At 42.2% G+C, this 60948-nt stretch overlaps 1 protein-coding gene and 1 long non-coding RNA gene across 2 annotated transcripts; one reads left to right on the forward strand and one right to left on the reverse strand.

Moving 5' to 3' along the window:
* Positions 1-9159: 9159 nt before the first annotated feature.
* MAB21L3 (mab-21 like 3) lies at positions 9160-37749 on the reverse strand. The gene is made up of 8 exons (XM_061121073.1): positions 37668-37749; positions 37009-37064; positions 36819-36910; positions 27454-27594; positions 22899-23190; positions 17851-18029; positions 17189-17383; positions 9160-12762 (listed from the first exon to the last, which is right to left on the reverse strand). The coding sequence occupies exons 3-8, from the start codon at positions 36852-36854 to the stop codon at positions 12529-12531; spliced, it is 1077 nt and encodes a 358-aa protein (XP_060977056.1). The 5' UTR covers positions 36855-36910; positions 37009-37064; positions 37668-37749; the 3' UTR covers positions 9160-12528.
* A 7160-nt stretch (positions 37750-44909) lies between these two features.
* Positions 44910-47656, forward strand: LOC133040179 (uncharacterized). The gene is made up of 3 exons (XR_009688915.1): positions 44910-45140; positions 46632-46695; positions 47244-47656. It is a non-coding gene; the product is annotated as an uncharacterized LOC133040179 (long non-coding RNA).
* The last annotated feature ends 13292 nt before the right edge of the window (positions 47657-60948 follow it).

A 60948-nucleotide genomic window follows, 5' to 3' on the forward strand; every position in this document is an offset into this window, starting at 1 on the left:
TCTTTCTTGCTCCTTCTCACTCCTTCAAGAGACCGAGTCCTGGTTACCAAGGCCACCAGTCACTAACGGTAGCCCCTGGACACAGCCAAGGACAGGGAGGGGTCTTGATGCCCCTCGCATCTCACGCGGTGGGCAAAGAACATCCTGGAAGGAATCAGGAGAGGAAAAGAAAGAGCAAGAGGAGAGGAGGGGCCCGCTGAGCGGCTGTAGGATGGCGAGAAGCACAGAGTCCACCTCCCTGTGACCACCGCCCCCACCCCTGCCCCACGGCCACCACCAGCGTCCCCAGCTGTGCCTTTTGCTCCCAGGGCAGCCTGGCTTGCTTGGCTGGCTGGTCTCCCAGCCCTGAGAGGGCAGGCTGGGGCACCCTCTAGTGAGCACGCACTGTGTTGGGTGCTGGACCCAATACTCTTAGAGCCCTCTGTGCCCTGAAGAGAGAGGTGACACATCGCATGACCATGAGGGTTCCGCCCGAGGCTGTCCAGGCGTTTTTGTTCATGTACAACCACATTCTCTCTCCCAGGAGCCCTCTCACTGGTCTTTTGCACCCGTGTTCAAGGGTGGGTCCTGACAGCACAGTCATCGATTACGAGGTCCAAGTACAGAAGACAGAAGTTCACAAAAGAAAGTTGCACAGCCAAAAATAAGCTGGTTGAATGAGCGGAAATGAATGACCTAGACTCGGAGACTTTCTGCCAAGCCCACTACTGTTCGTCCCCACGCTTGGCAGGAAGGGAGGGTGAGGGCCTTTCTGACATGCTTTGTTTAAACACAAAATGTATGTGTGTATGTGTGGCTTACAGTTCACAAAACGCATGTGTTGAATGCCGACTGAGGAGTGGCGTCTGCAATGAACACACACCCGCATCCCCACTGGCGGTGGCGGGAGGCTGAGATGCCCTGACATGTGGGCCCGCCCCTCTGCAGCAGGAGTGAGCATCCTGGATTTGCTGTACCTCTGCTGTGCTACGCAGTGAGAGAGGAGCCAGGCCCTTCCTGGAAAAAAAAAAAAAGCTTTTGGAGCCAGAGGTAATTTCTCTTTCTCTAAAGCTATCTATGTGATTCTTCAACCCCTCAAAATGTTACTTTGTTGGGGGAAGAGCCTGACTGGAGAGTGAGAAGACTTGAGTTCAAGTCCAGGCCTTGCCAGGAAGTAGATGACTGCTGCTGCTGCTGCTAAGTCTCTTCAGTCTGTCCAACTCTGTGTGACCCCATGGACGGCAGCCCACCAGGCTCCCCTGTCCCCGGGATTCTCCAGGCAAGAACACTGGAGTGGGCTGCCATTTCCTTCTCCAATGCATGCATGCATGCTAAGTCGCTTCAGTCATGTCCAACTCTGTGTGACCCCATGGACGGCAGCCCACCAGGCTCCCCTGTCCCCGGGATTCTCCAGGCAAGAACACTGGAGTGGGCTGCCATTTCCTTCTCCAATGCATGCATGCATGCTAAGTCGCTTCAGTCATGTCCAACTCTGTGTGACCCCATGGATGGCAGCCCACCAGGCTCCCCTGTCCACAGGATTCTCCAGGCAAGAATACTGGAGTGGGTTGCCTATCATGGAGCAAAATCAATTCATTCCTTCATTCATTTAACCAGTATGCACTGAGTACTTGCTGTGCACCAGCGTTGTTCTGGGTGCAGGAAATAGAGCAGTGGGGGACCACCTCTGTGTTGGGGCAGAGTTTATACTCTAAGAGGGGACCAGGCAACCCCCTATGGGAGAGTGAAGCAGGGCAGACTGGACAGGGAGGAGTGGGCGGCGACCACAGGTAGGCAAGGGATTTCTGAGCAGTGGGGTGAACAGGTATAAAGGCCCCAGGGCAGGAAGAGACTTGGTGTGTCTGAAACAAGACGAGAGAACGGGTGTCCTGTCCCTGGCAGAGTGAAGGGGAGCAGTAGTGGCCAAGGGCAGAGACAAGAGAGGCAGATCACGTGGGCCTTGTGAGCTGTGGATGGGAGTTTCAAGTTTTTTTCTAAGAGTGAAAGGAAGCTGTTGGGAGGATTAGAGCAGGGGAAACTCATGGTTTGAAGGGCACATGAAAAAGACCATTGTGGCTCTTGTGTGGAGGAGACTCTGGTGGGATAGGGTGGTGTGGCAAGAGCGGATGGAAGGGACAAGTTAGGAAATCCCTGCAGAGTTCAGAAAGGAGAGGAGGATGAACCGGCCCAAGGGTGGGGCAGTTCGGGGGGTGTGTGGGGGTCATACTTGACCTACATTTAGGAAGTAGACTGAAAAGGATCTGCTGGTGGATTGAAGGTATTGGGTGATTGAAAGAGGCTCCAAGGGTGACTCCTGGATTTCTGGCTGAAGCAAATAGTCAAATAATGATTCTACTTACTGAGGTGAGGGTAGGGTTGAGAGGAGAACTTGAGAATTCCATTTGGGACATAATAAATTTGAGCAAATAACTTTTCCTCCTCTCTTTTGGCCTCTGTCTTCTCAACTGTAAAGTGAAAGGGATGCCCCCTCCATCCCCAGGATCTCTCTATGGTCATTAGGGTTATTTTCCTTAATTCTTCCTCATTCTCATGTATTTTAGACCCACTAGTATATTTTTAATTCAGAGAAAAGAAGTGATAAGAAGATAGAACATGTCAAGCCTGGGGTGAAGAGGAGATGGAGACCAATGATACTATTTTAAGTAAAGAAGTTAGGGAAGGTCTTCAGGCAGAGGATAAGATTCTAATTCTTTGGAGGGCGAGAAAGAGATAGAGAACAAAAGCAAGTCTCGGTGTCCCACAAGGGGTCCCACCCATTGCTGATGTTTTGACAACCAGGAAAGGGGAATCAGGGTGGAGGGTGAGGGGAGTGAACCAGAGCAGAGTGCATAGATGAGGAAGAATCAGCAAGTGTGACTGGCCACAGTCTGACTTAGACTTCATTTTCTGTATTTCTTTGGTTTGCTCTTGAGAACTCTCAAGGGCTCCTGAAAGGAAAAGCACTTTAGACTTTCAATTACAAACCACCTCAAAGTTTGTGATTTGAGCCAAAACAGTCAGTCAACCTGTATGAAACTCAGTTTCCTCTCCTGGAAATGTGAAGACCTCTACTTTATGAGCTAGAATATTCTGTGATTCTATGGCTTTTAAGGCAAGAAACACATCCAAATGCATGTCAAAATCCAAGAAACAACTGAATGGTTAATTTTTTTTTTTTTAAGTTTTGCATTTTCATTCAACACAGTATTTATTGGGCACTTACTATGTGCCCAGGGTTGTAAAGATAACAACCTTAAGAATGCAGATCAAAAGTCCCTTCCTTATGGAGCTTTCAATCTGGTGGAAGATAGATAGATATGGTAGTACCCATTGAAATAAAGCAGAGAAGGAGGGTAGAACATGTCAAGATTGGAGTGAAGAGGAGATGGAGACCAGTGATACTATTTTATGTAAAGAAATTAGGGAAGGTCTTCAGGCAGAGGAAACAGCAAGGACAAAAGTCCTGAGGTGAAGTCACGATTAGAGTGTTCCAGGAAAAACAGGGAAGGCAGCTGTATGACTGGAGATGAATGTTAGAAAAGGGAAAAGGAGGAGGAGATAGATTCAGGGAGGCAGGGGCTCCAGACTCTCCAGGGCCTTTGGATTTTTGTGTGAGTGAGATCGGAAGTGACTGGAAGATTGAGTGCTGAGGACTGACATAGAAGAATAATCCACTTGAGGAATTTTCTATAAGAACGATGTGATTCTTCCTGAGCCCAGCCCAGGTGCTCACCTTTGGGTGTAAAGGCAACACTTGTTAGGTTGGAACAGCCTGTGAAATATCAGGTGGAGGTGGTCTGTAGGAATTCTCTGCAGTTCACAAGGAAGGCTTGACCGGAGCGATGCACTTGGACACCCTGGGGTGATGGATGGTATTTGGAGCTACAGGAGTGGTCAAGTTGCCTGGGTTGAATGTGTAAAGTCTGAAGAAGAAGACGGCCCAGGACTGAGCCCTCGAGGGAGGGATGACAACATTTAAGGGTGGACAGAGGAGGGGTCAGAAAGGAGAGTGGGAAGGAGCAGGGGGAGAAGAGAGACAAGGGCGTCACAGGAACCCAGAGGAGAGTGGGGCGAGGAGGAGAGCTGACTGTGCTGAATGTTTCCCAGAGGCTGTATAGGATGGGAACTGAGAAGTGGCATTTGATTTGTCATGCAGGGTCAAGCAGAAGCCACATCTGGGTTGATGTTTTAATTTTCAGCTCCCTTGGGTTGGGCTAACTGGCCAATAGCATAGCAGATTAGGTGTTCTAGATGACCCCTCCCCTCAACTGAAGGAGCTCAAATGCTGGGTTAACCTTTACAAGTGTCTCCCTGAAATAGAATGAAAGCAATAAATCCATAGACCCCCAAAATGAAGTAGAACTAGGAACCCTGGCAGATGAGTGAACAAATCTCACTTTTACCCTGAGGGTTTGCTGATCTCTAGAGATCTGGACCTTTCATTGGCAGCTGTGCAATTGTAGGGCCTGCCCAAGATGAGAAGTCTGATAGTCTTCTCCTGCATGAATCCAGAGCTCAGAAGGCTATTTCCTCAGAATAAAGGTGAACAAGAAATAAATCTGCCATGAAGAAGGCAACGAGCTTGCCTTAACCTTGGCACTGGGTGGAGGGAAATGAATCCTCCCAAGATTGCAACCATAAGCTAGCCTCAAATATTTCTGTCTGAATTCATCCATCTGTTGGCCTTGAAAAATCTCAAGCATTTAAATTTAATTTAAATGGACTTGGGTTGGTAGTACTCTCAGATAACTGGAAGAATTAAAAAGAAATCCTTTCTGGGTACTCCAAACAACTTCAGTCCAGACCTCAAACAATTTTCACAGGTAAAGTTTAAAGATAAAATACACAGTTTACCTTAAAAATTTACAAAACACACAAAGAAATAAGCTCTATGTCTGATAATCAGTTTAAAAAAAAAGCAAACAACCAAAGGTTTCAGATATTTGAATTTCAGATGTAGAATATAAAACAATTATGTTTAGTACACTTAAATGAATAGAAAAGAAGCCTAAAAACGTGAGCAAGAATAAGAGATTTTAAAGAATGAACAGGCAGGCTTGAGAAATAACCAAAAAGGCCTAAATGAAAACTGAAAATGAGAACTATAACACTAAAAATTTAAGTGGATGGGTTAAAATTAGATTAGATGCAGCTGAAGAAAGAATTAGTTAACTAGATAACAGACTCAAAGAAATTATTGAGAATGCAGGTTTGAGTGATAAAAAGATGAAATTTATAAAAGAAGATGAAAGTCTAGAGGGTAAAATGATAAACTCTATTATGCATTTAAACTGGATTTCCCTTTCAAATGGAATCTAGAGAGAATGGGAAGGAGGCAACTAGCATTTAGTATTAAATGCTGATAATTTTTCAGAAATACTGGAAATAATTCCTCAGATTCAGGAAGTTTAACAAATCCAAACAAAAAGCAAGATGGTCAGTGGAAGGGAAGGGAAGAAAGAGGGAGAGAGAAAGGAGGAAGAGGAAGAGGCGGAGGGGGTGGGGGAGGGGGTGGGAGAGGAGAAGAAATTCAAAGCAGCCAGAGAGAAAAAGCAAAGTAACACCAAATAGTCTAGTGATTGACTTGTAAACAGAAACACTGACACCAGAGAAGAGAGTGGAAAATATCTTCAATGTGCTGAGAAAAATTGTGAGATCCTACAACAAAACACTCAGAAAAACTATCTTTCAAGAATGAAGGCAAATAAGGACAGTTTCAGACAAGTAAAAACAGAAAGCTTACTCTTGTGGACTCTCACTATAGCTCATGCCAGAGCATATCATCCAGGCAGAACGAAAGTGATCCTGAATAGGAAGTTTTAAATTCAAGGAGTAGCAAGTACAGATAGTGACAAATATGTCAGTAGAATATAAAATGATAATTATTACTTATATTATTTATAAAATATTATATTATAAAATTATAATATAGTAAGATGTGGTACAATATAAATATATGAAAGTATATTGTATTTATAAATAATAATAAAATATCCATTTTACATGTGTGTGTTTGTGTGTGGAGGGGGGCACGGTGGCAAACAGGCTAGAATCAAAATCCTGCCTCAGAGCAGCAGGTACCAGGGAAGGGGGACTGGAAGGAGCCAAGTCTTCTAGATTCCTTCTTAAGAGAGGAAAGGAAAGGTGTTGGCCAACATTTGACTATAGAGTTTAGTCTTTACGTATAGATTTGGTAACCATTAAAAGGACAGAGATAGGGTATGAGCCTTTTAAAGTGATAAGGGGGGAAAGGAATGAAAAAAGCATTAATTTTTTAAAGGCAAGAAGGTAGTGTGGGAGGCAGGGCAAGAAATGGGTCAAATAGACAGAAAGAAAGAAACAAGAGCTAATTACATCCACATACATTATTCAACAGAAAAGACATAAATGGACTAAGCATTAGAGTTACAGATCTCAGCTGTCAGAATTTTTTAGAAAATCAGCCATTTACAGGAGATAGTTATTAACCACACGAGTAACAAAAACATAACTAGGGAACACAATGTATTTTTGAAAATATTACTTTTTTAAAAATTCTAAGCACCTCATGAGTCAAAGCAGAAATCATGGTAGAAATTGATAAGTAAATAGAACTGAAAGAAGATGAAAATACAATATACCAAAAGAGATACAAATAGAGTAAAATTTGCTGCTGCTGCTGCTAAGTCACTTCAGTCGTGTCCGACTCTGTGCGACCCCATAGACGGCAGCCCACCAGACTCCTCCATTCCTGGGATTCTCCAGGCAAGAACACTGAGTGGGTTGCCATTTCCTTCAATGAATGAAAGTGAAAAGTGAAAGTGAAGTCGCTCAGTCATATCCAAATCTGTGCGACCCCATGGACTGCAGCCTACCAGGCTCCTCCGTCCATGGGATTTTCCAGGCAAGAGTACTGGAGTGGGTTGCCTAGAGTAAAAGTTAAAGGATGGGAAATTATGCACTAGGCAACAGGGAAACAAAATAAAGTGATGTCCCTCCATTAATATCAGACAGAATCAATGTTTAGGCAAGATATTTACAATAGTTTAAAAAATGATCCCTTTCCAATGACAGAATCTTGGATTAACTGGGAAGATGTAAAAATTCTAAATCTGTATGTTCCTAACAATATCATCTCGAAGTATATTAAATAAAAGTTTGACAGAATGATAAGGGGAAATGGAAAAATCCAACTCATAATGGGAGATTTAAAAACAACTCTCTCAGTAAATGTTGGAAAATGCAGCCAAAAGATAGTCTGTGATGTACAGAAAATTTGAGCAGTACGTGATCTAGGTGACATTTCTTGAACATTGCCTGTAAACTTGTACCCCTTCTTTGTATGACACAAAGTAATGAAGCGATGCTAGGCTAAAAAAACTGAACTTGAAGGGTATCAGAGGATTGAGGCCTTTCACACTTCCCTCTGACTATAATGCAATATAGTTAGAAATCAGTAACAAAAACATAACTAGGGAACACAATATATTTTTGAAAATATTACTTTTTAAAAAAATTCTAAGCACCTCATGAGTCAAAGTAGAAATCATGGTAGAAATTGGTAAGTAAATAGAACTGAAAGAAGATGAACATACAATATACCAAAAGATGTAAAATTTCACTAAAATGGTATGAACAGGAAATGTATATAGTTAGAAAAGCAGAAAAGCTTGGGAGCTGAGCATTAATTTAAGAAGTTATAGAAAGAACATCAGGATAAACCCAAGAAAGTAGAGGGAAATAAAGACATGAGCAGAAATTAATGAAACAGAAAACAAGTGTATAATGGATAAGCACTCACAACTGATTCTTCGATTAGTCTCTAACAGATTGCCAAGAAAGATGTACACAGATGCATCAGAATTCAAATAGATAATAATAAAATATTATAAACAAGTTTGCCAGTAAATTTGAAAACAAATAAAATGGGTAGGTTTCTAATAAAATACAAATTGACAATACCTGCTTAGGAAGACATAGAAAACCTGAATATCCTTTATCCCTTAAGGAAAGAAATTAATAATTTAAAATCTTCTGATCAAAAAAAAAAAAAACCAGAAACACAAGGCCCAGATGGTATGTTAGGGGAGTTTTACCAAACTTTCAATAATAATTTATGCTTAAAATATAAAAGAATAGAAAAAAAATAGAGGGCACTTCCTAAATCCAGTAAAAGGTACAACTATCAAATTTTAGAGAATATAGGAGCATATGTCTATGACCTTAAGAAAGTGGGAACGATTTCTTAAGCAAGACACAAAAGGTACCCCATTATAATGGAGAAAGTCACTGAAAATTCACATTTGTTAAAATGAAGAATTTAGATCTGCGTTACCACTTCAGAAGATATATTGACATTACCTCATAAATTGAAACATAATTTATTCCTGAACCTGAAATTTCACTCTAATGTATGTATGGTTAAAAGACTTGAGAGTATCAGAAGACATGTATAAAACTGTGCATAGAAAGAGTTCTAATCACTGAAACTAGGAACAACCCAAAGGCCCAACTGACATAGATACATAAAATGGCATAATCTCACAGTGGAATATTATACAACAGCTAAAAGGAGTAACCATGCCACACGCATCCACATGGGAGTTTCAAAGGCATGCTGTGGACATAGATGCAAATCACAGAAGACTTCATTCAGGATGGTTCCATTTACATAAAGCTTAAAAAACTAAAAAGACAATTGGGATGTACACAGGTCACATTTTGTTCATTCTAAAATATACTTTTTCATATTTTAACCTCTCTAAAATTATGATGCATCTTATAATTTATGGTGTTTTGTAATTACCCTTAGGAGTAATTTCTCTTTCTTAGACATGAAATAATGATGCATCTCACAATTGGTGAGGACTTAGGTTCAATGAAATATGGTAAAACTAAAGAAGAGCAACAGAATGATGAATGTAAAATTTGGGAGCATGATGACCTATGTCAAGGAGAGAGGGGCCTGAGGAACAGAGGAGAATTCTAAAGAATTGGCAAAATGTTTTATTTTGTTTTTTTTTTAACTTAGATATTGAGTATATTGGTATTTGTTTTACTATAATTCTTCAAACAGTTTAGACCTTCATATGTATGATACTTTTACAATGAAAAAAGTGTGAAGAAGCGAGGAAATGGAAACACATGTATAATTGAGGAAGCTGGAGAGAGAAAGGGGAGAAGAGATGCAGGTGATGATTGGGGGAGGGTGCAGAGGACGCTCCAGGAAACACATGGGAATGCCATTTCCAAGATGCCAGGAGGCTTCAGCCCATCACACATGGAGATAGCAGGAGAGAGATCTCTTCCTATACTGCAGCAAGAGGGACAAAAGGAAAAGGTGGGCTTATATGGAGTGTTACGGGTATGTTTTCCTTGTGATGATTTTTAATTTCTTAATGAAGGATTTTTCTATGGGGTGGCAGTAGTTATCAGGAATGGCAGAGGTGGACAATAGGCATCTAAAATGCTAAACGTTTATTCAAGGGTTACATGCCAGCTTTAAACAAACAACTTTTTATATCCATTGTTCTCTTTATCCCCCCCTCAAAGTGGTGAGGTATATGTTCTCTTATGATATATTAGTTTCCCAGGGTCACCATAACAAGATACCACTGACTTAAACAGCATAGCTTAAACAACAGAAAATTGTTTTTTCACAATCTGGAGGCTACAAGTCCAAGATCCAGGTGCCAGCATTGCTGGTTTCTCCCGAGGCTGCTCCGCAATTTTCAGGTGGTCATTTGTTTGCACCCCCGTCCTGTGTCTCTTCTTTTTCTAAGAACATCAGTCTTATTGAATTAGGACCCCACCCTAATATCCCCTAGCTCTGAAGCCCCTAGTTCTAAATACAGTTGTATTCTGAGGTATTGGGGGTTAGGGCTTCAACGTATGAATTTGGGGGGGACACAATCCAGCCCATAACAATGCCCACAAAGTAATGGAGATTTAGAGAGGTTGAACAGCCTGCCAAGGTCATGCAGTTAGTTTCAGAAGTGGAATATGAATGCAAGCAGATCAACCATTCCACTAAAAAAATAGTTGGAGGACACCTGAAGAGTGGAGGTGAATGAAAAAGGGCTTCGGGAGAATTAAAAAAAAAAAAAAAACTGACCCGAAATAAAAGAGTAATATTATGAGATTTCTCAGAGCTGTGTAATCTATCCCAGGAAATGAAATAGATGGACGATCCTTTCATAGACTCCGTTTCTAAGTTTGAGCTTTAACCAGAAAGACGGTCATTTTTTTGGCCAAAATGGCAGGAAAAGAACAATTCAGCATCAGCTGGAGTCCTCTCCCCTTGGTTCCCTTTTTGCAGAGGCCAGTTTAAATTATGGGCTGAGATGGGCGACACCTGCTGGGCTCTGAGCTGTATGGGTGGGAACCTGGCTCTTTTGATATGCAGTCCCCCACTGCCCTCTGCTGGCCAGTAGTAGGAACACCCGGGAATGTGTACAGAGCTGTACTTTCTTCAAAAAAAAAACAAAAAACAAAACCCCCCACAAAACTGTAGGGAAAGGTGGGAAGAATCTACTGAAATCAGGCTGTGCAGTATGTCAGTCCCATTCCTTTCCATACACATACATACACTTCAGTTCAATGGTACAATCAATTTTCACTTTTTGGAATTCTGTGACTGTTTTAAAACTTGCATCAGCTGTTTCCATCATTAAAAAAATATATCGGCCACCTTCTCAAAAATGATCTTTCTCAAGAATATGAGAATTCAAATGCAGAATAACCAACAAAATATTGGTTTGCTCATAATTTCATGTTTTTAAAACTATAAACTAATGGTATGCTTGTTCAGTATTTTAAAACCATAATTTCCAATGTGACAGTGCAAGGACCCCACTACTTGCTTACAGCATTTTTGTAAAAATAATTGTATCATTTTCATACATGACTTTTCTTTAAAAAAAAAAAAAATCAGTCGTTTATGCTTTTAGAAATTATATATCTGGGGGAAATGTTCTAAGTAATAAGGGATTCCCTTGAATTGAGAAGCATAAATGAGTTCCAGAAGAACTCCTAGAATTCCTTGTCTGTGTGTTTCACAGGATGTGTGGTCTTGATGATCTCAAGAGTACTGGAGTGGATTGCCATTTCCTTCTCCAGGGGATCTTCCCAACCCAGGGATCGAACCCAGGTCTCCTGCATTGCAGGCAGATGCTTTACCATCTGAGCCACCAGGGAAGCCCTTGATGATCTCAGTGAAATTCAAATACGTGGGCTCAAGGGTCTTCAGGGCCCCATCCTAGTGTGGGTCCCCAGACTCCCTTGATACAGTTTCTAGAATGAACATTCAAAATGCAGATCAAGTCATAATACCTTTTGCTTCTGGAGAGGTCAAATGTCACATCTCTGATTTTAGAGTAAAATACAAATTCCTTACCAGCTTTACAAGGCCAAGTGATCTGACTCACGCCAGCCCCTCCAAGTCTGCCCCTGGCCCTTTTCTTCCCTTTCAGCTGTTCGCAATTTCATCCTTCAAGGATCTCTCTGTGTCTCTATTTCAGTATTCTGTTTATTTCCTTTGGAGTATTTGCAACCATCTGTAATAATCATATTTATTTATCAGGTGTTCATTTCCTGTCTCTACCATTAGGTGTCATCTGCATCAGGTGAGTCCTCATCTATCTTGCTTCACTGTATCCCCAGTACCTAATGAACGTGTATATTTATCAGTGAACAAGTAAGTAAACCAAGTGAGCAAAGGAAGGAACCGAGAGGGGGATGACACCAAAGTCATTCCCTGCAGATCACAGTACTGAGTTCCTTCCACAAGGAGAAGTCCCACCCCTGACCACAGCATGGGAAGCCAGCACTGGGGTCACTGCACTTTCACCTTTGACTCCATTACTCATCAAAGCCACGCCCCTTTCTTAGAGAACACAGGGGACCAGGTAGACCCACAAGCCCCAGCCAGCATGAGAACTGGAGGGCACAGGGGCAACACAGGCATGCTAACCACCCATCAGATGTAATCATTCAACCAGTTGTGTTGCTACTGATCCTGAATGCAAACCCCAGCCACTAAAGCAACAATAAAACGTTGTGTTGATCCAGCGCCTTCCCCTTGGAAGGGCAGCAGCACAGTCCCGTAGGCTCACAGCCCTGCCCTGGGGGAGGCAAAGAGATAGTCCCATTTAACAAATGGAAAATCACGAGCCTGTGCTCCGTGGGCTGGAGAACCACTCCAGGATGATGCCTGGCCTTTCGGGGGTTCTCATCTATATCGTCCCCATCAGACAATCAGAGCCTGAGTCAAGGAAAATAAATTCAGAACCATCATCAGTTCAGAATCTATGGCTCAGGGAAGCCCGATGAGAGCCGTCCCCAGAAGAGGTAGCTAGTGGGGCAGAAAGGCTTGCTTGGTTGCAGGGAGCATGGACCAGCCATCATGGGGCAGAAGTTTCCCCACTGAAATGCTGCTGGGTCGATGTAATTTCCACTGCCATCTGTGGCTTCTCTCCCAGACAGGATCCTGGCGTTTGACTGAGGAATGATCCACGGAGAGTGAGGTCAAGCTTGAATGAAATGTCCAAGAATGTCCCAGGCCAGGCAGCATCAGGGCAGGCTGATCTGGGGATCCTTCAGGAAGAAGGCCAATGTCTGGGCCAGGGCGTCCAGCTCGCGTGAACTGGCATACTGCAGGAGGTTGCTCTTCCGCACGAAGTAATGCTTGAGGAAGTGCTGACTCACGCACTTATGCAGCTTCCTCACCAGGCGCAGGAACCCCCTGCTGAAGACCTGCCAGTCCTTGGGATAAGGGTACTTCTCACAAGTCCAGAAGAGCACCGTCTGCGGAAGCAAGAGGTGGTATCTGACATCGTCCTGGGCCACTGAGGAGGATGTCTTCAGGAGCGTTCCTGAGCTCACGTGGCCTTGGGAGGAGGAGACAGGAGCCCCAGCGTTCTAACCGTGGATTCAGGATCCCTAGCCTCCTCCTCCTGGTCTCCCTGCCTCTTTGGTACTTTCTCCTCTGACTTCCTTACCTGTTATCACTTGGCCGTCTGAAAGTTATCTCAGTCCATGTGAGGATGAGATGGTTAGATGGTATCACCAATTCAATGGATACGAATTTGAGCAAACTCTGGGAGATAGTGGAAGACAGAGGAGCCTGGCATGCTACAGTCCATAGGGTCACAAAGAGTTGGATATGACTTAGCAACTGAACAAAAACAACAACAGGTCCAAACTAAACTCCTGGGCCTCCCTCATATACCTGGTGTACTTCCAGGGTTGTTTACTCAGTCTGTTATGCAAGATAGAAACCTAGGAGCCAAGCCCCTCCCTTACCACCTCCTATCGAGTCCTGCCAACCCTCCTGCCTATGTATTTCTCAATCCACCCACTTACCTTCATCACTGATATTATCATCCTCTGACACAGCCTGCACCTCTTCTAGTCACCATTCTATCTATTGCCATCCATATTGTAGCCAATGTGATCTTTTTGAAATATCAATCTATGTTTCTTCTTGTCTAAAATACTTCAACGTCTTCCCATTGCTTGTTAATTAAAAAATACAATTGTTAGCATGGTTTGGTTGACAAAGCTTGGTCCCTGCTTTCTTTTCCAGTCTCACCCTGTGTTCTCCCTCTCTCTCTCTCTCCTTCTATCCACACTGGCCTCATATCATGCTCTCTTCTACCACAGGGCCTTGCACAACCCACTTCTGTATGGAGCATTCTTCCTTCCCGACTTGTCCAGGAAACTCATCCTTCAGCTTAGACTTCCCTACGACACTCTCTTCGTCACATTGTTTTCATTTATTCACCACATTCTCATCATTTCAGCAGCAATGATGACAGTTGTGGTCATTTTCCTGTGTCTTTATGTGTATTACTAGATGGCAAGGGCTTCCCAGGCGGCTCAGTGGTAGAGAACCCACCTGCCAATACAGGAGATGCAGGAGACTGTGGGCTCGATCCCAGGGTGGGAAAGAGCCCCTGGAGAAGGAAATGGCAACCCACTCCAGTATTCTGGCCTGGAAAATCCCATGGACAGAGGAGCCTGTCGGGCTATAGTCCATGGGGTCATAAAGTGTAGGACATGACTAGCGACTAAACAACAACAACTAGATGTCAAACTCCATGTGAGTAGAGAACAAGACCTATTTGTATTCACACTGACATTACTAGCATTCAGCAGAGGGACTGGCCCATGAGAGGTAGTTAGTAAACATTTTTTGACTGAGTGAAATAATGAATTAATGTTTGGGTTTAGATACTGAGTATTTTTAAAATATAGTCTTTACTAAAAAGTAAAAGAGCAGTTTTAGGTTCACAGCAAGATCCTGAGTGTGTTTTGATTTAGAGGACATTGTTTTGAGTAAATGAGTTGGAGATAATTTCATGCTAGTCAAGATAACCTAGATACAAAAACATGTTTTAATTCCTCTTGTAGTTAAGCTTTTATCTCCCTATGCAAACAGAAGCACTTAAGCCTATTATAAGCAAGCCTCTGTGCCTTTGAGCAGGTTTAAACATAAATAAGCCAATGAAAGATAAGTTCTTTCTTCAGTTGAAATTGCTATGGGGGAGGGACTTCTCTAGTGGTCCATTGGTTAAGGTTCCATGCTTCCAATGCAGGGGGCATGTGTTTGACCCCTGGTCAGGGAATTAACATTCTACATGGTGTGAGGCAAGACCAAAACAAAACAAAAACAAACAAACAAACAAAAAAACCACATTAAAATACCCAATTAAAAAAACATTGTTGATGGGGGAAGCCTCTTTGGGAAGGATGTAACAACCTTCTATGAGGTGACCGAGATTGGCACATCCTTCCTGATGCTGTTTTGCAACCCAGTCTCTCCCACTTTCCCCAGACTAAAGCCTTGGCAAGGATCCTACACACTCAAGCCATCATCCAGGGTGGTGTTTAATAGCATACTGCCATCAGTCAAGTCCATCCCAGTGTCTGCACATGAGAGAATTCTGCCCTTGGAGCAAGAGTGGAAGACAAGAGGAAAAGGCAGTCAGTACTGTTTCGATTTCTCAACAAAAAACCCCACCCCCTTTTAAATGCCCACTCTTAAGAATGTACAATTTTATTATGCCATGCAGGTGGGCTAGGGAAGACTAAAACAGAAGACATTTAAGGAGTTGCCCTGAAATCCTCTAGATGAGTTAGAAGTCACTGGAATACAAGTAAATCCTGGCTGGAATGCAGCTTTGAGAGCAGTCAAGGGCAGGAAGACCCCTGGTGGCCCTATTCAATATTCCTAAAACACTCATGCTACTTAAAGTATTTCCATTCAGCCTGATTATGGAGCAATGAAGTGGGTGGTTAGTTAAAAGTATGAGCTTTGATATGAGATAGCCAAGGGTTTCCTTCTCAGCTCCGACTCTTCCTAGTGTGGTCTGTGAAAAGGTATGTAAGAAAGAAGCTAAACCCCCCAAGTGAATTAGACTACCTTCAGAAAATATGCATCCTCGATCCAGGAGAATAGATGTATGTTTTTAGGGGGACATGCTTGGGGACACTTTAGGAATGCTGAAACAGAAGAGGAAGCCCTCGCTATGTGCAAATGAGATGTTAATAGATTCTCAGGCAGGACAGGGAAAACAGGTTATCAGAAAAGATAGAAAGCAAAGCAAAAAGTAGTGATTCTGCAGGGGGGGAAGAGGGGTGAAATGTAAGGTCATTCATAACCATGAGCAGCAAGTATTTACTGAGCAACTACTGTGTGTGAAGCATCGGGAGAGATACAGAGGGTTTGGTACTGGCTGCCCTTCAATAGCTTGTGTTAGGAGTGAAAGAGTGACACAGGGCTAGAAAACAGTCATCCACTGGACGAGGCGGGCACAGACAGGAGCGTGCAGAAGGGCACAGCACACCCCAGGGACTTGCGCTTTCCGGCGTAGGTCAGGGAGAAGGGCTGATGCTCTGAGATGGATAACAGCTGGGCTGGGGCTGTGCCGTCTGTAAGAGTCGGATACCTCCACCCTCAGTGTGATGCACATAGTATTATAGGAGCAACCAGTTCACCAAGTGTGGTTGGAACTTTGAGAAAGAGGAGTTGAGAGTGTGATCAAAAGCCATCTCCCCAGGGTGAGCCCCTGATCCCTGAATCCAGGTCAGGTTCTGCTGCCCTGCATCCTCCTAGAGCATTGCTCCTCTCCTTCCCAGTATTCCCGCCCATATGTACTTGTAGACCGTTGACCAACATCTGTTTCCTTTGCTAGACCACAAGCTACATGAGAGCAAGACCACGTCGTTTGTTCAGCTTGCCCCTCCATGTGTAGAGTGCACAGCAGGTGCGGGGGGCAGGCGACTGGCCCACGGACATCTCAATAAACATTTGCTGGGTGAATGAATGAGTGAATGCATCCACAGGTGTCTAATGCTAAATCCTTGCTGGGGACCTCCCTGGTGGTCTAGTAGTAAAGAATCTGCCTGCCAATGCAGGGGACATGGGTTTGATTCCTGATCTGGGAAGATTCCATATGCCTCAAGAGTAACTAAGCCCGAGCACCACAGCTACTGAGCCTGTGCTCTAGAGCCTCTGCTCCTCAACAAGAGAAGCCACTGCAGCGAGAAGAATAGTCCCGACTCACCAGAACTAGAGAAACCCATGTGCAGCAACAAAAATCCATGGTCGTCAAAAATAAATAAATAATTAAAAACAAAAACAAAAACATCCTTGCCAGGTGATTCACAACCGGGAAGTTCAGGTTTGCTGACATGTTCATGGGGTAGCCCCAACATTTCCTGGTTTCCTCCTCTGCGCAAAGTGTGTGTGTGTGTGTGTATGTGTGCGCGCACGCGCGCGTGCGTGCAAACACACGAGTGGCTGCACCTGGGATAGAGTGGAGACTGAATGCATGATAACATGAGGGAAAATGTGAATCCACCTGAGGTCTGAGCCCCTCACAAGATCTCACCAGACTGTAGACTTCTCAGGGGTAGAGAATGCCATGCTGTAACTCATTTCTGAGCCTCAGCAGGGTTTCTGGCACAAAGTGGGCACTTGGGTTGGTTTGTTGAGTGAAATAGTGGGGGAGAGAGGGAGACAGAGAAGGCAAGGCAGAAAGGGAGTAAGAGAAGGGGGGAACCGGAAGCGGGAAGGGAGGAGGCGGAAGGAGGAGGCAGAAGACAGGAACTCTGGGAAGGGCTGCTGTGGGCCCGCAGCGGGGCTGTGTTCCCACACTCACAGACACACACACTGCAGAGAGACCCATCCCGCCCCAGCCCTTCTGCGCTGGGGCCACCCCCTCACCTGCAGGTGGTAGGACGTGATCACAGGCCGTGTCCCCGGACACCAGACGTCCTCCTTCATCTGCCTCAGGGCCTGAAAGCACTTCCGGCGGCAGCCGCCGTCCTCGTCCAGCTGCTCCAGCAGCACCTGCTCCGCCCGCAAGAAGCTCAGCTGCCAGTGATAGCTTGAACAGGCCAGCAAGCTGAACCCGAATGACTGGGAGGGAGAGAAACACCGCGGGAAGTGAGAAGGGTGGGCTGGTCCAGGAGAAAGCCATCTCCGAAGCAGCCCACTAGGGTGGGGGCCCTGGCAGTGGGCAGGCAGCACGGCCTACGTGGGGACACCGAGGGAGCCTCCAGGCCAGCCTCTTGCACGTGGGCAGTTCACAGGGAAGGCTGTGCCCACTTTCTCTCGGGCAGTGTTCTCCGACTTGAGCCTGCCCCAGAATCACCTGGGGGCCTCATGAGAACACAGACTGCTGGGCCCTGCCTCCCGTGTCTCTTCAGCAGGGCCAGAGTGGGGCCCAGGAATCTGCATTTGTAACAGGTTCCCAGGTGCCCCTGCAGGTTCTGGGGATCTAGTGAAATCTCAGTTATCCTTCTGAAGCTGGATGGCAGCCAATGATGCCGTGGGTGGTTAAGCTGAGAGCACCTCTGGTGAGCCAGGTCCCTGCAGGATGATACCTTGATGCACTGCACTGTCTCTGGAGAAGGCCAGCGCTTCAGACACGAAGGCCACTGGGCTTTCTTGGACCAGGTGGTGGGGATGTCCACTGAGGGGGTCAGCTGTAGTTCCACCTGACCTGCAGAGGTTTCCACGACAACTCGAACGACAAGATGGTCCATTAGCATGCGGACCCTACCTGGTGGTAAATGACAGACAGACAATGAGAAGACAAATAATGGTTCAATACCAGCATTTGAAGAAGGAATTTGTGAGCTGTGGCTTGGACCAGCCCCTTGTAACTGGTGGAGGAACTTTCAGAATTTCATTAGCACCCCCAAGGTGGCATGTTTAGGTCAAAGTGAAAGTGTTCGTGGCTCAGTCGCGTTGACTCTGCGACCCCATGGACTGTAGCCCACCAGGCTCCTCTGTCCATGGAATTCTCCAGGCAAGAATATTGCAGTGGATTGCTGTTCCCTTCTCTGGGCAATCTTCCTGACCCGGGGATTGAACCCACATCTCCTGCGCTGCAGGCAGATTCTTTCCCATCTGAGCCACCAGGGAAGCCCATGTTTATGTCAACATGAGACAGTTAGCTAAGTAAATACTGATAGAAACATTACTAGAAAATCTCACTGTTGGTGAGGTTTTCTTTTCTCCTTCATCCTCTCCCCCCCCCCAAGGTTTTATCGTACCTTTTCTAAAAAAGCAGTTGACTCTTTCCAGAAGGCTCAACTGAGACATAGAATACAAGGAAAAGGAATAGTTTTTGCTACTATAAGATGAAACCCAAGCATTCTTCTATAACCCCGGTGTCCAACCACATTTAGGATACCTTCAGACCCCTGACTTATTCATTTGCCTTTGGTGGAGTTCAGCTTAACCTGTCTCTTAACGCAGTCCCAGTCTCTGGGATGGTGTTTGTTCCCACCACCCATTAACCAGCCTAGCTTTGGAGGGATTTATCACCATAAGCCTTGTAATCATAAAATACTTCCAAGTATGTCATAGTCACTGGCTTAAAGGGTTAAACGGGCAGAAAGAAGCCCTCCTTGTCTTTTCCAACCAAGCAGAGAGAGAGAGAGAAAAGGAATGGGTCTGGGGATGTTTTCCAGTTGGTAGACTAGAATTCATTTCTAATCTGTTTCCCCTTTCTTTCGAAAGATAAACAGTAGTTTTTTGGTTGGTTTGTTTGCTTGCCTTCATTATAGATAAGGATGAGCCATCTTGAATCGAAATCTATTATTTTGTTTTTCCTTGCTCAGAGAAGGAAATGAAAACTCATTCATTAATTGTGTTAGGTTGTTCAAAAGGAAAACACTCCTCTCCTTGACTGGAGTGTGATAAAGAGCTTATTGTCTGTATCTCATCAGAGTCGCCCAGACAGGAACATGACAACGTCTGGCACTTCAGCGTTATTTACTGAAAGCACCTCATCAACCTGGCCCAGTTTGAAGCTCTCATTTGCTCTTTCACTATTAACAGTGTTGAGTACAGAGTGAGGAGGGAAGCAAACGTGTTGGCTCCAGCCTGCCTGGTCCACACCTGGCTTCTGCAGCTCTGCTTATTTGGTGTGTGAAATTCGGCCTATTACTTGATCTCTCTGAATCTCAGTTTCTTGTTTGTAGAACAGTTAGAAAAATGATCCTAACTCTAACAGGATTGCCAACAGTATTAAATTAAATAATCCATGAAATCATCCTCCACATTGTAAGAAACCATTCAACATGAACTATCTCCATTACAGAATCTTTCAGAACTATTCTGTCTAGACAAGCAAAAGTACATGCAAATCTTTTGCTTTCTACACAAATGGAGTTTCATATTGTTCAGCAGTTTGGTTTTTCACTTAACGATGTTGCAGGGATGGAAATCAGTCCTGAATATTCATGGGAAGGACTGTTGTTGAAGCTGAAACTCCAATACTTTGGCCACCTGATGCAAAGAGCTGACTCATTTGAAAAGACCCTGATGCTGGGAAAGATTGAAGGTGGGAGGAGAAGGGGATGACAGAGGATGGGATGGTTGGATGGCATCACCAACTCAATGGACATGAGTTCGAGTAAACTCCGGGAGTTGGTGATAGACAGGAAGGCCTGGTGTGCTGCAGTCCGTGAGGTCGCAAAGAGTCAGACATGACTGAGCGACTGAACTGATGTTGCACGGGAATTTTTCATAACTCTGTGTGTATACACACACACTCCATTCTTTTTTTAATCCTAATTTCTCTCCATTAGTGAGAAATACATGCAAAATGCAAAAGTCAACAAAGTATTTTAAAAGGGAAATTAAAAGGAGGAATTTCCATTAAAGTCATATATTGGATTGGAGATGTCCAAACCCACGGCCTCTAAGACATAAAAGTTTAAAAACATTATTTGCAAGTAAGGAAAGAGACTGCCAGAAAGTAGGAGACTCATATGAAACTAGCAATGAAGCAAGAACATCTATCCAGGAAAGTACTAAGTGGGAGAATTGCTAAAATACCCTGATGGCATTAACCCTTGGTACTTACAGCTTCTGTGTATAGAAACAGCACAGAGAGGCAGAGAGGGGGTCTAATGGGCCAAGGCTAGGTGGTGAGCCTCACAAGTCTAGAGTCAGGAAAAGCTGTATCTTGAGGAACATTAGGAACTAAGAGAAACAGACAGGTTTTTCTTGTGGGCTCTGTGTAGCTGATTCAATATAAAACACAACAGCAATAAAAAGCAGGATTTTCCCTCCTCCCTAGAATTTCAAAGGCATTAGTCACCCTTCTGTGTTTAGGGCCTGAATGTTTCCATCCCCAAATCATCCAGGTAAGGTGGAACTTCTGAGAATACCAGGAAAAATCAAACATAAGTCTTCTTGGAGAAACATACCCCAGCACACTCATAGAGCGTGAATAATGTCGCCTAGACAGATGATGTGAGTCAGTCCCATATTGACAAACTTTTATTATTTTTAAAAGCTGCATGGTAGTCCACTAGGCAGATGTAGCATAATTTATGCAGCCAATGTTCCTTTGTTAGCCATCAGATGATTTCTGATTACTTACTATTACCAAGCCTATTTCGCTGAATATCTTTGTGCCTATTTCTTTGTGTATCTGTAAGAATGTATTTTAGAACTGGAATTGTTGAATTGCCAAGTAAGCACATTACAAATATAAAAACCCTTTTTAAAAAATGGGGGCATCAATTTACACTTCCTAGAATAATGCGTGAAAAATGCCTATTTAACCATACTCACCCTGCACTGAACAAAATTGTAGGTTTTCATCTCTCAACCTACCAGGTATTTTAAATGTACATTTCTTAAAATATATGTTAAATGGGGCAATTTAAAAATTTTACTAGCCTTTTTTTTCCCTGTGAATCATGTTTTTTGGTCAGTATTTCTATTGGTCTGCTCACAGATTTTCTTATTGGTTTATAAATACACTTTTATAATTAAGGAAATTAGCCATTTCCACAGTTTGAAATCCACCATTTTACTCTGTGTGAACAAAACGTGAATGTGGGCCTTCTCTGGTGGTCCAGTGGTAAAGAATCTGCCTCCCAAGGCAGAGAACACGAGTTTGACCCCTGGTCCAGGATGATCCTGCATGCTGTGGAACAACTAAGCCCATGTGTCACAACTGCTGAGTCCGAGTGCTGTAACTACTGAATACCTCATGCTTTAGAGTTGGTGTTCCACAACAAGAGAAGCCACAGCAACTAGAGAGTAGCCCCTGCTTGCCACAACTAGAAAAAAACCCGTGTGCAACAACAAAGACCCAGCACAGCCAAAAATAAATTAATTTCAAAAAAGTATGTGTGTGGGCAGGTGTGCACATATGCTGCACTGAACTATAGCTTAGGATTTGGGGGTTGTGAGAAAGCTACAATTCAAAAAGATTCATGCACACCAAAGTTTATTGCAGCATTATTTACAATAGCCAAGACATGGAAGCAACCTAAATGTCTGTCAACAGATGAATGGATAATGAAGATGTATATATATGTCTGTGTGTGTATATATACAATGAAATATTAGCCATCCATAAAAAAGAGGTTATCATACTAAAGTCAGAAAGGGAAAGATATGATATCACTTATATGTGAAATTAAAAAAAAGTATACAAAACAACTTATTTACAAAACAAAAATAAAACTATAGACATAGAAAAGAAACTTATGGTTACCAAAGATGAAAGGGACAGACAGAGGGATAAATTATTAGGAGTTTGGGATTAGCATATACACACTACTATATAAAAAATAGATTTAAAAAATAGATAACCGGGGGGGCACTCTCTGTCCCCCTTCTGATGTCTATGTCAGAAGATTTCTCTGTCCCTTTTCATACTTCAATAAAACTCTGCTACACACACACAAAAAAATAAAGTAGATAACCAACAGGACCTACTGCATAGTACAGGGAACTATACTCAATATTTTGTAGTATCCTATAAGGGAAAAGAATGTGAAAGAGAAAAGACACATATATATCTATAACTGAACCATGTTGCTATGCACCTGAAACTAACACAACATTGTAAATCAACTATACTCCAATAAAAAAAGGAAAAAGAAAAGATTTTGTGGTTGTCGAACATGATCGGTTCTTTACAGCCTCTGGCTTTTGTGTTCTGGTGTAAGTCAGTGCTTCCCCAGCGTGCTGCCCCAGAACATGGGAAGCATACTGCAGGCAGTTGGAGGGTGTTGTGGTGAAAATGTGCTAATAACAAAGATCTGAGCTTTATGAGGAATTTGCTTGTTCGTGAAAGCACCCAGGTTTTGAAGCTAACATCTTGGAAAGGGTGCACAACCCAAAGACTGCCTTATCTGTGCCAGGGCAGGAATTGACTTAAGGCCACAAACGCGTGTTGTGAGCATGAATTCCATTCTGTGTGTCACACCAGGAAAAAGAAAAAAGAGCTAATTCATGTAATGGGGATTAGGCAGATGTAAAACGCACATGATTTTATCCTCAGTTTAGGGGTGTGAGCTTCAGGAAGCACCCAAGCAGAGGACACTTTTTTTTTTTTTTCAGGGCAGAACAGAAATGCCAGAGACTTTCCTTGTCCGCTCCCCCATTGGCTCACCTGAGAGGCGACAGGTCTCAATTGCGTTTTCGACCAGTTTCCGGAACACCTGGAGGACCTTGGCGGGCACAATGTCTCCCTCGATGTTCACGTCGGCCTCGTGCCACTGCCCGGGGCTCTTCAGGAACTGCTCCACCTCCAGCCACTGCTGCAGGCCGTCCGGGTCCTGCAGGGGACGGGGCAGGCGGGCGCCCCTCAGGCTGTAGTAGCGCCAGCGCTGCTGCCGGGCCTCCCTGTACCCGGCCAGGCCTCTCATCGGGACCGTGACGAGGAACTGGGAGGGAGCCAAGACCTGCGGTCGGGAAAGGGGAGAGGAGGGGCGTCAGTCCGTAGACTCGGGAGGGGACGGAAGCCCCGGGGGAGCCGCCCTGCTGGCCCAGGCCACTCGGTGAACCACTCAACCCTCAGCAATGTGACAGGGAGGACAGAACCGCGCCCACCTGCCCGCCTGTCGGCAGAGGATTCCATCTCTGTTGTGCCACTAGCCCATTGTAACGCTTCGGGCAAAGAAATTAACTCAGTGAGGCCTGGGTTTCATGGATCTGCAAGAAAAAGAGTGAAGTGGACCCAGAACTCTAGAGGCACCTGACGTGTGGGGTGGGGTCGGGGTAGGGGAGAAAAAGCAGGGAGGGGAGCTAGTAGTCACTGCATTCTGCACATACCAAGCACTCCAACGCTTGTGCATTCGCCTGTCTCGTGTTCACAGTCACACACGAGTTGGGCTTTGCTAATATTGACCAAATGAGGAACCTGAGGCTCAGAGGGGTTCCAAGTCTCCCCAGGGACACACAGCCAGTCAGTGGTAGAGCTGGAGCCTGACCTTGGATCTTCTGATTGCTCATTCAGTGGTTAATTTTCTCTCCTGAGCTGGTTCTTGGTCAAGAATGAATGACCTGGGAGGACTTCCCTGGTAGCCCAGCAGCTAAGTCTCTGTGCTCCCAATGCAGAGTGCCCAGGTTCAATTCCTGGCCAGGGAACTAGATCCCTCATGTCGTAACTAAGAGTTTGCATGCAACTAAAGAACCCACATGCCACAACTAAGACCTGATGCAGTAAAAAAAAAAAAAAGAATGAATGACCTGGGATGGGTGAAAGATCTGATAATAAATTAAGGGTGGGAAGGCATGGAAAGGAGGTGAAACCATTTTGCCAAATGCAGAACTTTTTTTACTTGGACTGATGATCCACAGACAGTTTTAATGACTAATCCTTACAGAATCACAGAAATGAAAATCTTTTGTTGGGACAATGTGAGTTACTGAGATGATTCTAAGTTAAATGGGAAAAAGGTGAACACTAAGAATCTACTTAACTCTGTTTTTACAAGAACCAGGTAAGCAGCTGTCAAACCAATAGTCCAAGAGATAGAACATGATGGTAAGTGGTGTGGTACCACCAAAGGGAAATGACACTTAACCACATCACACAGCAGCCCACTCCACCCTGTATGTTTCCCCATCACTCAGTTATACACTGAAGGAGCTACCTCCTTTCCATGGAAAGTTCTGACAATGGAATTGGATAACTTTTGCCCAGGGACCTGTCGGTGCGAATTCAGGGGTGAACACTGAAATCAGCAGCAACTGAATCTTCCTCATTCTCGGGAAACAGTAGTTTGATTCTTGAGATGATGGATCTGAAATGGAGCAGGAACCTATGGTTCTTGCCCCCCACCCCTGTCCTCTGCCTGCCTTTTGTCTGTGGAAAACTTTAGTCAAAGAATAAGTTTAATCAGAGAAGTGAGACCATGTGGAAACAAAGGAAAACAGTCAAAGGAGATAAAATAATAATAATGTAGTCATGAAGCATGGTCAAGGACCTTTAGTTCCTCCTCAGGGGTTGTCGTTAATATTCTGAGCCATATCCTTGAGATGTCTTACAGATACTGAAACCCCCACCAGCTGGAGAAATTAACTACACAATGACCAGACTATAGCCATGACATAAGCTGCCTCAATTCCGAGAATTGGTCTCAAAGAAACAGAAACAAACTGACCCTGCAACTGAAGATTAACTGTACCTAAAACAACCAAGATGATGCTGGTCAGACCACCGATGACCAAGCTGAAGATGACTGTCAGAGGTGACTGTGCTGTTTTTGCAAGTAGCCCCCTCCCTATTTATAAAAGCTCTTGCCCCTGATTGTCAGGTGGGGAGTCGGCCTTTAGACAGAAGTCCTCCCTCCCCCACCAGTTGCCGAATCTGAAATAAACTTTCCTTTCCACCAGTATGTCCTGTTTATTGGCTTTTGACTGGTGAGCAGCCAGACCCCACAATTCAGTAACAGGTCACATGACTTCTGGTATCCTTTGAAATGTGGTAGGATTAAAACAAGGCAGGAGACCTAAACTATGACATTCAAAATCTATACATTTTTTTGAACCCACTTGCATGTGAATCCAAAAACACAAGTATGATGTTATTAGTCACATAAATGGTGCTTAATACATACTTATCATATTTGGCCCAAGAGAAAATAAAAGCATATTTATATGCCCCACTGTAACTATTTTTCAAAACTTAATGTATTATATAGGACATGATGTATATAAATGCAAGATGTATTTTAAGTTATGACTTCTAAGTGAGACCGCAGCAGGAAATTTCCCCAGATACAGTTCTAGAAAAAGTGATGCTATGTTTCTATTCGTAGTCACTGGTCTATATTTGTCCTGTTTAGGTTGGCAGAGTGGTAGAGGTGGGCAGATGATGTTCTGACGTCCCAAGATCCAATCTAACTTTATAATTAGCATCCTGGGGTAAATTTTCTAAAATCTGATACTGTCCCCAAATCCACAAGTCCCAGAATCTCGTGGGTGGTCCTTGTACCCACCAAACTTGAAATGTACTGGACTGACTTCCCAGGTGGCGCTCGTGCTAAAGAACCTACCTTCCAACGCAGGAGACATAAGAGACTCTGGTTCAATCTATGGGCCAGGAAGATCCCCTGGAGGAGGACATGGCAACCCACCCCAGTATTCTTGCCTGGAGAATCCCACGGACAGAGGGGCCTGGTTGGCTACAGTCCATGGGGTCGCAAAGAGTCGGATACAACTGAAGCAACTCAGCAGAGCAATGGTTTTTCATTCAGGTACTAATTCTTTTGCTTACTCATTCATTCAGCAGAAGCTGAGTGTCCACCATGGGCCACCCACCATGCTGGGGACTATGAAGGGAACAAGCAAGAGACACGATCCTTATAAACAAGGAACTTACGGTCTTCTGTGAGAGCTGGGGCATGTGTACATGTAAGTTTACTACTTATATTAAAGCTTCCCTCATGGCTCAGCTGGTAAAGAATCTGCCTGCAATGTGGGACCTGGGTTTGATCCCTGGGTTGGGAAGATCCCTGGAGAAGGGAATGGCTACCCATTCCAGTATTTTGGCCTGGAGAATTCCATGGACTGTAGGGTCCATGGGGTCGCGAAGAGTTGGACATGACTGAATGACTTTCACTTTCACTTATATTAAAGTATAATATAAATCTTTAATTCTTATGTGTCATAAGAAAAATCAAAATGTAGGAGCATGGGGGGCTTCCCTCATGGCTCAGTGGTAAGAATCCATCTGTCAGTACAGGAGACACGGGTTTGATTCCCGATCCGGGAAGATCCAAACGCTGTGGAACAACTAAGCTCTTGGGCCACAACTATTGAGCCATGTTCTAGAGCCCACATGCCGCAACTGCTGAAGCCCTCACTCCCTGGAGCCCCCGCTCCACAAGAGGAGCCATCGCAATGAGAAGCCCTTGCACCACAACTAGAGAGTAGCCCCTGCTCGCCACAAGTAGGGAAGAGCCTGAGCAGCAAGGAAGACCCAGCACAGCCAGAAATACATACAATTTTAAAAAGGGTGCAGGGGGAGGGGCATGCACAGGGATTCAGAACGATTCAGAGCCTTGTTTCTCTCAGCTCTAAAAGGGAGCCAACCATAATTGGCTCTCTTCTACTGGGCTGTGTGCAGGTTTGGGTGCGATCTCTGTGATCTCAGTGCGATCACTGCAATGCCTCATGAATGCTGGTTGTCACACAGGGGGCCTGGGGCTCACAGTTCTGTGGGACTCCTCAGTAGGGACCAGGTTGCCAGGCAGCTCCTGCAATCTCTAAGGGCCACCTCTTCCACTTTCTTTCTTCTCCGACCTGTAGCCCATCGACTATCACTTTCAACTATTTTTCTCCTCAATGCCCTGAGTCCTCTCTCTATGCAGTGCCTAGTCTATTACATGTGTGCTTAATAAATGAATGTGTGCTTCACTGAACTTTAGTCGGTACACCAGGACTTGCTTTGGGATCAGAAGCCCTGGGTGGAATTCTGACTTTAGTGCCTAAAAGCCTTGATCAAGTCCTTTGACCTCTCCAAGCTTCCATTTCATCATCTTTTAAGTAGGAATGTGGGGCCTCAACTGCGGCAACATCTATGCAATGAGTGTGCAGATGATAAATACTAGGAAGCCTTATTGGTTCTCTTAGTGGTGTGGGTGCCTGACACATACTGAGACTACCCACCCATTTCCTGGCTCACTGGGTGGGCACTTAGAACCAAGTGACCTGCTTACCTTAATGTTCTCATTGTACGTGTCACAGTAAGGGACGGCTTGAAATCGAAAGTCTTGGTAGCTTATTTCTGTGGTCAGGTGATGAACAACTTTCTGCACCTCTTCCACCATCTGCGAAATCCACTGGCGCCTCAAGTCCACCTGCATGTGAAGGGATCACAAAGGTGGTTATACCTGGATCAGGCCCCAGGGAAAGGATGAGACAGGGCTTGGTGATGGGGACCAAAGCAGTCAGCTTAGAAAATCCTGCCTACCCAAGAACTCCAGAAGAGATGAACTCACATCTGATGATACTCACTGGTGCCTCAGTGTTCTCTTCTGAAATAGAAGAATTGCTCAGTATTGATCTAGAACCTGCCACATGGTAGATGCCTGTCTAGGTCCTTGGCACGACAGTAGACAAAACAACAGCAGACAAGATAGAGATGCTTGCCCTCTAGTTGAAAATACAGGATACATGTATATATGTCTCTCTCTCTCTCTCTCTCTATATATATATATATATATATATATATACATATACACACACACACAATCACACACATGCTTAATGTAAGATCAGATATTATAAGTCCCAAGAAGAACAATAAAATAGGGAAAAGGACTAGAGAATAAAGGGGCTGCCATTTTAGGACCCCCTGGAGAAGGATATGGCAACTCACTCTAGTATTCTTGCCTGGGAAATCCCATGAATGGAGGAGCCTGATGAGCTATAGTCCTATAAGGTCACAAAAGACTCAGACAGGACTCAGCGACTAAACAACAACTTTTTTTTTTTTATTTTATTTTTTTTTACTCTTTGGCCATGCTGTCTGGCATGTTGGATCTCATTCCCTGATCAGAGATCAAATCCGTGCCCCCTGCAATGGAAGTGTACAGTCTTAACCACTGAACCACGAGGAAAGTCCTGGGGCTGCTATTTTAGACTGGGTGGGCAGAGAAGGCTTCTGGAAGGAGGTGACATTGGAGTGAGCCCTGATGACAAATTCCAAGCAAACTGGAATTTGGAAAGCAAATTGGAAAGCAAATTCCAAGACCCCTAAAGCAGGAGTAAGCTTAGCAAGGGCTCAAGGGCCAGCAAGGAAGCTGCTGTCATTATAGGAAAAGAAGGACAGTGAAGAAGATGAACTTGGAAGGGATGGTGGGGGCCAGGCTACCAGAGGGTTTTGTGAACTGTGGTAAGACTCCAAAATGGGATAAGAATACCTGCTTTCCAGGTTGGTGAATATGAAACAGTCTAATGCATGTGAACATGGGACAGCTTGCTTCCTGTATGTCATCAATAAACGATGGTTCCCTTCTCCCCTGTGTTCACTTCCTCCTTTGGCTCCTAGACCCATAAGAAAAGGTGTGCAATGATGTTTCTTCTGACTCTGCACAGAAGGTCTCCAAGAACTGGAAGGGGCTCTTTGCTACTTTACTTGGGAGGCACCGACAGGCTGACATATGATAAGCATCTCCCTCACAGATGCTGGGGAGCATGTTTCTTGTCTGACCTTAAATATGATGATCAGGTCTATGTGCATGTGTGCTCAGTTTTCTCTGACTCTTTGCAATCCCATGGACTGTAGCCCACCAGGTTCCTCCATCCATGGAATTTCCTAGGCAAGAATACCGGAGTGGGTTGCCACTTCCTTCTCCAGATCTTCCCGACTCAGGGATCGAACTGGCATCTCTTGCATCTCCTGCATTGGCAGGGTGTTTCTTTACCACTACGCCACCTAAGAAGCCCTGATCAGGCTTATACTAGCTTCTAATTTCATCTTCTTGCCACAAGTAAGAAGTTGTGTCTGACTCCTTTGCAACCCCATGGAGTATAGTCTGCCAGGCTCTGCACATTCCACACCTCTCTATGTTCTTCTCATGACATTCATCCACAGGAGAAGGGACCAAGGGTAGCTTTCTTGAGCATCTGTAAACTATCAGGATTCTGCATCTTTCAGAGTAAGCAGAAGAGAGAAGGTAGTCACAGAGAGGGGAAGGTCATTTGCCATGCCAAAAATGAAGGCAAATGTTTGTAGAAGCATAATCAAGGGTCCTTTCCAGTGTAGGACTTCTCTCACATGTTGGGATTCAATTCTATTAGACCAGTTTTTGCTGAACATCCACTTCATGCCAAGTTCTGTGCATACAACGTTGTCAAGAGGTTGACAGCAGACCCATAAATTGGAAGTTAAAATTATAGCCATCTAGTCCTAAATACAGGCTTCCCAGGTTGTACAGTGGTAAAGAATCCACCTGCCAATGCAGGAGATGCAAGAGACATTGCTTCAATCCCTGGGTCGGGAAGATCCCAGGAGTAGGAAATGGCAACTCACTCCAGTATTCTTGCCTGGAAATTCCATGGATAGAGGAGAGCCTGGGAGAATATAGCCCATGGGGTTTCAAAAGAGTCGGACACAACAGAGTAACTGAGCACACACGCATGCACAGTACTAACGATAGGTCTGCACAGGATGCTGTGGGTACAAGGAGAATGGAAGCTGCATCTAGTTTGGAGGCCATCCTGGAAGCCTGGGGCATCAGAGTTGTAACTTAAAAGGCTGGCAGCAGTTAGCTAGAAAGAGAAGGGCATGAAGATTGTTCTAGAAAGAGAAAACCTAACCTGAGGAGCACAAGCAGAGAGACACAATTATTTCTACTTTGTCGGAGCAGACATTACCTTGGAGGAGGATGGTGAGGTGGGAGAACAAACAGTGAGAGGTCTTGAAAGAAAAGGAAGAAGAATGTCAAAAACAAAGTCAACAGTTAGTGGCTGAATGAGATAAGGTCCAGATGTCCATAGAGTTTGGTAACTAGAACCAGAGTGATGTGTTTGGGGAAAACAGTGGGTGTTAAGTCAGGGAGCAGTGGGTTTAGAGAGAATGTGAGATGAGTGAGTAAACTCAGAAGCAAGCGACTTCTCTGGGAAGCCTGGCTGGAGGAGGAAAAAACAAGAATAAGGACAGCAACACGTTTATTTCAAAAGGACGCACAGATTCCAACATGTTCAGTGCTGAGAGGAAAAAAGCCAGTGGAGAAGGAAGAAGGCAGAGAGCAAAAAACCCCAAGCAAGTGTTTCCCAGCCAGGAGGAGTCATGGAAATCCAGAAACCTGGTGAGGACTGGCCTTGGTGTTTCAGAAGGGACGGAAGATGGGTGCAAATGCAGATAAAGGCACAGAGTTCCTGCCTGACACCTGTTTTCTTTATAGAGCAAGAAACAAGGCAGTGTGCTGACAGTGAGGTGAGAGGAGGAGGGCAGGGGGCTTCAGGGTAACAGACGTCGGCAGAAGCTTCTCTACCAGAGGAGGGGCTGTTTGGGTCTCCAAAGGTTGGTGTAAAGTTTCCAGGCTTCCCAGGTGGTGCCAGTGCTAAAGAATCTGCCTGCCAACGCAGAGGATGCAAGCAATGTGGGCTTGTTCTCTGGGTTGGGATGATCCTCTGGAAGAGGAAATGGCAATCCACTCCAGTATTCTTGAAAATTCCATGGACAGAAGAGACTGGTGGGCTACAGACCAGGGGGTCGCAAAGAGTTGGACATGCCTGAGCACTCATGCATGCGTGGTAGGTAGGCAAAGTTTCCAGGCAGTAGCAACACTCTGCTGTGGGTCCATGAGGCTGCAGATTACCAGTGGGCTGAGTTGTAAGAGGTTGTCCAGTACCTCTCAACTCTCCAGGGGTAACAGTGGAGAGGTTAAGATTAGAGGTTGCTGGGCTTCCCTGGTGGCTGAGTGGTAAAGAATTTGCCTGCCAATGCAGAAGACTCTAGTTCAATCAATCCCTGATCCAGGAAGATCCCACATGCCACAGAGCAACTAAGTCTGTATGCCACAACTACTGAACCTACAGTCGAGAGCCTGGAAACCACTACTGACCCCACATGCCTCAAACACTGAAGTCCATGCACCCAGAGCCTGTGCTCCACGAGAGAAGCCACTGCAATGAGAAGCTCACACACCACAGTGAAGAGTAACCCCTGCAACTGGAGAAAAGCCTGCATAGCAACGAAGACCCGGCATGGTCAAAACAAATAAACAAATAAAAAGAAAGATTAGAGTTTGCTGGCACCATCTGGAGAAGAGACAGGAAAGGGGTCAGTGGTGGGCCATGTTTTCAAGCCTGGGCAGAGAACGGATGAAGTCAGTTTGGGAGATTAAGGGACATTGGACAAGTTCACCAGTCAGATGTCTGATGAGGAATAGCAGGAAAAAGTAATACAAGGGCTAACTAGATAGAAAACTGCAGTCAGAATGGTTGGGAAATAGCCATTTCAAATAGTTAAGGTCTCAGAATGTGTTAAGGACTAAGGCTAACTTGCCAGATCTTCCAACTCCATTGATGTGAGTCCACAGAACTTGAATGTTAGTAACATAAGGGTGACTCAAGAGGAAGGCTTCCACAGGTGGCTCAGAGGGGAAAGAATTTGCCTGCAATGCAGGAGACATAGGAGATCTATGGATCAGGAAGATCCCCTGGAGGAGGAAATAGCAGCCTACTCCAGTATATATCTGCATACATATTTTGTTTCTCATGTTAATAAACTAATGGAAGATTTATGACAATTTTTCCACAGACTTGGGGTGGAGAGGGGATGGTTTCAGGATAATTCAAGCACACTACATTTATGGTGCACTTTATTTCTATTATTATTACATCAGCTCCACCTCAGCTCATTAGCATTAGGTCCCACAGGTGGCAGACCCCTGGTCTAAACCACAACCCAGAAACCCCAGGTTGTTTCCCTTCACTTGTCCTGACCATGGCTTAGCGAGGTATAACAAGAAGAGTCTAAATCAGGGTGCAGAAAAGCAGGGAATGGGGCTGGAAGCAGCTTTACAGGGAGCAATCTTGGTGAAAGAAGGGGGCTCCTCCAGAAGTAGAGACCTGTTGCTAGCCCAGCCTCAGAATCCCTTTGATGGCTCTCAAACTTCAGGAAGAAAGCTAAGACACCAATTGCAACCTTGATGCAGCCTTGTCATTACATTTATTTAATGGCAAAGCTTTGAAGCAAACTGAAGATGGATCAAAGCTCATTCAGTCCAAACTTTTTTTTCCATTTGTGTACCACACAGCTTATGGGATTTCCCTGACCAGGGACTGACTCCCAGCAGTGAAAGCGCCAAGTCCAAACTACTGAACTGCCAGGGAATTCCCCTATTCAATCCAAATTTGACCTCGGGTGCCTGTTTAAGTTTCATTCACTTTCTCTGCTGATTAGGTCAATGCACGAAGGTGTGTTTCTCTTTCTAAACAGAAACTTTTTTTTTTCCCCTAAAGAGAAACCTTTTTTTTTTTTTTTTTCTAAAGAGAGCATTGGTGGGTGCGACAGAGCAAAAACAAAAATGAATTATAATAATTTAACCAGGACCAAGATGCTAGATCTATGTGGTTAGATTATCTAGTTCAACCCCTGCATTGCACTGACTGGAAAAGTTATGCCACACTCATTAGCATGCAGATTCAATCACTCTAAGCAGAGTTTACACAGAAGCAGTCCTCAGAGACTGTTGGCACTTTCAAGATTTGGCCATCCATTTTCTGTAGGTCTCCTGCCCTCCAGGGTATGGCTACATGCCCACATGAGTATCCACTTCCCCAGGTGCAACGTCAGGCCTGTTGTTGTCCCACATCATTTGCTACTATTAACAACTCAAGTCTGTGAACAATTTACTGTTTCAAATATAAATTATTGCCAATTCAAGTGTATTCCTTAAAATAACATCAATCTGACTCACTTGTATTCCCGTATGCTTTCCTGAAAGAGGTAGGGGGTGTAAGAAATAGCGTGACAGGAATGCCACAGGGCTGGCCACACCCATGAGCAAGTGGCCAGGGCAAATGTCATCCACAATGAGTGCCGTTGGTGAAAAAAGGCTGAGAACTTCTTTCTAAACAACAGGAAGTCAGACTTTAAATTCTGGAATTGCCTTAGCTCCAATAATCAGTTTTAAAAAGTGGTGGTGTGGGACTCCCCTGGTGGTCCAGTGATTAAGAATCTGCCTTCCGATGCAGTGGATGTGGGTTCAATTCCTGGTCAGGAAACTAAGATTCCATAAGTTTCAGGGCAACGAAACTCATGTGCCACACCTGGAGAAGCCTGTGCACCACAACGAACTCTCAGAATAAAAAAAAAAAAAAAAAATAGTGGTGGTCATGGGACAGACACTGTTTCTATCTTTCAGGGGTTAATAATTTAAAGGACTGGAGACTTAAATACAGTGATCCATACAGAGAAGACATCACATTCCCTATCTTTTTAGACTAATTCTCCCATGACCCAAATGCTTGGACCCCGCAGGATATTTGCAATTCATATATATAGCAGAAGCCAGAATAACAGCAGCCCTGCAGAGGCGAGGCTGGTGAGGCTTTGCAGTGAAAGATACTTTATAAGGCTTAGCTCCTTTGAGGCTTCCCTGGTGGCTCAGACATAAAGAATCTGCCTGCAGTGCAAGAGACCCAAGTTCGATCCCTGGGTCAGGAAGATCCCCTGGAGGAGGAACCGGCAACCGACACCAGTATTCTTGCCTGGGAAGTCCCAGGGACAAAGGAGTCTGGAGGGCCTCAGTCCATGGAGTCACAGAGTTGGACACATCTGAGTGACTAACACACACATACACATATAGATCCTTAGAGCCTCTGGATAATCCTTTAAGGTAGACGCTCTGGTCATCCTCATTTTACAGAGGAGAAAACAAGTTCAGAAAGTGTAAGTAGTTTACCCAAGGCCTGGGAGTCGGCAAGTCACAGAAATCCATACCCAGGCAGTGCCCTTGTTCACAACCACTGCGCCACTCTGCAAGGACAAGGCGACTGGGAATGAAACCCATGCTAACTGCTTGAATGGGGTTTCCTGAGCTGGAAGTCCTCTCCGCTTGTTAAAACTCGACTCATTAAGCATGTGCTGCTAAGACTTTGTCTTGACTCTGTGAAAAACCTCTTCCATCAGAGCTCACAGTGCTCTCTTCCCCTCCAGCACCCTGTTCAAATCTCTGTGTAGCACTTGTGATGTTAAACATTTGCCTGTCTGCATGGGGGAACATCCTCCTTTTAGCTTTGGGCTTATGTGCAAAATCTGCAGGTGAGACAGGGCCACCCTTAAAGACACCCAGACACAAAACGTCTCTCGCACTGAGCAGGCCATACCTGGATCTGTGTTTTGAGCACTGTGTTTTGTGCTGTGTGTGTTTATGGTGATATAGAGGGTTTAGCAGAGGAAATGTAATTTGGAACATAACAGAGTAGGGTGAAACCTCAGCACCTTCATTAACTCTGTGACTTTGGATACGTTTAATTCACACGAGCCTCTGCTCCTTTCTATAAAAATGAAGGTCATATGCATGTATCATATGGTTGTTGCTTAAATGACACTGTAGGGCCTCAACCTGCCAGCACCTTTAACACTCATCTCACATTATCTTCAATGAGGCCTGAAGATACTTCTAACTACATACATGCAATGATCCTACGTGAATGTCAAGAGGGAACAAAGATATCCAAGGCACTGCTCTTCCTTCTGGAAACTTATCCAGAATAAAATGATATAGTTAAGTCACCACCAAGATAACAATAGGAAAGGTGTCAGGAGCTAAGATACAATTAAATAAATATTATCAGTGATGATTATGATGGGAAGTCATAGAAAGGCACAAATGCTTTGTGTTGGGGTGTCAGGTTAATCTTTCATGAGAAGGTGGACTCAGAGCTGAGTTTGAAGGATGAGTATGAGCCAGAAAAATGAAAAAGAGAGGGATGTCTCCCTGAGTGGTGGAGGGAGAGCTTCAGCCTGAGACCTTTTCAGGGCACAGTTCTTATAGGACAGGACTGTCAGACCCAACCACCTGTAGGGGCAGAACAGTGGACACACGCAGGAGAGGGAAGACTGGGGAGAGGGACTGTCAGACTCAGCAGTGCCACAGCCTCCAGTGAGACAGACACTCAACTCCAGCCCATGGCTGCCAGACAAGAAACTAGGACCTAGTTTCAACACCTGCATTGCACTAACTAGAAAAGTTATGCCACAGATAGTCTGATTTTTTTTTTTTTTATTCCAGAGAGGAAGGAAATCTGGATTTCTATGCAAAATCTCACTATTTGGAAATGCTTGTCACAAAATTGAAAAATTTGAAAAATTCTCTGTGGGCCAAAGAAAACACACGCACAGGCTGGAGTCAACACAGAGAGCTTTTGTTTAGAATTTCTGTGATTGAAGATGCAGGGAAGCAGAGGGTAGAAAGATAAAGTATTATTTGAATGCCAGGCTAAAATATTTGAACTTTCTTCTTTCAGAAAACACAGGACCATGGGAAAATGCCAGGTTAAACACTTCCTCCAAAGGGAGAAATCACTTTGTTTGCTGTAATTTTTATTATCATAAGTTTTCACTATTTATCTCTCTTAATGGATTTGGCTAAGAAATCAACTTGATTTGTCACTATAATAATGAATTCTACTTTGTTAACTTATAAAGGCATGAAAATACTAGACTAATCTCTAACTCTTAATGTTTTAGTTTAAAGGGTGGTGCTGTCTTAGCAGCTTCATCTGTAAACAGAAATGTTTAAATTAGATAATATTTATGGTTTCTTCAAGTTCTAATATCCTAAGAGCCTATGACTCTACAGAGAAGACATTAAATTGGTTGTTAATCCATGTGTACTAAAAATATAGTCAATTCATTCAGTTGCTCAGCAGTGTCTGACTTTGCCACCCCATGGACTGTAGCACGCCAGGTTCCCTCTCCATCACCTTTATATTGTAATCTAGCAGTTTTAGAGTTTTCAAAAAGCTGTCTTATTTACTCTTTTTCAAAGCCCCCCACTAAGATCCTATTATCACTCCCATTTTACAGGGAAAAATCTGAGGCTTAGACAGGTTAAGTGCTTTGCTCATGACCACCCAGACATCAGGCTTCCCAGGTGGCGCTAGTGGTAAAGAACCTGTCTGCCAATACAGGAGACTAAGAGACAGGGTTCCATCCCTGGGTTGGGAAGATCCCCTGGAGGAGGGCATAGCAACCCACTCCAGTATTCTTGCCTGGAGAATCCCATGGACAGAGGAGCCTGGAGGGCTATAGTCCATGGGGTCGCAGAGGGAGACACCACTGAAGTGATTTAGCATACCTGCACGCACCCAGGCATCAGTGGGGAGCCGGAGTTCCAGCCAAGCTGTAACTCTCTGTTCCACATTATATACCCAACATACCTCTTGCACTGGAATCTCAGACAGGACTGAAATATGGTAAATCCCTGAACACTCTTATGGGTGATGGTCTTGGGGCATTTTCTATGTCTTTGGAAACAGCCTGAAATCCTTTCTGCATCAAGGTTGGTGGGGTAGGAGGAGTGGGAGAGAGCATGTGGGAGAGACTGGTATTTGTCCTTACCTTATTCAGCAGGCAGTCTTCTAAGTAGCCTTCCATCGAGATTTCACAGCTTCCTGGTCAATTTTGAGCAGAACGGCGGCGTCTCGGTTTGTCTGTCAGTGGAGATGGCGCTTGTGCGTGGCTTTCCCAGTGATGTTAATCTCTGGGGGCTGAATTTCTCTGGGAATGTGTGTGTGGACCAGAGACTTACCTTCTCAATTCTTCATTCAAGTTCTTATTTCCAAATTGTGAGCATCCGTCTTTTATCTTTGGGGAAATAAAAATCAGAAAAGAATTGAAGGAGAGTTGATGAAATTGAACTGGAGTCCAAACTAATTTTACTCTATTCAGCTCTACTGACATATGCTTTGACCGAAGGGCAATTTTCCAAGTTGTATTTTCCACTCAAATACTCAAAACTTCCATTCAAGATAGAAATGCCTGTAGGTGGCTCCTTCCCACTTGTTTATGCTCTTATCCTGACACTAGATGCATCTGTGAGCTCAGTATCTTATATCTCCTTGTTTTAATCCTGTTGACAGTAAATAGTTTCCTTGCTCCCCCATCCAGAAAATCCTGCAGATGAATCTACCTTCTTTACAATAAACAAATAGGAAACTGCCAAACAACCAGCGGCACCCGTCATTATGTCTACAAATAAGTGATCAAGACACAACAATTTGCACGTGGAAACGCACACACACAGGTGTGGACACACACAGACACAAACACAGAGGTACACACACACAAGCACACCCAGGGACGGCAGGACAAGAATCCTGCTCACCTGTTGGCCTCCCCCCTCCGAAAGCTAGCAGTAAAAATACAGACAGTGTAAACAGGTCCCTCAGGAGTTGAGGAAACACTCACATCTGATTTTGCCAGCAAAACCATGTTGGAAAACAGCTCAGGCAGCAAATTCCCAATCTGGCTGGCTGAGGCTAGTTTTATTACAGAAAAAAAAAAAAAAAAATCGAAATGGCTTGATCTCTGAACTCGGTAAACATCAGAGTCAGCTATTGGATGATCTAAAGAAATTACAGTGCTTCTGGGAGCTCAGCTCTATTCGGAGCAGTGTTCCAAAGGCGAGTGTCTTTCCAAACGCACCTCTGAGAGCTGTCTCAGTGCTGGGCAGCCACGCTGGGCGCCTGGGCCACTGTGTTCTGTAACCACAGCATTTGCATATATTTCCTGAACTTGGCATCATCTGAAAGCCACACCAGAGCTCGGGCGGCCCGGCAGGTGCTCCACCCACCTCACTAATCCCAGTGTTCTGTCCAGCTTCTACAGCTCACCTCTGGGAACCTGTGTGTGTGCGTGCATGCTAAGTCTATTCAGCTGGGTCCAACTCTTTGTGACCCCAGGGACTGTAGCCCACCAGATTCTTCTGTCCATGGGATTCTCCAGGCATGAATACTGGAGTGGGTTGCCATGCCCTCCTCCAGGGGATCTTCCCAACCCAGGGTTGGAACAGTTGTCTCTTAGTCTCCTGTATTGGCAGGCAGTATCTTTACCATTCGGGCCACCTGGGAAGCCCTGGGAGGGAACCTGTACGCTGATATATTAATATTAATACATCTGGTAAAGCCACCACTCCTCAATACTGCCTCGATTTTTCATTTTCTTCTATTTGTAATTTTAAATCTCCTGCTTTTGATGGCAAGTGCTCCCAAATATTTCTGAATCTTCTTCCTTTGCCTTCTCTTACCATTGGCTAGTTCCTCCAAACTACTGGTTTTTCACGGGAGGAACAAGAGCCTCTCCCTCTGAGCTTCTTGCAATTCTGAGTTCTCTTTCCAATTCATTTTCAACTTCACCAAAGTCATCCTGCTTTTCCCAGGTGTTTTTGCTGTTTCCTTTCTGCTGCTTCACTGTAATTATTAACATGGGAATCCCTTTCCTCTGGTGGGGCCTTTCCTACTAGTCTAAGGTTACTCCAGATGCCTGTCATCAGATGCACAAACTTTCATCCTTTTGTGCTTGAGGTGGTCCTACCTACTGCGATTGCTTCAGTCCTACAGCTGAAAGTAGCATTCTTCTCTCACTCTAGGGTCCAGTGACACCGGCCTGAAGTGAGCAGTGAAAGCAATGAACAGGGCCAAGTGAGAAGCTTGGAGGAAGAAGGAGCACGTTCAGGGTAGCTTATTAGACTCCAATTTTACCTGGATGCTGTACCCAGGAAATAGAGAGTTATGTAAACACAGCCAGTTCCCTGCTTTGTGATATGGTTCCTTACGGGCAAAGGTTCTGAAATACAGGGCAGATCCACAAACACAGACTCTCTGAGAGGTTGGCAAAGACAAGCTTTTTTGGTTGATAGAGATCTCTGGCTAATTGGATATGGGATCAGCAAATATTTATTGAACAACAGACTGCCTGAGGCATTGTGCTGTGTCACTGAGAGGGACTCATTGAGGACTCAGATTCTCCTCCTTCTTCAGGAAACAAATATCCTCATTTCCCATGACTCACATCAAATGCAAGAATGAACATGTAGACCACTGTTGGCTCAATTTCAGGTGTGAGGACCAAGAAGTCATCCTTTAAAGGCAGTTTAACAAGGTATTTGAACCCTACACCATCAATATGAGAAGCCTTGGGAGGATCATATCACCTGGTTCACCAGCAAGCTGTTTGCTACAGATTTAGCCTCAGTGGCCAGGACTTTCATACCCAAAAGTGAAAGGGTTGGCTTGATCCAAATCAATCTTAAATATACAAATCTGTTAAAGTTCACCAAGGTTACAAATTCTGACTTATTCTTTCAAAGAGTTCTTTTAATCCTGGGGTGACTCAAACATGACAGCTCAGGGGACCAAATAGAGATAATTGTTTAAGCTGTTAGGAAGCTCCCAACAATGAACAGCCAGGCAGGGACTCTGTTCTGTGTCACCTGGGTAGCCCGGTACCTAACACATAACTGACCCTCGATACCTAGTGGTGAATATTTTGTTGCATTAAATGCTAAAGTGACCATTCTAATAAATAAAATAACTTTGAGATGCATAAAACAGCAATGATGACCTGTTACAAAATAGTATATACTCAGTGGTATACTATATACTATATATATACTATATACCTGTTACAAAATAGTATATACTCAGTGATCCCAGATTGTGCTAGAGGAAGGAAAAGGAAACTGTCTGGGCCTGTGTCCATCTGTCTGTGTGTCCATCCATTTATGTATCTGTACACTGGGATGTCATTCTGACTCTTTCTCATTCAAAAGGCCCAGTGTTGAAAGGCAATCCAGAAACTTATTTTGAACAGAGACCAGCTGTTGATGTAATAAAACTCTCACTATGACTTGGATGATATTGTGTATTTTCAAGTTAAATAGTAAGGTATTTCCACGTTCATATCTCTCTACCTGGTAAACAGAGTTATATTTTCATCTGAAACTTTTCCTTAAGTCAGGGTGCTACTCCCTTGCCTCTGCTCAAAGTCATACGAGGCTGGCATATCTTTCAGTTGACATCACCAGAAAAACACTAGGAGTGGAGAAAAACTTTAAGGAAGAAGACATTTGGTTTCATTAATTTGCTAACCCATGAAACTAACTGGTTCACCTCAGTTTCTGTGATACCTAAGTGATGAAGTGGCAGGAAACAGATGACAGGAGAAATTAATTATTCCTAATTCTTGGGTACACAGGGGACTGCTTTTCCTCCAAGCCTCTTTGCTCATAACACACGACAAGTTTGTCTGTTTTTAGTTAAAGGCAACCCAAACAGAAGATAAAGACATAGAGATCAATAGAACAAAATAGAAATTCCAGAAACTGACTCACACAAACATAGTCATTTGATCTTTGATAAAAATGTAAACACAGTTCAGTGGAGGGGAGATATTTCTTTTCACTAATGTGTGTTTGACCAGTTGGTCATCGATAGGAAAAGAAATAAGCCTTGATATAAAGTTCATACCTTACATAAAGACTAACTCAAAATGGATCGTAGGTCTAAATGAAAAGCATAAACTAAATCCTTGTGATCTGGAGTTAGCCAAGAGTTCTTAGGAATGACACCAAATAGATTATCTATGTAAAAAAATTGATAAATTAGACTTCATAAATTTCCTTTTGTTCTTCCAAAGATATTGTCATGAGAATGAAGAGACAAGATATGGACTAGAAGGATATATTTGAAAACTACAGACCCAACAAAGGACTTGTATCCACAATATGTAAAGCACTCTAAAATCCAATGATAAGAGAACAACACAACCTAAGGAAAAGTAAAGGACTTGAGTAGACATTTCACAAAGAGGGTATAAAGATGGCAAATAAAAATGTGAAAAAGACAGTATCATAAAGCATTGGATAAATGTAAATTAAAAACACGAATAGATACAATTATTTACATACTTATTTGAACAACTAAAATGAAAAAGTGCTGTCAATACCTAATGCTAACAAGTATTTGAAGCAACTGAAAGTCTCATACATTTCTGATGGGAATGGAAATTGGTTGGGTAATTTCTTATGAAGTTGTAAATACATATTTGACCCCCAGCAATTCCACTCCTAGGGATATATCCTAGAGAAATGAAAACTTGGTTTACACAAAAACATGTACATGAATATTCACAGCGCTGTTATTTGTGTTAGCCAAAATGTGGACCCTACCCCAAAGCTTTTCAAGAGGTGAATTGATCAACTGTGGTACATCCATACCATAGAATAATATACAACAATAAAAAGGAATAAACTATTGATACCCACAACTTGGATCAATCTTAAATACACTGTGCTGAGTGAGAAAACCCAATTTCAAAATTTACACATTGTATGATTCCTTTAATTTAGCTTTCTGCAATGCAGGAGACCTGGGTTCAATCCCTAGGAAGAGTCCTTGGAATATCCCTTGGAGAGGGAATGGCTACCCACTCCAGTATCGTTGCCTGGAGAATCCCAATGGACAGAGGAACCTGGCAGGCTACAGTCTATGAGGTGGCAAAGAGTCAGACATGACTGAGCTACTAACACTTTCACTTTTCATTAATTTGGCATTCTCAAAAATTCTTGAAAAAAGATCAGGTTATACTGGTGGAAAACAAATTAGTGTTTGCCAGGGGTTTGAGGTGAGGTGAGGGCATGACTATCAACAGATGCTATGAGGGAGCTTTTAGGGATGGTCTGTTCTGTGTTCTGATTTTGGTGGGGTTTTCATGAATCTGTATATATGTTAAAATCCTAGAACTTTTCAATAGAAAAAAAGTGTTACTATAGATAATTTTTAAAATAAAGAAACCCAAGGATATTGATTATAATGAAAACATAATCAAGTTACTAGGGTCCTCATAGATAATATTTTCTGTTATTTTATTGGAAAATATAAGTATTGTGAAATAAAACAGTGTCCTTAAAAAAATCTTTTTAGAGCAATTTTAGGTTCACAGAAAAACTGAGAGGAAGGTAAAGATTTCCCATATATTCCCTCCCCTGACACGTGCATAGCCTCCCTCATTATCAACGTCTGCCACCAGAGAGGGACATTTGTCACAGCTGGTGAACATTCACTGCCATGTCCTTGTCACCCCAGTCCCAGTTTACATTATGGTTGACATTTTGTACATTTATGGGTTTGGACAAATGTATACATCATTGCAATATTGTACAAAGTATTTTCACTATCTTAAAAATAGTCTGTGTTCTACCTCTTCATCCCTCCTCCATCACCCTTCCTCTAACTCCTGGTAATTACTCTTTTTTTTTTTTTTTTTTTTTGCTGTCTCCGTAGTTTTGCCCTTTCCAGAATGTCATATCAGTTCAGTTCAGTCACTCAGTTGTGTCCAATTCTTTGCGACCCCATGGACTACAGCATGACAGGCTTCGCTGTCCATCACCAAATCCCGGACCTTACTCAAACTCATGTCCATCAAGCCAATGATGCCATCCAACCATCTCATCCTCTGTCGCTCCCTTCTCCTCCCGCCTTCACTCTTTCCCAGCATCAGGGTCTTCTCTAAGTGAGTCAGTTCTCCACAATAGGTGGCCAAAGTATTAGAGTTTCAGTTTCAGCATCAGTCCTTCCAATGAATATTCAGGACTGGTTTCCTTTAGGATGAACTGGTTGGATCTCCTTGCAGTCCAAGGGACTCTCAAGAGTCTTCTCCAACACCACAGTTCAAAAGCATCAATTCTTCGGTGCCCAACTTTTTAATAGTCTAACTCTCACATCCACACACGACTACTGGAAAAAACCATAGCCTTGACTAGATGGACCTTTGTTGGCAAAGTAGTGTCTCTGCTTTTTAATATGCTGTCTAAGTTGGTCATAGCTTTTCTTCCAAGGAGCAAGCATCCTTTAATTTCAGGGCTGAAGTCACCATCTGCAGTGATTTTGGAGGCCCCAAAAATACTCTCTCACTGTTTCCATTGTTTCCCCATCTATTTGCCATGAAGTGTTGGGACCGGATGCCATGATCTTAGTTTTCTGAATGTTGAGTTTTAAGCCAACTTTATCATTCTCCTCTTTCACTGTCATCAAGAGGCTCTTTAGTTCTTCTTTGTTTTCTGCCATAAGGGTGGTGTCATCTGCGTATCTGAGGTTATTGATATTTCCCTGTAACTTATTATATAACTGGAGGTTTGTAACTCTTAATTCCCTTCATCTATTTAACTCCCTTCACTTCCCTCTTTTCTAGTAATTGTATCTCGTATTGATGGTGTTGTTGAGTTCAACTATGTCTTTACTGATTTTCTGTTTGCTGGGTCTGTTCATTTCTGATAGAGGGTTATTGATGTCTTCAACTATGATAATGGTGTCATCTATTTCTCCTTGCAATTCTACTGGTTTTTGCCTCATGTAATTTGATACTATGTTGTTAGGTGCATACATGTTAAAAATTGCTCTGTTTTCTTGGAGTATTGACTCCTTTATCATTATGTAATGTCCTTCTTTATCCTTGATAACTTTCCTTGCTTTGAGGTCTGCTCTGTCTGAAATTTATATAATTACCTCTGCTTTCTTTCTGAGTTAGCATGGCTTCCCAGTTGATAAGAATCTGCCTGCAATGCGGGAGACCTGGGTTCAATCCCTGGGTTGGGAAGATCCCCTGGAGAAGGGAAAGGCTACCCACTCCAGTATTCTGGCCTGGAGAATTCCATGGACTGTATAGTCCATGAGGTCGCAAAGAGTCGGACATGACTGAGTGAGTTTCACTTTTGCTTTTCATGGAGTACTTTCTTCACTTATTTCCCCTTTATCTTTATACTGAAAGTGTGTTTCTTATAACTAACATATAGTTGGGCCTTGGACCTTAGTTTTTGATCCATTCTGACAATCTGTGGCTTTTAATTGGTGAACTTATATCTATCATGTTTGTGACAGTTTTCTATTTGTTGCTCTTATTCTTTGTGGCTGTTTTGTCTTCCACTCTTTATTTTTGCCTTTGGGGGTTTTAGTTGAGCATTTTATATGATATCATTTTCTATACTTTCTTAGAATGTCATTTAATTAGTTAACTTATTTTAAAAAAATTTTCACTGGTTGATCTAGAGTTTGCAATATATAACTAACCCAAGTCTGTTCTTAGAGAACACTATACCACTTCACAGATGGTGTGAGTACCTTATAATAACAAAATAATCCTAATTCCTTCCTCTTACTCCTTCCATCCCTTATATTATTGTTATCATTAATTTTATTTATGTATAAGCAAACATAAATGTGTGTATATATAAATTTATTATAGTTAGACACATATATGTAATATACAGAAATATACATAATCAAATTCATTCTTGCCATTATTGTTTTGAACAAACTGTTTTGTTCGATCAATTAATTAAAAAATAATTTTTTATTTTACTTCATATATTCCTTCTACAATGCTCTTCTTTTCTTTATATAGGTGCAAGCTTCTGACTTATTTTCCTACTCTAGACAACTTCAACATTTCTTACAAGGCAAATCTAATGGCAACATATTCTCTCAATTTTTATTTGTTCAAGAAAGTCTTTCTTTCTCTTTCATTTCTGAAGAATAATTTCATAGGTTACAGAATACTATGTTGGTGGTTTTTATTCTCGCAACACTTTAAATATTTCGCTGCTGCTGCTAAGTCACGTCAGTCGTGTCTGACTCTGTGCGACCCCATAGACGACAGCCCACCAGGCTCCCCCACCCCTGGGATTCTCCAGGCAAGAACATTGGAGCGGGTTGCCATTTCCTTCTCCAGTGCATGAAAGTGAAAAATGAAAGTGAAGTCGCTCAGTCGTGTCCGACTCTCAGCGACCCCATGGACTGCAGCCTACCAGGCTCCTCCGTCCATGGGATTTTCCAGGCAAGAGTACTAGAGTGGGGTGCCATTGACTTCTCCGATGTTTCCTTATAGGTAGGTGTATTTTCTTTCTTTTGATATTTTTTCCTTATCCTTGATTTTCTGTAATTTGAATATGATATGCCTCAGTGTGGTTTTTATGGCACTTATTATGCTTGGTATTCTCTGAGCTTCCTGATCTGTGGTTGTGGTATTTACAATTTATTGAGGGGGAATTCCCAGTCATTATTGTTTTAAATATTTATTGTTTCTCCCTTTTCCTTCTGATATACTCATTATGTGTATCTTACACCTTTTGTAGTTTTCCCACAGTCCTTAAGTGTTTGTTTTTTACAGTCTTTGTTGTCTTTATTTTTCAGTTTTGGAGGTTTCTATTGAAATAGCCTCTAGCTCAGAGATTTTTTTTCCCCACAGTCATGTCCAGTCTACTAAGTCCATTAATGGCATTTTCATTCCTATTTCTGTGGTTTTTTTCATCTCTAGCACGTCTTTTTGTTTTTTTTAAGGAGTTCCATCTTTCTGCTTACATTACCTGTTATTAGATGCTATTTTACCCAATAGAACCTTAGCATATTTTTAAAATATTTATTTATACATTTGACTGTGTCAGTCTTAGTTGCAGCAAATGGGATCTAGTTCCCTGACCAGCAATCATGCCCAGGTCCCCTGCATTGGGAGCCTGGTGTCTTAGCCACTAGACCACCAGGGAACTCCCTTAGAATACTAATCATTGTTGTTTTAAATTCCCTACCTGAAAATTCCAACATCTCTGCCATGTCCGATTCAAATTGTTTCTTGTCTTTTCGTATGTCAAGACATACGAAAGACATATGCTTTTTCATGTCATTTTTTCTTGTCAGCCATAATGTACTGGGTGTAAGGAGCTGATGTAAACTGAACCCCTGTCTCTTGCACCTCCAGCACTGGGAGGTGGCTTCTTGCCCACTGCACCACGTAAGGCAGGGCCGGAGGGGTGGGGCGGAATTCCAGTCCTGTGACTGTGCTGCACTGTGCTAAGTCACTTCAGTCATGACGACTCTTTGCGACCCTATGGACTGCCAGGTAGTCCGCCAGGCTCCTCCACCCATGGAAATCTCCAGGCAAGAATACTGGAGTGGGTTGCCGTGCTTTCCTCCAAGAGATCTTCCCAACTCAGGGATGGAACCCGACTCTCCTACATTGGCAGGCGGGTTCTTTACCACTAGCGCCACCTAAGAAGCCCAGTCCTATGACTGAAAGATCAGTCTTTTAGCAAGCCTGTGCTTTTGGACCATAGACTTCACTAGTGCTTCTCAGCCTTCCTCTTTTTCTCTCTCCTGAATTGGGACAGGATGACTGAGTGGGCTGGAGTTGGCTATTCTCCTTCTCCCTTGTAGAAGCCTAGAGGTTACTACTAACTAGAGTTGGTACTTCCCTTCTCCCAGGCCTGACAATATAGCAGCGGACTAGGTCTTGGTTGACCAGTTTCTGCTGAGCATAGGCCTTGCAAAGAAGAATACATTGATCTGCTGTATTTAAAAATGGTTCCTTTCTTCTCCCTTGCAGGAAGCACAAAAGCTTTTTTCTCCCTCCTGATATTTACTGTGAGGATCTGGTGGACAACCTAGAGGTAAATCTCACAAAATTGTGGTGGCCCCCCATGACCAAGTCCCTGGAGCTTTCTGCACTGAGCTTCCAGCAATCCATCAGCTACAGTGCAGGCTTCTCCGCCTTGGTACTGGTTCCCTGATGGTTTCTACATCCAGATCTCTTCTCTATGTCTCCCTGTATTTGCTTGTCTGTCTCTTCAATTTTGGAGACAGTGGCTACCTTGTGTTACCTCCTCTCTTACAAATCCAGAACAGTTGTTGACTTTTCAGTCTGTTCAGCCTTTTGTGTTGTTGTGAGGATCAAATGGCAACTTCCAAGCTCTACGTGTAGAACCAGAGACCAGACATCCAATGGTGTCATTTCAAATTCTCATTATTAGAGTTCAAATACTGCTAATTATTAAAATGCTAATAATTTAAAATTTTAAAATAAGATGGCTAACAAGTCAGATTTAAATAATTAAATCTAATATTATGAGTGAAAGATCAGGTAGGTCATTCTGGACATGTAAATGTGCTATTACTGCTGTGGCTAGTGGCCTTTCTGAAAATATATTTTAATAAACAGATACATTTTTAAGAATTTAAAGGAGATCAAACCAGTCAATCCTAAAGAAAATCAACCCTGAATATTCATTGGAAGGACTGATGCTGAAGTTGAAGCTCCAATACTTTGGCCACCTGATGCGAAGAGCTGACCCATTGGAAAAGACCCTGATGCTAAGAAAGGTTGAAGGCAAAAGGAGAAGAGGCGACAGAAGATAAAATGGTTAGCTAGCATCAACAACTTAATGGACATGAGCTTGAGCAAACTCTGGGAGACAATGGAGGACAGAGGAGCCTGGAGTGCTGTAGTCCATGGGGTTGCCAAGAGTTAGACACGACTTAGAGACTATTTAGCAACAACAAATATTTAAGAATATGTCGAAGAAAGAGAAAGTGGAGAAAATATGCAATAAAATTAATGGTTGTCATTCTGGGATGGTGGAACAATTACAAGCTTATTTCTTTTGGTGAATTGGTTTGTATACATTTACTACAATGAGTGTATGCTATTTATAATCAGAAAAAAGGTAAAAATAATACAAATTCTATTTAAAACAAAATGAACTCACTTCTTGGTGCTTCTTTTTATATTTGCTTTCCAGTTTTGCTCACATTGTTTTGCATAATTAGAAAACATCAATCTTATAAATGTTAAAAAGTAGGAAAATACTATCACTCAACTGTAAAGTATATACTTCTATGTTGGCTTTTTTTTTCAGTTGTATCATGCTGAGGCAGGAAATAAATAATCAAAAAAAGAAACAAAAATATATGTAGGTCAGAGGCAGTAAGAGAACTGCCATAATGATCCATAAATCATTTCACAGTACACGTCTAACTTTTCAAGGTAGCTACACAATTTCAAGGAGAAGCATATAAACAGATACATTTTTGCAAGTACACTGGGAAATTTTAAAAGAATCTTCAGACATTAGGACCAAACTCATTGCCCTCTTGCTTTGTACAAGTCCTATGCTGGCTGCCCCAAATGCAAAGATCCTATAGATTCCATAGGTTTCTCTCTTAGGTTAAGTTAGAGAATGGCGGCCATAGTATAAAGAGTGGTATCACCAGCCCTGTACTGAAGGGTCAAATCCCAGCTGGCCCAGGCAGGAATTGCTGTAGGGAAGCATGGGAAGGAAGGCTTAGTGCACACCCAGGAGGTGAGGAATGAGAGGTCGATGGGAGGGGGCATCCTAAGCCAGGAATGACAGCTGGGAACAGGCAGAGAGAAGCAGCCAGGAAACGCGGTCAAACAGCACACCTGGCAGATGCCTGAGTGCTTTGAAGAGATTACACAAGAGGCTGAATTCAAGCCTAGGGGATTTTGGTTTTTCTTTGTAGGCAGTGGAGAGCCTTTGAAGGATTTTGAACATGCACTGATAAGATAGATATTGTTCTCTCAGTTCAGTTCAGTCGCTCAGTCGTGTCCGACTCTTTGCGACCCCATGAATCGCAGCACGCCAGGCCTCCCTGTCCATCACCAACTCCCGGAGTTCACCCAAACCCATGTCCACTGAGTCGGTGATGCCATCCAGCCATCTCATCCTCTGTTGTCCCCTTCTCCTCCTGCCCCCAATCCTTCCCAGCATTAGGGTCTTTTCCAATGAGTCAACTCTTCACATGAGGTGGCCAAAGTACTGGAGTTTCAGCTTCAGCATCAGTCCTTCCAATGAACACCCAGGACTGATCTCCTTTAGGATGGACTGGTTGGATCTCCTTGCAGTCCAAGGGACTCTCAAGGGTCTTCCCCAACACCACAGTTCAGAAGCATCAATTCTTCGGCGCTCAGCTTTCTTCACAGTCCAACTCTCAGGGTTGCCATGCCCTCCTCCAGGGGATCTTCCCAACCCAGGGATCGAACCCAGGTCTCCCGCATTGCAGGCAGTTTCTTTACCACCTGAGCCACCAGGGAAGAGCAATTGTTCTGTAGAGTGATTTATTTTGCACTGTGGGGTTATCCATCTCTCTGTAGCCTTGCAGGCATAGATTGTGTCTGATTCACTGTTATCACCACACTCAGGGCTGATTCTGGCTGCTTCAACACCACTGTGCAAAGCAGAAAGGGTGGCTCCTTTGGATAGACTCAGTCCTCCAAGGCCAATGCTTGGTGAGCTGACCATACCTGTGTGAAAAAGATCTTCTGGAAGAAGCACCCCTCACAAAGTTCCGTGGCTTGATGAGTAAATAAGATAATATTATATACACTTTCTCTGCATCTCATTCTCTAACAATACAGAGTGCATATTCCCATCCCCTCACCCTGCCATGTTTACTGCTAAAGACAGAATTCACTGTTTGAACAGCTGGATAATCATGTCATAATTTATTCTACTTCTGTTGGGCATTCCCTTTGTTTTGAGGTTTCTACCTGGAAACAAACAATGTTGCAATTCATTTATATTTTTTGAGAGTATGGTATGGCTTAAATAATGTAAGAAATGTCTTTTCTTCAAAGCTTAGAGACAACTCAGCTGCCAAAACATTTTGGCTTGATCCTTGTCAAAGTGAGAAATCTATTTTTTAACATCTCTCAAGGCTATTGATATGCTTAATTTTTTTTTACCTCTTCTAGGGTCAATGTTAACAGTTTATGTTTGAGTCAAAAATCATCCATTGCCTCTAAATTTTCAAGTTTATTGCCACAGACTTTTATATAATCATATTTCTTTATGATTATTTTCATTTTTTTTCACACTAAATTCTTGGTATTTCTTCCAAATCTGCTCTCTGTCCAGTTTTATGGAGATCAGAAGAAGAAGCCATCAGCATCATCCCAAATTTAAAGTTGTCTTTAAACTTCTATCCTTCACTCCCACATTCAATCTTCCATTCAGTCCTGTCTGCCTCTAAAATAACTCTTCAGTCCATCCACCCATTCCTCCATGACTGCCATTGCCATTACTTCACTACCTTAGCCTTGGGAATCTAATCCAAAGAAACAAGTAATCACATATAAGGATACCAGATACAAGTAATAATAACAATACCATCAATAATAATAGCCAACATATACAAAACACATTTTATATGCCAGATACTATTTAAAATGTTTTACAAATAATAAACCATTTTATCAACATGGCAACCCAATAAGGTAAATACTATTACTTTTCCCATTTTACAAGTATACTAGAAAATATAAGTACAAGGATGTTTATCACAATATCATTTATAATAAGGACAAAAGATTGCCGATCATTGCTGGAATAGTTGAATAAAATGTGACCATCCAATGGAAGCAAACTGAGTGTCCATTAACAGAAGAATGGATAAAGAAGATGTGGGGAATATATAAACAGAATACTGCTTAGCCATTAAGAAGAACAAAATTTTGCCATTTGCAGCAACTTGGATGGATGTGCAGGGTATGATGCTAAGTGAAACAAGCCAGAGAAATACCAATGGTGTATAATATTACCTATATGTGGAATATAAAAAATACAACAAACTAGTGAATATAACAAAAAAGAAGAAGATTCACAAACACAGCAAACAAACCAGTGGTTACCAGTGGGGAGAGGGAAGGAGGAAGGCGCAATATAGGGTTAGGGGAGTAAGAGATACAAACTATTAGGTATAAAATAAGCTACAAGGATATACTGTACAACATGGAAAAATAGCCAGTATTTTATAATAGCTGTAAATGGAGTATGACTTTTAAAAATTGTGAATCACTATCTTGTACACCTGTAACTTATATAGTATTATACAGCAACTATACTTCAATAAAACTTTTTAAAAAACTAGACCATACATATCACATAATAGTGTGTAACTAAAAGAATGATTTGGATTACTTCTCAACCCTGGTTACACACAGGTTTATCTGAGTAGCTTTTGAAAAATAGCTGCTGGGGTCCCACCCCAAACAAATTAAATCAGTCTTCTCTTGGTATAAGTTAGGGTGAGAGTCACTGAGTTATATTTGGTAGTTACCTTGGAGGGACGTCCATAACAAATCACCAAAGATTCCAAGAAGGATACATAACATAATGCCATTTTTTAAAAACAAGGACAAAGAGCCTCAATATGAGTGTGTGTATCTATACCTTTATACTACATTTATGTTTAGTGTCTATAGATACACTATATAGATATAACATACTTACGTGTCATATATTACATATAGTATATATAACATAATTTCCCCAGTGGCTCAGCAGTAAAGAATCTACCTGCAATGCAGGAGACCCAGGTTTGATCCCTGGGTTGGGAAGATCCCCTGGAGAAGGACATGGCAGCCCACTCCGGTATTCTTGCCGGGAGAATCCCATGGACAAAGGAGCCTGGCGGGCTACAGTCCATGGGGTCACAAAGAGTACAACATGAATGAGCACACACTGCACGTATATAACATACAGTAACACATGGAAAAGGTGCATATATGTTAACATGGAAAAATACAGAAATATACACACATTAGGTAAGAAATGGGGTACAAATGGTTCATAAGTGGGAGACAGAGAGAGGAAGCAGAGGGAAGATAGGAAGAAGCTTAAAAAAGAAAAAGAAGCTTACAGTTGCTCTTCACCATATAAAACAGCATATATTCTCATTGCAATTATCTCAAGGAAGTGAAACTTCAGGTAAGTATTTATAGATCTCTGGGTTAAAAAAAACATTTTCTAAATGTAAAAAACATTTTCATGGGGTTTCCCCAGTGGTACAGTGGATAGAAATCTGCCTGCTAATCAGGGGACACGGGTTGATCCCTGGTCTGGGAAGCAACTAAGCCCCTATGCCACAACTACTGAGACTGCACCCTAGAACCCGCAAGCCACAACAAGCGCAGCCCATGGGTGCCTAGAGAAGCCACCGCAATGAGACGCCTGCACACCACAAGGAAGAGTAGCCCCCATTCTCTGCAACTAGAGAAAGCCCATGTACAGCTTGTGTGCCATTGTACCAGTGCAACCAAAAATAATAAATGAATGAATAAATTATGAAAAAATTGTCATTGTTTATATAATCAGAAAAAACTTTTACATTATCTTTTTTTTTTTTTCCCAAGCTGTCTTCTGCTTATGGCTTTAGCACACACAGTGTTCCCTGCTGGAAGAATGTGCCTCTGATCCTCTGCCTGGCTAACTCTTCCTTATCTTTAAGAGCTCAACTTACGTATCAGTTCCTCAGGACTCCTTCCAGTTGGATCAGAATGCATTCCCTCTGTCATGTTCAATCCTATCCCGCTGTCCTTTGCTGTCAGAGCCCTTATCAGAGTTTGAGATGAGATGTGTACTTAGAGCACATACATCTGTGGACACAGAGCACGTCTGTTCCCCGCTCTAGAGTGGGAGCCACAAGCAGTCGGGACCAGCTCTGCTTGGCTCCCAGTGAATTCCCATTCCTTGCCCAGGGTTGGACACACAGAGATCTCACAAAAAAAACAAACAACAACAACTTGGTAAGTGCTTGGATCATTTCTCTGAATTTAGGAACTTTCCACATGTCCCTACTTGCACCTTAACGAGATTTTGTGCTCTCTGATGTCTGAGACTGTGTCTTCTACCTTTCAGGTGTCTCTTGAGTGCTCTACAGATCTCTGGCTGATTGGATAAGTTGCTAACCCTGGTTTCCCCACGAGTAATAGCATTTTTCCTACCAGGACCACTGCTGCTGTCTCCTCCTGCTGCTCTGGGAGAAAGATAAGTGGAGATAAAGTTCCCAACTACCCCCAGAGGTCTCAGCTCTTTTGAGTATACTTAGATGTTCTTCAGTTGCCAAGACAGTTACAAGTCTTTTTTTTTTTGTGTGTGTGTGTGTGTGTGTGTAGGTTTTTCCCTTCTTCACTCCCCCCAATGGTGGAGCTTACTGTCTCCTCTTACTATGGACTTCATTACAGCCCCCCCCAAACACCTATGTTGAATTCCTAATCCCTAGTATCTCAGAATGTGACTATATTTTGAATGAGGGCCTTTAAAGAGGTAATGAAATTAAAATGAAGCCATTTGAGTGGGTCTTAATCCAATCTGACTAGTGGCCTTAGGAAAAGAGGGAGAAACACCAAGGATGCACGTGAACAAAGGAAAGGCCATGTGAGGACAGAGAAAGTGGCCACTTGCAGACCAAGGACAGCTCTCAAGAGAAACCAAACCTGCTGACTCCTTGATCTTGGCCTTCTAACCGCTAGGACCATGAGAAGAGAAGTTTCATTGTTAAGCCACCCACTCTGCAGTATTTCGTTCTGGCAGCCATGGCATAGCAGTTTATCTCTGCTGAAGAACTCAGTGAGGTCCTGAGGGCTCTCCAGGCCACTTAGAGGCCCCACCCTTTGTTCCCTCCATGATGTCAGTCAACTACTTGCTCCAGGAAGGGCAACAACCTTTCAGCCAGTGTCTTCTGAAGGGTGAGTCTCTTACTTTTCTGGGTCATGTTTCTGCCACTCTCTCCACCTCTACTAGAAGCTGGGGACAGCTTTATCTTTTCTCTGTTCCTAGGACTTTTCAATCCTAGGACCACAGAAAGCTCGCTCTCTGAGAAACGTAAAACCACTCAGAGTGTCTGCCAGAGGTTTTGTCACCAAAAGGAACACTCAGACCCCACTCCTCTGCTTCACTAGTCAGAAACCACAATATTTGTTCTGGAAACATGATTAAGGAAATAAAATGACAAGGAAAACACAGCTTTTTACCATATGTTTATGGCAGTTTATAATCTACAATCAATGTTGAGAAAATAAAAATTGGCCTTTTGGGCATATGTTTCTTCAATAAAAGTGATCAAGGTGAACCCAGTCAGAGAAAACAGTAACAAGAAATAGAAAAGAACAAATGAAGTTTGATACCTTGACATCAAGGAGTCTTTATTATTAAACATTTTATTTTAAAAACTGGTAGAACAAAGTGCGAAATGACTGGCACCAACTGAAATAACTCTTTTACATTTTGCTTTATCATATAAACAGTAACATTTTTCTTACTACCAAGTCTCTGTCTCACGATGTAAGCCTCCTTGGGGTCATGGGATAATGGAGTGAACACAGAGACAAGTCTGATTTGCAGAACCACAGGATACTTTTACTGTCCTCATTTCACACTCCAGCATCAGGAGAGGCAACATGATATTACAAGCCCTCTTCAGAGGAAGGCTATAACAAAGGCCTATTAACAAAGGATATGTAGGTTAAGCCCCCTTCTCCCACACTGCAATGTCTATCCCAGCCACCACCCAATTCATGCTCTCTCATCACCATGACAACCCCCATCAGTCATAAGCAGCCAGAATACTATCAACCAAGAAGTAAAGCATAAGCCTTTATCCTCAGCTGATGTGGGTTTATTTCAAATAATGATCTTGTTTCTCAGTATAAATTCTTGCCTTATTACAACATCAAGTAGCCAGTCATCAGCACTGGAGAGATACAAGGGTTTCTGGGCTCTTGGTGCCAAAAATTGCTTAGATTCTGATTTCCTTTTCAATATCCAATTAAGGGTAAGATTACATAAATCGTCAGCTTCCCAGCTAACTCCAACTATAGCTCAGTCATTAAATGAGACTAAAATGATCTCAAATAAAAGGCAATGCTGAATGATACTAAGCAACAAATTAATCACACACAGGCCTTACCAAAAAGAAAATGAAAGTAATATAATAAAGGCCAACTATGTCTGCAGTTGTTTTAACCTCAGCTTGGGTGCCCAGTGCAGTATAATCCCTTTTGATGAACTATTTCTAGAAGCTTCCTAAACCAAAATATCTGTTAAAAATATTTCAGTGTATTTGAGATGACTCAGGTAAAGATAGAACAATCCATGGCTGTAATTATGAGGGAATTATAATAGCTTTTCTACACAAGCTGAGGGCAGAGTAATTATTCTCCATATAGTTTGCAACCCTGAACTGAGTAAAAGTCAACACTGCCATGTAAAGTGGATAGAAGAACACATAATTGACAAATATGTCTGCCATTTGGAGGTCTACTGATAAGCTGGTTTTCATCTCTTGATAAGTGAATTTTGTATTGTCTACTTTAAAGGCTTAAGTACAATCTTTGATTTAATTTAAATGTGTGCATTTAAATTAAACTGTAGGGTGGGAGGGGGTATCGGGATGGGGAATATGTGTAAATCTATGGCTGATTCATATCAATGTATGACAAAACCCACTGAAATGTTGTGAAGTAATTAGCCTCCAACTAATAAAAAAATAAATAAATAAATTTTAAAAAAATAAATAAATAAATTAAACTGTAGAACACTGAGGACGTTTTTCTTTACATTGAACATGACACCACACTGAAGAGTTCCAAACTCATGGAAGGGAAACAAAAGGGCCTGTTTTAATGATGAGAGAAACACAGACACTTAATTGTAATACAGGACAATAGTATGTACATCAGTGGTAAGTACAAGTAAGACCATTAACTGTGCTAAAGTAAATAACATCAATATTGCCTGGAAGGTTAAGGAAAAACTCAATGAAGAAGGAATAAATAGATTGAGTCTTGAAAGGTGAAAAGGACCCTATGAGGGAGTTTAAGTAAAATAATCTCTATCTGAAGATGACATTAAAAAAATCATAAGGAATCCACACACACACAAATCTGTTGGTGCTAATAAACAAGTTCAGCAAACTTGATGGATGTAAGATCAAAATCAGTATACTAAATAGTTAGGTCAGTTTTATTAACATACACTTGGAAATGAACAATGTGAAAATAAAATTAAGAAAATAATTCAACTTATAATAACATTAAAAAAGAATAAAATATGAGCAAATTTAACAAAAAAGCCTAAGACTTATACACTTAAAATTTTAAAGAAAAACACTGACAGAAATTAAATAAAACTTAAGTAGGCAGAAAAATACTTCATGTTCATTAAATGGAAGACTTACTGTTCTTAAGATGGAAATACTCCCCAAACTGGTCTACAAATTCAGTACAGTCCCTACAAAAATTCCAGCTATCTTTTGGGGCAGAAACTGACAAGCTGATTCTGAAATATATATGCAAATATAAGGGACAAAGAATGGCCAAAGAAATCTTGAAAAATAAGAACAAAGTAGGACTTATGTTTTCTGATCTACTTTGAAATAGCAATTATTTCTTGGACATGATACCTAAAGCACAAGCAATTAAAGAAATATAAATTAGATTTCATAAAAATTAAAAACTATTGTGTTTTAAAGATCACTATCAAAATGTGAAAAGATAACTCATAGAATGCGAGAATATATTTGCAAATTTATATTTCTGATAGTTTGTTATCCAAAGTCTACAAAAAGCCTTAAAACTCAACAATAAAAAGACAGTTAATTAAGAACTGGGCAAAGGATCTGAATACACATATCAACAAAACAGACATGCAAATAAGTCAATAAGCACACGAAATGATATTCAATACCATTAGCCATTAGGAAAATGCAAATTAAAACCACAACAATTTATCTACTTAAAACAGACAACTATAACATATAGTTGAACTACACACGCAATTTTGTTCTGTTATTTTCCAAGTTTCCTGTAAATGTGTTAACATATTTTCATAATTAAAAGAAAAGATAAAAAGAAAAAAAAAACATAAAGAGATGCCACTTCACTTTCAGTAGGATGGGCTATAATCAAAACGACAGACAAGAACAAATGTTCAGAGGATGTAGGAAGTCAGAATTTTCAAAACTGCTGGTAGGAATGTAACATGGAGCAGTCACATTGGGAAACAATTTTTCAGGACCTCGAAAAGTTAATTAGAGAGTTATCTTATGATCCAGCACTCCTAGGTATATACCCAAGACAAATGAAAACAAATGTCCATACAATAATCTGTACCTGAATGTTCATAGCAGCATTACTAATAGCTCCAAAGTAGAAACGACCTAATTGTCTACCGACTGATGAATGAATAAACAACATGTAGTGATTCTATACCATGGAATATTATTTGGTAACAAAAAAGGAATGAAATGCTGATATATATGTGCTACAATATGAATAAAGGTTGAAAACATGCTAAATGAAAGAAACTGGATGCAAAGAGCCACAAATTATATGAAGTAATTATTGAATATGTAATAAGTAAGTCCATGGAGACAGAAAAGAGATTAGTAATTGCCAGTGTCTGGGGACAAGTAGGAATGAGGAACAGCTGCCAATGGGTATAAGGTTTCTTTTGGAGTGATGAAAAAATTTTCTGGAATTTGATAGTGGCAATAGTTACATAACTTTGTGAATATGCTTAAAAAAAAGTGAATCATACATTTTAAAAGAGTGGATTTTATGGTATGTGAATTACATCTCAACAAAAAAGCATGGAGTCATAACAACTTCCCTAAAGCATTCTCTATATGCTTCCTGCAAACCACTGATACAATCTTCTGTCTCCTCACCCAGTCTTACAAGATCCTTAAAATTAGAATTTATTAGAAAAACTTTGTTTTCCCAGAGTCTAGCATAACACTTAGAGGAAAGTAGGCTTAAGGTATTTAAGCAACTGGAATGAATTTGTTGTTGCTGGAGTCAGGTGAAAGAAGAGTGGTCTGATCTGAAACCCTAGAGGTTGTCAGTGTCCAGAGAATGGCTGGGCCTAACAGGAGGAGACGTCTGAACTTTGTCCTGCAGGTACTGGGGAACCCTTGAGAGTTTTTAAACTGGGGAATAAAATGATAACATTTGTATCTAGAAATAAATCCCTCTGAGGGCAGAAAGATGGCAACAAAATAGAGATGTTAAGTTAGGAGGCACTAGATGACCATAGATGTGCAGTGAACTGACAAAATAAGCCCATGTATCAAAAAACTTCCTTTACTCTCAGCCTCAAGCCAACTGAATTGACCAATGAAAAAGAAAAATATGTTTTTGTTTTCTAATTCACACTGGAACTAAGGGGTGATATTATCCATTTGTCACAACCTGCAGAGGGATACAAATTGGAAGGCACCAGGAGCCAATTGCTTTTAATGATAGTAAGGATAGGATAGATCTTGTAGTAGGTAGGTATAAAGAACTTCTGCAACTCAGAAACAAAAAAAAAAACTCAATAAAAAATGGGCAAATGACTTGAATTGTCATTTCTCTAAAGAAGACCTACAAATAGCCAATCAGCACATGAAAAGATGTTCAGCATCACTAATCATTAGGAAAATACAAATCAAAACTACCATAAAGTACCACTTCATGCCCTTTAGGACAACTATAATTTAAAAAATCAGAAAATAACAAAAGTTGGTGAGGATGTAGAGAAATTGGAACACTTGTACATTGCTGCTGGACATGTAAAATTGTGCACTGGCTATGAGAAATGGCATCACAAATTTAATTTTAAATTAACTTCAAAATTTTAATTTAAATTTAATTTCTTCCCAAATTAAACTTATAGTAACTACCCGATCCAGTGATTTCACTTGTGGGTACTGTACTCAAAAGAATCAGAGCAGGGACTTGGACAGGTATTGCATGCCCATGTTCACAGCAGTATTATTCACAACAGCCAAAAGGCAGAAACAAACCAAATGTCCATCAACAGATGAATGGATAAACAAAATATAGTCTACATAAACAATGGAATAGCACACAACCTTAGGAAATTCTGACAATACGCAACAACGTGTATGAAGCTTGAAGACATTATGAGTGAAATAAGCTAGTCACAAAAGGACAAATGTTGTACAAGTCCACTTGTACGAAGTACCTAAAGCAGTCAGATTCACAGAGTCAGGAAACAGAAAAGCGGTTCCCAGGGGCTGGGAAGAGAAAGAATGGAGGTTTAGTGTTTATTAAATGGAGTTTCAGTTTGGAAGATGAAAAATTTCTTAAGATGGATGGAGGTGATGGTTGTACAGCAATGTGAGTGTACTTAATGCCACAGAACTGTACACTTAGAAATGATTAAAACAGTAAATTTTATGTTATGTATATTTTATCACAATGAAAAATGCAACATATAGAAAAAGATAGAAAATTTACAATATGGCAAGAAAACATACAAGCCAGGAAACATAAGATGACAGAAGTCCAAAGCAGCAATTATGACAATAAATATCAGTGGATTAAACTCCCTGTAGACTCTCATATGGAACACAATTATCTCAATTTTCTGCTGGTTTCAATAGGCACTGTGAATGTGTAGTAGTCAAGCAAGAATCTTCATGTACCATTACTAATATTAGGAATAATGACATAAAGCATAAACTACTAGAAGTACAAAAAGAATTTGGCATAAACACAACTGTGATAGGAAGCTTTAACACACCTCTTTCAGTCCTTGGCAGATCAAGTAGGTAAAAATTAAAGTAGAAACATGAACGGTCTTATCAAATGCTCACAAAAAGTATGGAAAAATCATGACAAAGAGAATTTCAATATTCTAAAAAGAAACTGTACTGACTACATCTTTTGACCAGCACAAAACAACAATAAAAAATAATGATTATATACAAAATAATTCCAACTACTTGGAAATTTTTAAAAAATAACTTAAAACAACAGAAACACAAAGACACTTCAGTTAATCTCATCAAATAAAAAGACAATTACAGTATGAAAATTTGAAATCAGAAAGATATAGTCACAGGTATAAAGAGATTATTCTTCTAAACCATATGCTAATTAATTCAACATCTGAAATAAAGTGGATGAAGTCCCAGAAGAAAATTAATGAGGAAAATCAACTCAAAAGAAGTAAGAACATTTTAAGGGCAACCACTATAGAAGAAATAATAAAATTGTTAAGAAGATGCCAGACTCCATTTACTGCTGACTCCAGGGAATATACAGTTCCCATAAATTTTTTCAGAGTGCCAGAAAAACACAGAAAATACTTCTAGGTCCAAATATCCAGACTTTACAAATGAAAACATTTGTCACTTTTGCTACTTATCTTTTTTAAAAAAAAAAAGTGTAATTGATACAATAATTCTCATAAAATTGAAGTCTCCTCACTGACTGCCTTTCTCAAGCCCCATTCCCTCCCACCCACCTCCCTTCTTCCGCTTTAACAATCCTGACCATGCATGAATTCTGGATCCTTACAGACTGTTTTCTTTTTAAAGGGGAAGCTTTTAATCTGTGAGGATAACAGGAACCACTGAGATGAAAGAAAAATGCTCAGCTATTTAGGGGAAAAAAAAAAAGTCAGTTCCCTGTATCCCTTCACTGTTGTTTAGTCACTAAGTCTATCTGACTCTTTGCAACCCCAGGGACCAAAGACCTCCAGGCTCCTCTGCATAGTATATCCCAGGCAAGAATACTGGAGTGGGTTGCCATTTCCTTCTCCAGAAGATCTTCCTCACCTAGGGATTGAATCTGCATACCCGAGTTGCAGGTGGATTCTTTACCACTGAGCCACTGGTGAAGCCCATATTCCTCATACACCAAAATAAATTCCAAGTAAATGAAAGAGTTACATACAAAAACAAATCACAAAAGGAACCAGAGGAAAAAGGAGGTAGGAGGTCAACATTCACTTAACCTTGTGTATATGAAGAACAGATGCTGAAGGTCCTGAAAACGCCAAATAAAAATTCAAAACTTCAAAATTAGAAAACATACTTTCACAATGTGGGAAAAAGCAGAGAATCTGAGAAGACAATCCATAGAAGAAGAAATACAGACAATTAATAAACAAAAAATTCCCAAACTGTTATTATATCTCTAGTTACAGAAACAGGCAAATTAGATTCTAACAATGAGAGATTCTTTCATCTGGTCCCTCCCCTAGTTTGATAGTTTGGCAAAAATCAGAGAAAGGTAATAATGCTTAGAAGCCGGTGGGGAATATGGCCCTGAT

The sequence above is a fragment of the Dama dama genome, chromosome 20, assembly GCF_033118175.1.
Source record: "Dama dama isolate Ldn47 chromosome 20, ASM3311817v1, whole genome shotgun sequence".
Classification (NCBI taxonomy): Eukaryota; Metazoa; Chordata; class Mammalia; order Artiodactyla; family Cervidae; genus Dama; species Dama dama.

Excerpts from the sequence above, each read along its gene's own strand:
- MAB21L3 (XM_061121073.1), bottom strand. The coding sequence starts at position 36,854 with ATGGAAGGCTACTTAGAAGACTGCCTGCTGAATAAG. Across the intron at positions 17,384-17,850 it reads AGACAGTGCAGTGCATCAAG|TCATTCGGGTTCAGCTTGCT; the intron begins GTATCATCCTGC and ends TCTCCCTCCCAG. Across the intron at positions 12,763-17,188 it reads TCACGTCCTACCACCTGCAG|ACGGTGCTCTTCTGGACTTG; the intron begins GTGAGGGGGTGG and ends TTGCTTCCGCAG.